This window comes from Cryptomeria japonica, chromosome 1, assembly GCF_030272615.1.
Source record: "Cryptomeria japonica chromosome 1, Sugi_1.0, whole genome shotgun sequence".
Classification (NCBI taxonomy): Eukaryota; Viridiplantae; Streptophyta; class Pinopsida; order Cupressales; family Cupressaceae; genus Cryptomeria; species Cryptomeria japonica.
This window is the reverse complement of record NC_081405.1, coordinates 105,392,802-105,464,890: the sequence shown is the minus strand read 5'-3', so window position 1 is coordinate 105,464,890 and position 72,089 is coordinate 105,392,802. Positions and strand designations below refer to the sequence as shown.

Below are 72,089 nucleotides of genomic sequence, written 5' to 3'. Positions count from 1 at the left end.
ATTACATTCTTATTAGACTTTAACCGGTGCCTAACTCCACAAGTGGAAAAAGTGCATCCAGAAATCCAGACACCACAGTTTAGATTCACCCTTAGACAACCTAGTTTAGATTCAACCAGTTCTATTGAGCAGCTACTAAACCAGCCTAACAAGGGACAAAGATTCTTTATACGAAATTTGCATTCTGTTCAAAAGGCCACTATTTTTAAGTTAATACCAAATCCATCCTTGTTCAAAAGGCCACTATTTTACACTACTACTTGAGGAAGGAGGGGAAGGTTCTTTCTTTACTGACTGGCAGGAAGGCTCATCTTTTCGACCCTGAATTGCAACCTATAAGCACCAGGGTTACAAACAACTAGGACCCCATTCCTACCCTAACAAGGATTCATAAAACCTACCCTAACTAGAATACTGCTTTCTTACTGATCTTGTTGATCAGCAACACCCCATAGCTCTACTATATTCTATTATTCACCCTACTATATTATATATATAAGAAGGTGGAAACTTTAAATCGTGCATCCAGAAATCACCCGAAATGTTGAATCACCCCCATCACTCCCACTTTTTGACTATTTCTAACTAAGCGATCAAGGGCACCTCTCAAAGCGAAATCAAAGCAGAAAGGTTAGGGGAGAGGTCCTGCATTTTTTCAAGTTGGAATATCACCCTTATATTACATCGTACTTATATTAAGCGGCTATTGAACCAACCTAACAAGGGACAAAGATTCTTTATACGGAACTTGCCTAACTCCAAAGTGTGGAAAGGGCAAGTCCTATTATATCAATATTAGGGGAAGTCTATATTTTACATGTCAAGTAGTGGGGAATAGGAATAATTTGATAGTGGAGAATAGGAATAATCTGATAGTAGTGATGGATGGATGCCATTTTTTGGTCGGCCCAGGCAAGCGAGAAGAAAGATTAGGGGAAAGGTCATGCCAAAAAAGCATCCCTTACGTTCAAACTGAATAATGCCCTTACATTCAAACCAAATAATGCCCTTACATTCAAACACATTCAAACTGAATAATGCCCTTACGTTCATCAAAACCCCCTCGACATTCTAAGTGAATAATAATAATAATATTTTAGGTGATCGCTGGCTGGTTCAAGCCGCGAACAAACCAAAAGGATCTAGGATCTATGGCTGGCTGATAAATGATCTACAAATAGAATAGAATTGAATGCAATTTGTTCATGAAGGCTGGTGAAAGCCGGAAACAAACCAAAGGGAATTAAGGCTGGTTCAAGCCTCAAATAAACCAAAAGGATCTATGGTTGGCTCCTATGATGATCTACAAACAAAATACAATCTCATGCAATTTGTTCTTGCTCTATAGGGAAATACAGACGAAACTAGAACAATATAATGTTACAATTGAGGCGTTAGGAGCCTAAAGTGATGGAAGGAAGGACAAATGCCAACACCAAAAAGAAACTTATTCAAATAGAATAGTAATCATTATTATGACTATAATGTAATTAAGGATTATTCTATTTCTTTATACTGAACTAGCCAGATTATTCTTCTTATTATTATATTGTGGGTTAACGAGTTGGCGTCTTGGGTGGTAAAGTCCCACATCACAACTAGAACCCCACCCAAAGGAGATGGGACAAATAAGATTGACTGGAAGGAAAGTGCTCATCAAACCTACCCTAACTAACAAAGATTCTTTATACAGTAGTTGCCTAACTCCACAAGTGGAAAATGTAATTATTATTATTATTCACTATTTATTAGATAGGGCAAGTACTATTTGGGATCCTAGTTTGCTTCATTTAGAGACGAGACAACATTTTCTTTATACCTGAACTGGAAGGGAGTACGGGTGGAAACACGAACCATTGTGCAACTTTGGATCAACGAGTTACCAAAAAGCCACCCGATTAGGAGAGTAACAACCTGCCTTTTCTTTTTACTCTAACTTGCAGTCAGAGCGCATGTGGTAACACCACTAATTATGCTACTTTTTAGAAACTTGTTACCATACAAGCCACTTGGTGTCGAAGAGTAACAACCAGAACAACGGGAAGGATGGATTGATCGCGAGAAAGGTGCCTATCCATATTCGAAGTAGACGTTAATGGAAGGCGGGAAAGGTGTCAATCGAAGGATAGGTTCATGCCTATTTGATCTTTAGCCAGAAGGGTATCACAACCTAACAAGGGACAAATACTTATACTTTAACCTACCCCTACCCATGGATGTTGACCTGCCCCTACCCATGGCCCCTTATAATAGTAGGGGAACCTACCCCTACCAAGGGATATGGAAAATGGATGTCGACCTACCCCTACTTGAACTACCCCACCCCACCTCGGCTAAATTTTTCCACCTGATATCCTTCCATCCAACCTTCCATGATGAGGTGGTAATTGAACCCACACCTTGTTTCCCAAGAATTCAATCTGTAGGGGCAACCAGCTAATCACCCACCCCTCTCATTTGGTCACTGAATAATTCAACTTTTGAACCTAAAAAACTAGAGTTGATGGCGATTCGCCAAATTATATACGTAACATGCCCCCCAGTCGATGATTCTAGCAACTAGAATTGCAAGCACCCCGTAGGGGCCATAGAATAGTAGGGGCCTACCCTACTTCCCAACTATAGTTCCCACCCACCCTATCTAGGCTATAGTTGTTGATTCGATTACAGTGTCCATGGGGAATTATGATATGCTTTTTAAGTCTTCTTAGATTTCTGTAAGTGAGCATCGCGGTGGGATTGACTCTTGTGGTCCCCAAGCCTCCCGACAATAGGCCGTATAATTGATAGGGGTAGTGGCCATCCCTCCCTATATGGCAAGTTGCCCTGACTGACTGTACTCTGAACTGCCCATTGTAGACTGTACTCGGAACTGTCCTAATCTTATGAAGAGGCCTACTTCTAATTAATTCTATTACCAGTTGTAACCTCCACTGGGCTTCACCTTCACTTCCACATTGTCAGTTATAACCTTCACTGGTTTTAACCTTCACTTCCACATTGCCAGATTATATACGTAATATGAAGAGGCCTACTTCTAATTAATTAATTGACAAGAAACCTGCTAGTAAATTGAATTAATCTAAGAAGTTTTTCAATGTTATTTTGTACTTTACCGAGAGTACGAGCATAGGCTCATACTCAAATGCTAAAGTGGGGGCTAAATGTAGCATCATAATTTGTATCCCTATACAATATCATCCCCACTTTAGCATTTTAGCCTTCCGTGCTCTGGTCATGTTGATTCTTCTCACACTGGCTTTAAATTGCAATTTTCTTCTATCATTTGGTTCAATGGTCCATTGTTTAGCCCTGATATAATGGACAAGGACACCCTAGACACCTTTGTCTAGCTTAAAGGATCCTAATTTTGGACCCTCCATTTGTCAAAAAACATGGGCCGAAATTTCCTTCTTGTGTCAATCCACTTAGAAAATTAAAAAATGTTTCATGAGGTGAGATATAAAAGCAAGCCTCACCCCCTCATTTAAAAAAATAAATAAATTTAATTTTAATCAATAAAATTCAAGTGAGCAAGCAATCAAGTATTATCAAGGCGGTGAAGGAGATGTCAAGTATTCGTATTCAAAGCATTCAAGATGGCATCCACGATAAAGATATTATGAAGACATTTCTACATGACAACATCAACCTTTGTATGAAGAGTTAAAAGCAATATTCATCAAGGTATAACATGCCAATTTCAACATTTTAATTTAGATCTATCCTCTGAACTTTTTAAGACATGCTTTCAATTCAATTCAATTTCAATTATTACTCAAATATAGGGTTAATTCCAAACCTAGGGTTCGACATAAGAAAACCCCTATCAACAATACAATTTCTCTTCTTTTGTGTGTACGTGGAAAATTTAGAAGACATGGTTAAGGATTCGAGAAGAGAAGATAGAGACCTATAGATCCAACTTTTGTAGAGGCAAAAAGCGGAGGGCAAGGTCGCCCCAAGCACCTATGTCTGACAATTTTACAGCGAAACTTCAAGGAATTACTCAAAATTGCAACTTAATTTCGAAATGACAATTGTTGTATGTATCCAATAGCCTAAGGACAAGGAGGTGCTAAGCACCATTGTCCGACACTTTTGAGCCTAGATTTTAGACACATGTTCCTCTCTGCTTCCTCTTTCCGGATATTGCTGCATATTTGATTTGAGACTATTTGTGCATGCTAATTTCACACCTTTAGCCCTAGATTTTGCATTTAGTTTACATTTTCCGTAGCTCATTTTCAATTGATTCAAGGAGACCTTAATTCATCTTTTGCTCAATCCTTGTCAATCAGATTTTTTATTGATCCAATTGAATTCATTGCCCTCTTTAAATCTAATCATTAAGGAAATAGGTTTACTTGCTAGTTTGCATGCCTAAACTCGTGGACCCTATTTCCAAACATTACATATACATATTCATCATCATGTCTAGATGGATCATAATTACATGACATGTCATGCCATCCTATGATCACCATGTTGGGTAGAGCATTAACATGACTATTTTTCATATATGCATTTTTTTAACTGTACTTTTCCCTTCTATCTCCCACGATCATTCCTCCAACCATCACCCTTCTCTAATTACTTATACTTCCATATATTTCACGTCATCCCATTTATAACCACAATTATTTCCTTGCAACCACCATATATTATACTCATGTACGCACTTACACATATACATTCGCTACCCACCTCAATATTAACCCCTTTTATTTTTAATTATTTTTTATCTTAGATCAATCCCATGTTTTAAGGGATTGATATTGTACTACGTAGGATTGACCTTCAAATTTTAAATATTTAAATTTAAATTTTAGTAACACTTTCCCAATTTAATTCCAACTAGACAACTTGGTACATGTGTTGTATAATTACTTGCTACATTTTGGTAATTAATACCATTTAATATTCATTCATTATCATTCACTTCCTTTAAAATCCAAGAGGAAAATATTTCTAAGAATCTTTTGATTTAAAGCACTAAAAGAGACATAATTTTGCAAAGCACCCTAGGGCATTGGCATGAGAATTTTTTGTTGTCTTCAATAATTTATATGAATATAAAGCTAGTTTGATCTAGGAAAAGATAAATCTTATAATCTTGTGATTTCCCTAGGGTATTTCAAATGCTACCAATCCTTAACAATTGACATAGAGTTGTGATCATGATGAGTTCGTTGTAAGTCTACAAATACAATGTTGTTTTTGTATAGTAGATAATTATACTCTACACTTGCATATTGTTTATTTTTTAGAAAAATAATTAGTTTCATTATTTTATTAAATATACATAGTCTACACTTGTATAGAGATGGTCCCATTATATATATGAATGTGGCTAAGGGCCTACTCTCGTGGTTACAACAATTTTACAACATCTCGTGCCTTGGGCGTCATTTACAACCTTGCTATGTTTGATAAAGAGAAAACACCAACATAAAAAATAGATGAAACCACTTATATAACATATTGTATTCTATATATTAAGGAACAAAAAAATTATGACCCCACCCAAATAGGGTGACAACTTTGTCATTCCTCTATGTTGGGTATGTTAGCAACAAAAGGTTGCCCTCCTATTGTCCCTTGCATTGTTTCCTCACTCCTCATCTTGACTTTGTCCAACATCTCTTTTGGGAAACCTACTCCCGCCTCCACCCATACCCTTAAATTAGTCTCGTACATCCCCCATACAGGGAATGGTACTAGAGGACTATTATACCTATAATATATTTTTGGCCAACAACCTCCTCAAGTCCATAAACCACCACTCTACATTGCCATAGTAACATATTTCTTTAAGACCACTCTCCACTTTTCCCACACACACGCCTCCATTAGTCTCTAAGACATCTCACCATCCTTTAATTCCAACAACCACACCATGAAAACAAATGCTATGTCCAAGTTTGTTTTGAATTTTAGTCCAACTCTAGATACTCATCACCTAACACCGTCTTCAAGGTCCACAACATAATAGACAACTAACATATAAAAATATTTCTCAATCTCCCATCTGAAAGATTTAACCTAAACACCGTTTGTCTCTTTCTCACCCTCAACCCAAATGCTACCTTCATGGTTTGTGTTCCTTCCTACCTCCCACCACTCCAATTAATAGGCCCCTCCTTAATTTCCCATGCTTTTCTACCATCGCCTTCTCCATTTCCATTTTAGCTTGTTCTGTTCTTCAGAGTATACCGCCCTTGCATTAATCATTATTAATGCCTCCATCTCCTATATAGATAAAAGTTGATCTAGTTTTGCTAGACATTGAGCAAATATACTCCAATGCCCTCCTCCATCATCTCAAGTGCCCAATTTTTCAAGAGTTTGACCATTGCATTACCCTCGTTATAGATATGTAAAACATGATATTCTTCACATTCTTTGAGTAATTGCCAAATTGGCCACAAAAATTTATTTGGTTTCCAATTCAATGTTCTTCTTCATTAATTACATTTATAATAATTTGTGAGTCCCCTTCTAGTTTATTTTGTTTGTAACCCAATTTTTTGCATCTTCTTAAAGCTAGCCATGGTGCTTGAAATTCAGCCTCGTTATTGGTTTCATCTATTAATTTCTTGGAGTTTATTGCCAAAATATTCTCTTGCCAGTCTCTCACAACACAACCCACTCTCAAGGGTTTCAGGTTTCTCCAAACAACTTCGTTAAAGTTTGCTTTGGCCCATCCTTCATCTAGAGAGGACCAACTTGTCTTTGTTCTAGAATCAAAAGACAAATGAACCCGATAAACCCCATGAACCAAAACATAATTTTATTAAATATGAAATCTTCTAGTCAGCCAATAGGCTTTGCCCATCAGGAGTGTCTCACACTGTCGGAGAAATGTGATACCATGCATAAAAAAATGTGCCATCACTAAAACATTATGCTCGTTGTCTTAACAGTCGTACATGTTGTATGTTGGAGATGTGGTCTTCCACCTGCAAGAGGGAAAACACTTCAAACACACCAATTAAGCATTGCATTAGATGTTAGAAATCAATACACATGAATAGATGAAAAAGTCTAAAATCAACTCATTATCCTCTATCTCTAAATATCTCTAAGATTCAAGGTAGCCCTCACTTGGAAGAGCACTTGATCCTCAAGATGACAACCTAGAGAATGAGTTATATGAAAAATGCTACTAGAATCAAAATGAATGCAACTAGGATTCTAGTGAGTGCTAAGAGATGAAGATGAAGATGAAGGATGCAAGCTAGGTGATTAGGAGGCAAAGTATATTCCAAATTGAAAGCTAAGTATTCCATGTGAGTTAATTAAACTAAGATGAGAATGCAATACTTATAAAAGAAGTGAAATTAAGCTAGGGTGAAAGATTAAAATGCAACTAAATGAAGCTAAACTATGTGCTATGGATGCTTGAGGATGATGTTGATGCTTGGTGATGACAAAGAGATCTCCTTAACCTGCAATGTGACTATAATTTTGATGTACAAAAGATTTTTTGAATTGAAGAAGGAATGGGCTCTATTTACAGAAAAAACATAGAAATGAATGGTTGAGATTGAGTAATCTCAACAAGGGCTGGGATTGAAAGTTATCAATCCATGGGATAGATTCAATCCAATCCCAAGTTGACAAATGTCACCTTGAGAGGGCTTTAGGGGATGCTAAACAAGCATTAGATGTTAATCAAGCAATCAGGGATAATCTCAAGGAGTGACATCGTGGATAATGTCATTAACCAGGGAGGCATGCTACTACCCAAGAGGTAAACTCTTGTGCAACATGGGTAAATGGTTAAGGGACAACCATCATGGCTAAGGGGTGTGGGTCTGTAAGAGGCATTAAGTGCCTTAGGAGACTTTTGGGGCTAATTTGTAAGGCTCTTACAAATTTGGGGAACTCAACAAGTTAGATTGTTGAAGACTTTCCCCAAATTTGGAGAAGTGGCTCCCCCAATTTTAGAGATGGGACATGATTAGGATAGGATTGGAAGGCTTCTTGAAGAATGATTAGGGGAATGTAGGATTTTGCAAGTGGGTAAGGGAAAATAGGTAATTTTAGTAAATTAAAATTATTTAATTTAGCCAAAAAGGGGATGCAATTTGCATTTGTAGGATTTTGCAAGTGGGGGGATTTTTAAATAAATTTTGATTTATTTAAATGCAAAAGGGATTTTAATTAAGTGTAAATTTAATCAAAAAGGGGAAAAGGGGATTTTAATTAAATAAATAAGATTTATTCAATTAAATGGCTAAGGGTACTTAATCAAACCTTAGTTTAATTAATAGGTTAGGCTAGAGGAAATAAATTTAATCAGAGGAAATAAATTTAATCAAATCTTTAATTTGATTAATAGGATAATTAGATGAATATGGATATTAATTAAATCTTGATTTAATTAATTAGAAGATTTAAGAATAATTAAATGAATAAAATTCACTTCATTCATTGTGCAACTTTTAGGTGTCTACATTTTGCCCCTCTTTGGGTTAACATGTGACCACATGTTGATTCAAAGAAAACGCTCAATTTGTCGCCGATTTTTTTTGATATGATGTTGTCACCAAAGTTGTCAATATGATTCCCTGGATATGAAAAGTTGATTTCGATATGAAGCATTGATGTGATACTAATAGGTCGAAATGAGATTGATGATGATATTGATTCGATATGAAGCCGATATGGAAATTTAATACGATAATGTCGATATTCCCCCTCTGGCGATAAATTGAGTAAAAATACGTTTTTCGGGGGAACATCGTGAAGCACGATGATTTTTTATGTTTTAGCGATTTTTCATTTTTTGGGGGGGGTGGGGGATTTAAAAAATTTATCGTCTAATAGATTTATTAAAAATGATATTTAAAAAATGGGGGTAGGACTATGTGGGGATAGCGCGTACATGCCCCACATGTCCACCGAGGCATCACAACCGCCTGTGTCAGCATGGGCTATAATCCTCCGAGGGCCCATTTCCACCTCATTTGTGCACTTGTCATTTGAAGATTAGAGCTCTGGAGTGGAGAGGAGAAACGGCACCCCCCTACCATCGTCATCGATTCGAGCGAGTTCAGCAATTTTAGAGGTCTGCAGATTACAACCCATCGGTAAGTTCGATTTTCTAACCCTCCTCATAAATTTTTAGCTTAGATTTTGCAAAAAAAAGAGTGTTAGGGTTTACTTTTCGCGCTTTTTGATTTTTGAATTTTGTTTAGCGCATATAGAAAAAAAATAGCGCATGCGATGTTTCTTTTTGCGCATTTAATATTTTTCGTCACGCATATGAATTTTTCGTAAGTGCATTTGATGTAGATTTTAGCACAATTGATCATTAGTTTAGCGCATATGAAACAACGCACCATTATTTTGAATTTTAAGAAATTTTTGACATGTGCAATTTGGATTTTTAGGTTCATTATGAAGTTTTACACCCTGTCAATGTGTCGGTTTGGTTCGTTTTTGTTGATTTGTTGTCGATATGTTGATGTTTGTGTCTTGAGTCGGTTGATATGGTTCATTTGTCGATATGGGTCAAGTTTGGTTAAAATCGATATCTTGCAAGGTCGATATGGGTCACGTGTTGATATGAGTCAATTGTCGATATGGGTTTGTTTGTCGATATGGGTCAAAGTTGATATATGCCTTGAGTTCGATATGAGTCTGGATTGCATTATGATGCTTGATTTGGTTTTTGATATGGAATTGTTGTTGATATGGAACGTGGTTTTGATTGATTGAATGATCTTTAATATGATATTTGTTTGATTAATATGAAACTTAATTTTGTTATGGGTCATTGATTTCAATATGAATCTTGATTGGTGTTCGATATGAATCTTGTTGTCGATATGAAACTTGGTTTGTCGATATAGTTCTTGTTATCAATATGGTGCATGTTTTCAATATGGTGTGTGCTTTCAATATGGTGTTTGTTTTGGTTTGCGATATGGGATTGATTGATTGATTCTTGATATGAAGTTTGGGGTCGATATGGTTCTTGTTATCGATATGAATATTGATTGATTGGTTTTTGATATGAGTCTAATTGATCTTTGATATGGATCTTGGTCATTGATAGGGTACTTGATTGGCGATATGAGTCCTGGTATGAGGAAGGAGGAGGGGACAGGTGGGACAAGGAGGACCCGTACAGGCCGAGGATGTTGTAGCAGTGGAGGCTGGGGAGAGGTCAGGCGATGACGGATCTGAGGAGGAGACTGAGTTTAAGGAGATTAGAGGAGGAGGAGGGCTGATCGGATTGGGTGGGATGATGGTGGAGGAGGAGTTGGAGGAGGAGGATGGGAGGGGTTATGAGACCTAGGAGGGATGCTCCTAGCAGTAGTATAGGTGTGGGTAGCTCAAGCTCCTGATCAACAAGTTCCAGATGTAGTCACGCTGATCCCGCCCCTTGACTATGCTTCTCAGATTCTATATTTTTTTACCCTACTGTACTTTACTGATAGATACATACATAATTGTATTCTGATGACATCCTGATATGATGCATTATTGTACTTTGATCTCATTGATATGATGCTCATTGATGTTCGAATATGATGCCCGATGATCTTATTTCCATGATACTGATGTTGCTTGATTTGATGGACATTCATTATTGATATATATCCAGGGACTTTGGACATTTTATTGTTTCATTGGCGATTGGTTCTAACTTGTATCATTGATTTTCATTTGGATCAACATGTGGTCACACATATGCATGATGATATGATAGCTTATACATGTTATGGATGCAACTACTTTGATTTCAATGAGCTATGTGATATGCTATTGATCTATATGACATTTGCAGATGATGATGCAGATGATGTGATGTGTTTGTTTTTTGTTTTTATGATCTACATGCTTTTATGAGGATTGTAATGTATGTCTAATGGATACTATATGTTTGGAAGGTGATATGCAGATGATGGTTAGATTTGATGATTGCAAATGCTTATGATTGTGCAAATGTTTCTAACATATTTTTTTGCTTTTGTGTGTTTTGGATAATGTGATCTAGAATACTACATGTTCTTGATATGATATGTGAAATGTGAGATGTATAATGATAATGATATGAAATGTATCTTGAAAATGAGATGTATAATGTGATAATGGTGAAATGTATTTTAAAAATAAGATGTATAATGTGATGTGAAAATGATAATGCAATCGAATGCAATTTTAAAATGATAATGCAAATGCACCCAAGTGCAATATTAACATGATAATGATGTGCAACCTAATGCCAGATTAATATGATAATGAAAATGAAATGATACTAATGCCAGATTAAAAATGATATGCAACCTAATGCAAGATTAAGATGACAATGATAATGAAATGGTACTAATGATACTAATGCATTCTCATTCCCAAATGTTTCCATCTATTTCAATCAAAGTGCTAGTGCTTCCCTTGTTTTCATCATCAGGCCTTGATTTGTTGAAAGTTGATACAAGCATCATGGTATAATTAAACCATAATGACCCATGTATAACTTACATGGCTTTTGATATTGCAAGATGACACAAACGTCGAGGTATAATTGAACCAAGACAACCTGAGTGTTACTTGCGTAAAACAAACAAGAGTTAACCTTTGTCCTATGCAAATCTGAAATGTCTTCAATGATATGTTAGCCAATCATGTCGTAAGGCAAATTTGCATAGTAGAAGACTTCACTCCCAAACAACAGACAAAGAAACCATCACATTCCTTCCTTTCTTATCTAGTCGTTAAGACATCCTTGAGTCGCTTGGGAGATATGATAAGCATAAATTAACAACCATCAATGAGCATGTATGTTATCGAAAATGTATTCTTGTCAAATAAAACATCTTGCAAATAGATCTTTTGTTCAGTTCAAGTCAGTTCAACTCCTTGATGTCTAGCCTTCTTGCTTCGTTGTGGTTATTGTCGATTGTTCTGATCTTTGTTGTCTTGCTACGTGTTTGGTCTGATGTCTAAAACCCTCAAGGATAAATGCCCCCAGCGAGGTCAAGATTTTGCCCCTTGCTGTTGATACTACTTAAATATGGATATTTACACTATTCACCAAGCCAAGGTGGGATATGATTCAGATAAACGATTCAGATAATCAAGGATAGTGACTATGCTAAGTATGTCCAGGATAACGTTGGGTGTACAAGTGTTATGTGGTGGCTATGGGCTCAGATCATATGGATATGATACTAGTATTGATAGATAGAGGAGATGCTCTCTCATAAGTGGCGCCTGTTTCCAAGTTTTCACCACTTGTTTTTATTGCACTTTTTGATTTATTTTTCATTTTTTTGTATTTTTCTGCTCTTTTTTTTTTTTTTGTCACAAGGTGCCTGTTTGCCAAGTTTTCACCCTAGTGATGATTTTTGATACTTTTTTTAATTTATTTTTGCTTGATCCGTGCATTGGACGACTCAAGTATAGAACTTCTTCAGATGGATGTTGTTGGTTGGATCATCAAGCATGTCCCATTTTGAAGTTGATAACTGATATGCTCCTAATCCATAAGATGATATGATGACAAAGGGCCCTAACCAGTTAGGTTCAAATTTCCCCTTCTTTTCGCGATCTTGCTAATTCTGGGGGTTTTCCTTTAGGACCAGATCACCAATTTTGAAAGCCCTTGGGATGACCTTGTGATTATAGCTTCTGCACATTCTTTGTTGATATGCCTTGAGATCATCAAAGGCACGTTGGCAACGTTCATCAAGCAACTCTAGCCCTTGCAACCTATTGACTTGGTATTCCTCATCTAGAATAAGGCCTTTCAAGGATACCCAGAGTGACAAAATCTCTACCTCAATAGGTAGGATAACTTCTGATCCATACACCAATGAGTATGGTGTATCTCCTATAGGTGTGCAGATACTCGGCTCATAGACCCAAAGTGCAGGGTTGAGTTGGACATGCCAGTATTTACCAACATCATTCACTCTTTTTGAGGATTTTCAAGATTGTCTTGTTTGAGGCATCTGCTTGGCCATTGCCTTATGGATAATAAGGTGTCGAAAAGCGATGTTGGCTATGGAATCACTCACAAAGATTTTGGACATCTTGATTTTTGAAAGGTCTTCTATTATTTGTGAAAATGGAGCTAGGGATGTCGTACCGACAGACGAGGTAATTTAGAATGAAGGAAGCTATCTGTTTGTCAGTCACTGTAATCAATGGAACTGCCTGCATTCATTTGGTGAAGTATTTGGTGGCTATGATGACGAATGTGTATCGATTTGACGAGGAAGGATGAATCTTTCCCACTAGGTTGAGTCCCCATTGACAAAAAGGCCAAGATGTAGTGAATGGTTGCAACTCTTGCGTCGGTGCATGTATGAGGTTACCATGAATTTGGCACTTAGGCCATTTTCTATGAACTTGATAAGACTCTTTCTCCATTGTCGGCCAGTAATATCCCATCCTCAAAAGTTTCTTGGCAAGAGTAGGACCACTTAAATGAGTACCACAAATACCTTCGTGAAGCTCATGTAAGGCGAATTCAGATTTGTTACGATTGAGGCATCAAAGAAAGTACCATCAAGACCTCGATGATAAAGCATATTAGCAATTAAGGTATAATGAGCTGCTTGTCGGATAAAGCTTCATTTTTGGTTACGAGATAGGTCTAGTGGGAGGGTATTGTCTTTGAGATAGGCATAGATCTTCCCGTATAGGGGTGAATCAAAACCGTTTAGAGCACATATAACTTGTGATTCTAAATTGTTATAGGTCGGGGAAAATAATTGCTCCACCAAGAATTCATAGCGATTCTGTTTATATGGAATTTGCAGGAGCGAGGCAATGGTGGCCATTGCATCAGCAGCTCTGTTGTCCAACCTTGGAATTTGTTAAATTTTTATGTCCACAAAGTACCTCTTGAAATCATCCACCATGTGCTTGTATGGCATCAACTTGTCATCCTTTGTATGATAATCACCATTGATTTAATTAATGACCAATTGAGAGTCCCCATAGACTTTCAACTCTATGATTCTCCAGGCCACGACTACCTTGATTCCTGTCACTAGGGCTTTGTACTCAACAATGTTGTTGGTGCATGGGAACATCAATCTGTAGGATCTTGGAATTGTATGTCCTTCTAGAGTGATAAACATGATGTTGATACCTGATCCATGTTGTGTATAGGATCCATCAAAGTATAGGGTCCATTGCTTGGGTGCGATAGTGAGCACATCCGTCTCTGGAAATTCCACCTGTAGTGGGTTTTTGTCTGGTAAAGGTGCTTCTGCCAGTTGATATGAAATTGCTTGTCCTTTGATGGCCCATCATTTTCTGTATTGAATGTCAACCTCACTTAGGATCATAACCCGTTTTGCTAACCTCCCTGTGAGAGCATAGCTTTGCTGAGTAGATATTTTAGTGGGTTGATTTTTGCTACTAGCTTGATTGTGTGGGCTACCATGTAGTGGCAGAACTTTTGAGAAGCGAACACTACTACTAAACAAGTCTTTTCAATGAATGTATAGTTGAGTTCATATCCATTCAAAGTCCTCCTTATGTAATAGATTTCCCTTTCTTTGCTTGCTAGATCTTCTTGTGTTAGCAGTGCCCCCAGTGATACTTTTGTTGTTGATATGTAGAGGGTGAGTAGCTTGCCCACTATTGGTGGTACCAAAACTGGTAGATTCATCAGATATTATTTGAGTTGATGGAATGATTCTGCACACTTGTCTTCCCATCTGAAAGGTACATTCTTATGAAGCAGATGGTTGAATGGGATCTACATTTGTCGGCTAATTGAGCAATGAATCATCTGATGGATAGTAGCCTGCCTTGAAGAGATCATAGTTGGCTAATATTTTTAGGAGGTGGAATCTCCATGATAGCTCGAACCTTTGTTGGATCCACCTCGATTCCTTTTTTTGATACTATGTATCCCAAAAGTTTTTTGAATTTGACTCTGAAAACACACTTTTTAGGATTCAATCTGACATTGAATTGTTCTAGTCTTTGAAAGATTTTATCCAGGATGTCCAGGTGTTCTGCTCTTGTAAATGATTTGGCTAGCAAATAGTTCACATAACCTTCCATAAAAGTATGCATCATATCGTGGAATATTGTTGTCATGGATCTCTGATAGGTTGCACCAACATTTTTCAAGTCAAAAGGCATGATGTTCCAACAATATGTACTCCACAAACATGTGAATGTTGTTTTATCTTGATCTTCTAGAGCTATCTTGATTTGGTTGTAGCCGGAAAAGCCATCCATGAGGGATAACATATAATGTCTTATTGTTAGATAAAAAATGGTGTCGATGCTTGGAAAATGAAAGTCATCCTTTGGAAAAGCTTTGTTGAGATCCGTGAAGTCTGTACAAATCTTGATGCTTTTATCCGGTTTTGATACTGGCACAATGTTAGAGATCCATTTCGCATAATCGATGGGTCGGATGAATCCTGCATCAAGTAACTTCTTCATCTTTGCTTTTACTAATATGTCTACATGTGGGTTCATCTTCCTTAATTTATGTTTGATGGGTTTAGCTCCAGGAGCGATGGACAAGTGATGCATGATGAGATTTGGATCTACTCCTGACATGTCTGCATAAGACCAAGCAAAATTGATTTGCTTCTCCTTCAAGAATTTGACAAAGTCCGATTTTTCCTTTTCTGTTAGTGATTCCGCCAGATGTATGGTTCTGGATGTTGCTTCAGTGCCAATGTTTATTGATTGAGTTGGTTCAATCAAGATTGGTGACCTCTCCTGGTAATGTTCAGGAAGAGTATCTGTGAGATTTTGCCAAGATCTAAAGGTAATGGAAAGCACAAATAAGAGAGACAAAATATATGATAGAAATAAACTGTATTCTATCAAGAGAAAATATTGATCAACTGGATCATCAATCGATACATACAATGAATATGAGTCTGCTTATATAGGCAAGGCTATATGGATATGTGAGCACATACACATGACATGTGGCTTAATAAGAAGCAAGGGTAGGTAGGAAATAGGTGTGGGTAGGTAGGAGAAACAATATAATATTCCACATGAGGTGGATCACCCAATAAAAGGTAGAAATTCTCCTACACACACTATCCCAATGTGGCACAAACACCCAAGTGTCTCATACCCAAACTATTATGAAATGCATTTCCTAAGTAAACTTAAGTAAGGTGTAATGATATCCATGATGAATAATTATTTACACCAACACCCCCCCTTAAGTGCAACTTAGGGGAATGCACTAAAGTCTACAATGCAACTAAGCAATGCAAGATGGGTCCCGGCTACGAGGCCATGTTAGGTACCCATGTACAAATGTAAATGCATGCAAAACAATGCAAGGAAATCTCTCACAAAGTGGGGAAAGAGAGAAAAACCCAATGGGAAAAAACCATCCCCCAAAAGAGAGATGAAAACCATGTATAAAGAACTCTCATAGAAGTATGTGAAGGACAAAACCCCATGTGAGGAAAAAGTCCCCCCCATATGAGAGAAGAAGAGAAGCTAGGAAGCCCCCCCTTAATGTGGAATCTTCACCAATGATAGAAGCTCGATGTATGAAGAAATTACTCCACAAACGTCGAAAAATATTCCTCCCCTTAGGAAGAAACAAAACCAAATGTGTATCCATGAAGTCTCCCCAATCATAAAGGGAAGATGTATGAAGAAAACTCATGATGAAAGGAATCTCTGAAAACTGCTCAATTGTCCCCATGTCGATGCTGAAAGTTACCCCCTCCAAAGGTGGTAAACTGTGCCACACTGCTGAAAAAGGCACTCCAAGATCTAGTGGAGAAGAATGTAGAACAATATCCAAAGACTCATATGTTTCCTCAAAAGATAAAGAGACCTCCTCCAAGTGTTGTACAAAAGTATCCACAATCATGTCAACCTCTAAAGATTGATCATGTAGAGGATGCACAAGAGGGTAAGAGTGATCCCTCACAACAATCAAAGAAGGATCATCTTCATCAAAGAGAAGATGAATGCCATCAATGGTATCTCCCAAATCTGCAATATAGGAGTCCACAAACAAACCTGCAATGTCTGTTAAGTAGGCATCCGAATCAACTGAAGCTGGAAGACATGTAATATCCTGCTGCACTGAATCATATGAAGGCAAAACTGTCGCACTAGCTGCATCATCAGGTGCAATAGGTGGTGTGATATCAATAGAAGGAGATGAAATACAAGGCTCAAGAATGAGGTCACGTGTGAGAATCCCTAAGTTCAAATGCCCAAAGTTCTCCTCAAAATCTGAATCATCAACGTAGGAAGAATCAACCTCATCAATAGGACCAAAATCTGAAAAAGAGTACAACCGAGATGCATGATCAACCACCCTAGTCGCAATGATAGCTCCACTCTCCAAGTCTCTAATGATAACCGAATCAGGTGTGAACTCCACAGTTTTCCAGTTGCCCCATGTGTGATTTGATAGATGGAAAGTAGATTGTTTGTCTAGTGGGGTACACATAACACATCATTAAAGGAGTTATCCCCAATGACAATAGATCCTTTCCCAATCACATCCATGTATGTATGATTGCCCATCAAAATTTGCGGCATGTGGCAAGGCTCGAATGTAGAAAACATAGACTGTGAAGATGCCATATGATGAGAAGCCCCTAAATCTAGAAGCCATCTCCCTGAATCATGAGTTGTAGTAGCACAAAAAGCTTGTCCCTTTCCTTTATCTGTCCCAAAAGAGTGATCCTTTCCTTTATCCTTGGAAGAAGAAGCCAATGTAGACATTATAGAAGGTAGGTTGATTCTATTCTTCTCAAGAAGATTCTTCAACTCATCAATATCCTTCTTATAACAGTGATGTTCATCATGTCCCGACTTCTTGCAATATCCACAAAAAAGATTGTCCTTATATGATTTCCTCTTAGGTGAGAATGGTGAATCACCTTGTTGTGGAGAGGAAGATTGTGCTCCATCTTGTTGTGGTTTAGACTTAGGTTGCTTTTGATTCTTGTCTTTTCCTTGATTACTTTGATTCCCTTTGTTAACCACCAAAGCTTGTGACTTTGAAGATTTGAGAATCCCCATCGTGGTCAACTTAGATTGCTCAAGTATCAACATTTCCATGAATGAATCAAACGAGGGAGAAGTGTATGAGGAACCTTGAGCTAACCTATGGGTGTGAAAGCTAGATACAAAGGCTGCATACTCTGAAGGAAGCTTGTCCAACAAGTTATAAACCAATTGAGCATCCTTTTTATCAATTCCACAATCCTTTAGCTTTGCTCTTAGCTCGGTTGCTTTTGTGACATAATCTTGGATTATATCAAAATCCTTGGGATCCAAAGTTGTGAGTTCACTATCAAGCTTGTAGCCCTTAATCTCATCAACTTGACCATACAATTTCTTAAAAATATCCCAAGCCTCTTTAATTGTTGTACACTTATCAATGTGAAAAATGAGGTCATCTGATACATACTTTCTAAGAGTTCCAAGTGCCATAGCATTCTTAGTAAGCCATTCAATTTGAGCATTGGGATTAGCCTTAGGATCAAGTGGTGATGTAATAGTTTCATTTACATAATGAATGAGTCCTTTTTCCATTAGTTTACTCCATGCCTTAATTTTCCATGATGCATAATTATGAGGAGTTAAAAGTGGAAATTTAGGAGAACCCATAGCACCAAAATGAAAAAACACAAGATAGAGAGAGACACAATCACACAAGACACCCCCCCAAAATACTCAATCAATAAATCCCCCCAAAATACTCAATCAATAAATCCCCCCAAAATGGTGATTTTGGCACTTTATACTTAGTGTGTATACAATGGGCCACTTGCAAAACAATACAAAGTGGACTTCTAATTTCAATTTACAACTTCTCAAAATGAGATCTAAGAGACTTCAACAAGTACTGCTAATGATCTAAACTGAGATCCAAGCAAAATGCAAGTACCAAATATGCCAAAAATGGCCAAATATTGAAAGTACAATTTCTACTTAAAATCACTGCAAACAGATGGCAAATTATGAAAGTAGATGAAAAAATATGCACTTTCAAAAAAAAACGCCACCTAAAAAGGAGTCCATATGAGCCCAAACAAAGCCTCCAAAGTTGTAAAAATTGGGATTTCACGATTTCCAAAAAACCTATATCCGAAAATCAGAAAACTCCTGCACTACTGTATAGATCACAAAATTCTACCCCAAAACAAAAAAAATTGCTCGAAAAAACGAGTCCAGATGAATGAGATATCGCTATTTGAAAATTGCCTGCAAAATTATAATTTCTGGAAAATTTCCGCTGGAGCGTCAAACTTCAAATGCCTCTAGATTTGGCCTTCGAAGTCTGATTTGGATGAAACAAAAGGCAAAACTGACTTTGTTGGACCTCCTTAATCCAATGGTGATCTCGGATTTGACCCATCAAGCTTCAATAATAACCTGCAATAGAAAACTCCAAAATACACAACCCCAAATAGCATCAAATTTCTCTCAATTAGCAAACCAATGACACTCTAATGGCTTTGATACCATGTGAGACATGGAACAACTCTGATACCATGTGAGATTTTGCCAATATCTAGAGGTAATGGAAAACACAAATAAGAGAGACAAAATATATGATAGAAATAAACTGTATTCTATCAAGAGAAAATACTGATCAATTAGATCATCAATCGATACATACAATGAATATGAGCCTGCTTATATAGGCAAGGCTATATGGATATGTGAGCACACACACATGACATGTGGCTCAATAAGAAACAAGGGTAGGTAGGAAATAGGTGTGGGTAGGTAGGAGAAACAATATAATATTCCACATGAGGTGGATCACCCATTAAAAGGTAGAAATTCTCCTAAACACACTATCCCAATGTGACACAAACACCCAAGTGTCTCATACCCAAACTATTATGAAATGCATTTCCTAAGTAAACTTAAGTAAGGTGTAATGATATCCATGATGAATAATTATTTACACCAATAGTATCAAGTCTCCCATCTTCAGGTGCCTCAACGAGGTTTTCACCACTATAATTGTCTTTTGTTTTTACTTTTTTGCGATCTAATATTGCCATTAGATGGTTTTTACCATTAGATTGATTTGTAATTTTGTTCATTTTGCGACTGAGAGACTTGGCACTCCCTTGATTGTAGATATTGTTATGTGATTTGCTGGTGGAGCATGTTTTGGGGTTAACAAAGCAGAGGTATTGAACAATGGCCTCACCGTTTTGGAATATTGATATATTGTGCTCAGGTTCTTCCCAGTCTATAAGATTAGGATATATGAGAGGTAGGGAGTCATGTGGTGCATCAAGATTAGCCATTGTGAGGGTCAGGATAGAGAATGTTGTCATAGTTGTTCATAGCATGGGTGAGGTCTATAACGGTCTCAAGGTTTTCGATGGTACTCTCATTGATATTGCCTCTTTCATATTGAAGTTGTTCATTCTCACTAGCCTCATAGATATGTTGTGGGCCAAATTCAAATGATTTAGAGCTTGATCCTTGTCCCTCATAATAAATGGGTGTGTATGCATGGATTGTATCCACCTCAATATCCTCAGTAATATCAGAACAAGTGTCCCACTCATACTCAATGGAATCTGCTTCAGAATCGTTGTCCCGAGTTACTCCACTGAATCTGACAGGTATGTTATAGGGTGAGAAAAAGTCACTGATAATCGATACAAGTTTGGTAGCTTGTTCTGATTCAAGTTTGGTGCTTTCTTGTACTCTTTGAATTTGCTCATACACAGTTTACCCTCTTTGAGTAGTAATATCCTTAGGTTGTGGCTCGCATTCGGTTTGATCATGTGCTTGTACATGATGTACTTTTTTATAAGAAGCATCCTCATTTGGATAGCGAGTTCTTCTTGTTGCCTCTCATTTTCTTCATGTTCTTGTTCTTTTATTGTCTTTGTCACTGTGTGGTGTAGCACCTCTTGCCATGAGTCTTCATTTTGTGTTACCTTTTCTCTCCATCGAGGCTTTTGATGGTGATCTCTCTTTTGCACAGGTTGAACATGCTAGCCATATCCAAGTCTTGATTTGTCTTTTGCAAGTTGTGAATGGGGTTGTATGGGTTTTAGGATGCCCTCTTGATGCTTACTAATAGGTCCTTTTCCTTTGTATCCCATGCATTGCATGATTTTGAACCCAATTCCATACTGTTATGTGGGAACGATCACTTCTAGGGTAGTAGCTTTGATTTCTTCCTCATCCTTGTATAGCCAGTTGAGGATGTCCTTGTCATCAGATTCTTCAGCCAGTGTGCCCATTTGGATAAATTTACCATCAAACTTCTTGATGGGTGTCTGATCTCTTGATGTGGAAGGTTGTCTGTGATATTTTGGCAAAGTTGGCAACTTAGATAGACATAGGGGTTCAAAAGAGTACTCCCCCATGCCTTGGTCCTTTATCTTCATCTTTTGATTAAAGTTCATGGATAAGGACTTGAGATTTTTTCTTGATGGTTGTATGATGAGGAAGCTTGGGCCTCCCTGTGATGGTACTTTTTTCTATGGTTAATTTTGTCATTAGCAGATGATTAAATAAACAAAATATTAATCTAAATCTAATGTAATTAACCTTTTACCTACAATAAATAATTTAATAGTAAGGCGTTTAATTTACTTTTATTATGAAGAGTTTGCACCATATTTAAATAAAGTTCCAATAGTAATTATTCAAGGTAACAATAAACTAATTGCTCATAAATTTATATTTTATATTGAATGAACATTCAAAACATTTATACTACAATTATAAATTATATTAAAGATAAGCTTTCATTATAAACATGAATTAATGTCAATAATCAATAATAAAACTTTAGGATAATAATCTGCAATAGTGAAATATTAGGGCAATGACTAAATAAAATCGATTAATAAATAATAGAGATGTTGCTTTCCGCACGTAGAGGATTAGTTATAGGCCTAGGGTTTCTAGGCAAGGAAGCACTCTAGGAGGACACGGTTCCTACACAGAACCCCACATGCCTTCACGACATGAAATAAACATAGCCCTGGCGAGGACACTCTCTAGTGTACACTGTACCCCGAGTTGGACACACACTGTATGCCCCTTCTCCAATGCCCAATGCCGAACTGCCAAACCTTAACTATCCTCTAGCTTTTGCTTCTTTCAATTTCTTTTTCTTCTATTATTTTCTCCCTCCGTGTATCCTTCTTTATTAATTCATGGGTTTATATAATGTCACAGGGTGGTAACCAAAATTCACACCCTTTCATAACTATAATAATGTTCATAGTTATATTTATTTAATTATATTTATTACAATTTATTTCCACAGGAAAAATTCCCACAACACTCTCTGTTGTGTGGAACCAAGACATTTTGAGTTGCCCCCATAGCATTGTAGTACTAAAAGGGGTTAGTATCTGCTGATATTGAAATTTCTTGTTCGTGGTAGGAAAACTTGAGAAATTGACAATACGTGGAAGGTACCGCTCCCATTTGATGGATCCAAGGATGACCCAACAGTATGTTGTATATCAAGTCTATGTCCAAGACTTGGCACAATGTGTCTCTTTGCATAGGTCCTACCTGAATGGGTAGTACCACTGTTCCTTTGGATGACCTTTCTTCATCATCATAGGCTTTGATGGTGATCTTATTTTTAGGGTCAATAGCTTGTTCGAAGAAGCCCAATGCACGGATAAGATTTTAGGTACATATATTGAGACCAACTCCTCCATCTATTAGCACTCTTTTCACCTGATGTTTATAGACTAGGACTTCGATATGGAGCGGGGTGTTGTGAGGATGACTCAAGGAGATGTCATCGTGTTTTGAAAAAGGATATGTTTTGTGGCACCGTCATATGGGCCACCATGGCTTGGAACTGATTGATATCCAGTTCATTTGGAACAGTTGTTTCTACAAGAGCTTGCTCCAAGATATCCTTATGCCTTGGTGAGAGTTTAAGCAACTCAAGTATTGATATCTGAGCAGGTGTCCTTTTTAGTTGGTCGACCAAGTTATAATGAGTCTTAGGGATAGTTTTTTTTTTTAATGTGCTCCCCTTCAAGACATATTTATGAGCCCTCATTGTCACATTTACCGGTGCATGTTCTTGTTTATCGTTGATCTTTATGACATTTACTTGATTGTCGCATGTCGATATGTGATTTATGGTATTTTTCGTATATGTGATTGATGCGGGCTCCTTTGTTATTGTTTGACGTTGATGCTCCTCCCTTGTCGTAACTAGGAAGAGGATTTTTGAAAGCCTTGTGATCACCATTGGTTTTATGTCCATCGACTGTTATGTCTCCCTTGTCTATAATATCTTGAACTAGGTTTTTCAACCTCACACAATCGTTTGTTCTATGCCCCTTGTTTCGATGATAATCACAAAAATGCGAGTCATTCCACCATGGTGATTTGGCTTGGGGTTCAAAGTTGCTTATGACTAGAAATGTGATAATCTTATTTGCCAATAGTTCTCGAAATGCAAATTCTAGGGTTTGTCCCAATGGTGTGTAAGTTCTTCGATGTGGGGGAGGTGGAGTGTTAGCGTTGCCCCCTTGGTTATTGTTGTTGGCTCGATAGTTGTTGTTGTTCCTTTGGTTGGGAGTGCATTGATAATTGTTAGTGCCTTGATTGGCACTTCTTTGATCATTATTGGATGGTCTATTACCTGATAAAGTCAACACTGGTTGTTTAGACTTTACATTGTTGGCATCGACTACACCATCATTAACAATATTTTTGTTTCTAGTCCAATATCTGGACCTGCCTGAGTTGTTGTTATTATATTGATTGTTATAGGTGTTATTTCTTGACGAACTAACACCTTCCTTAGATAATTTTAAGGTCTCCTTCTTGATTGAAGCTTCCTTTACTTGGATACCATTCTCTATCAATTTTGTAAAAGTAGGTAGACATTGTAGTTTGAGTTGATAACTCATTTCATCGTTCAAATTTTCTATGAATATTTCCATCTTTTCCTTTTCAGGTACATCTCGTGGGTACCTTGAGACCATACATCTCCATCGTTGTAAGAATAAGCCAATGTAGACATTCTAGAAGGTAGGTTGATTCTATTCTTCTCAAGAAGATTCTTCAACTCATCAATATCCTTCTTATAACAGTGATGTTCATCATGTCCCGACTTCTTGCAATATCCACAAAAAAGATTGTCCTTATATGATTTCCTCTTAGGTGAGAATGGTGAATCACCTTGTTGTGGAGAGGAAGATTGTGCTCCATCTTGTTGTGGTTTAGACTTAGGTTGCTTTTGATTCTTGTCTTTTCCTTGATTACTTTGATTCCCTTTGTTAGTCACCAAAGCTTGTGACTTTGAAGATTTGATGGCTAATATTGTAAACTATACCAAACCCACAAATATTGTAATCATATAACATTAAAAACTATACCTTAATTGAACATTGAAAGTACCACCAATCTAACTTAAAAAACTTAAAAACATTAAAATTACCACTAATCTAACTTTAATCATAATTTTTATATCATCCACTAAAATTGAAGTTCTCTAACCATCATGTTTTCTATATTTTTGATAAAAATGTTGTACAACATTTGAATATGTTAACGTGTTGCAGGTTTGATGGAGGATAAAAAACCCAAAAGCATGTGGGAAGACCTACCAGAATAGTTGTTGTTAATGATTATAAGAAAATTGTCTACCAGGCATTTGTCAAGAATGAAATTGGTATGTAAGAGTTGGAAAGACATCCTTTCAAAACCTGATATTTTGGGAAACATATTTTCAGAAAATTTTCCTCCAAAAAGTAATTTCTTATTGCACTTTTTTCCGTTTGAATCAACAAGGATAAAATCATGGGTCATGGAAGGTGATACGGATTTCTATAGGGTACCTACAACAAAATTCCCAAAGTATTGCAAATGCATAGAGATGATATCCAATAATATGTATTGTTGCTCAAAATGGATAAAAGATTTTGATTTCAATTTCTACTTATATGACAAATCAAATGCAAGTACTCCATCTTGGATTGAACTTTCTTCTATAAGAGATATCGCAACAACAATATGTACTAATTTTATGGCGACAAGTTATGTCTTCTCCACTAATCAACTAATAATCTTGCTTGGACAATACTATAAGAACTGCAATGGCCGATGCTATATTGAAATTTATGAGTCAAAATCAGATTCATGGAATCAAATTTATGTTGAAAATTAGTACTATCCATTGGGAAGAGGTTTTTGTTGTAAGGGAAGATTTTACTGGATGAGAAATCATACAAACAATGGTGAGATTGTTGAATTCAACTACACTACATTAACTTGGATGATAATTCCATCACTAACAATTACTTCTAGAAAGTATGCACCAATTGCAGAATTTGACTCTAATGAAGTACAAACAAAAGTTTATGAAAATTATTTTGATGTTATGATTCACTGGAAGAGTTTTACTACGTCTTGGGAAATAGCTAGATGTGACAGTTGCATTGTGTTGGTTGACAAAGAATATCATCAAATGTGGAAATTAGAAATAGATAATGAAGAAGGTGAAGAGACATATAAATGGTCTCCTTTTCACATTGATTTACCTAAGAGAATTTATAGGATAGCAGTAAATAATAATGGATGCATATTAATTGTGGGAGAGAAAGTATCATTATACAATACTGAAGGCAAAATACTATAGTCCATTGAATTAGAAAAGTTTGATCCACAACTTCTTATTGAAACCAATAAGTATGAAAATTATATGCCATTGTTTTGCATGCCTTTAGATTGTATGAATATATGGTGGCCATAATAATTTGTCCACTACATTGTATGAAAATAATCACTTATAAAACTTTATATTTTTCATGTGGAATGACAATTATATTGCAATTGACTTTATTTAATTTCAAATATACTTTTAAATATGTTTTTATTAGATGTTTCATATTGATTTATAAATAGTAAATATTTGATGATTCAGAGGGAATTTAAAAAAATTCAAAATATATTTGGTTTGTCTATTTCTAGTGTATTTTAACGTAAAAAATTCAAAATTTTACCCCAACAATATACGAAACTCCCAAAGATTAAGGAATAACGTAAATTAAATAATAATATTAAAATAATTATCATCTGCTTTTCTATTAATTATTGAACCAAATTTAACTCTAACTCTAAACTTACTTTTTACAATACATAAAATTGAACCCTAATCCTAACTTGACAATAAATCAATATTACAATTTTATAATGATTATGTTTTAATTTGGGTCAAATTGTTTATTTTTAAATAAATGTATCTTATTAAACTTAAATTATTTAGGTTAAATAAATCATTTTTAAATCGATTTAAATAATTTAAATGAAAAATATTATTAAATTTAGAAAAGTATTATTATTACTTATTATTCAGCCGATGGGATTTAAGTTTGAAGGAAAAATACTACAGTCCATTGAATTAGAAAAGTTTGATCCACAACTTCTTATTGAAACCAATAAGTATGGAAATTATATACCATTGTTTTGTATGCCTTTAGATTGTATGAATATATGGTGGCCATAATAATTTGTCCACTACATTGTATGAAAATAATCACTTATAAAACTTTATATTTTTCATGTGGAATGACAATTATATTGCAATTGACTTTATTTAATTTCATATTGATTTATAAATAGTAAATATTTGATGATTTAGAGGGATTTAAAAAAAATTTAAAATATATTTGGTTTGTCTATTTCTAGCCTATTTTCTGTAAATTTTATATCACACTCAAAAAAATTTAGTTTACAAGGTAGAATAAATTGAAATTGGGGTTTTATTATTTGACGAGAATGTTAATATGATAACCTTTATCGTATGCATGCATCAAAATATATATTATGAAAAATTCTTAAACCCTAACAATATACGCAACTCCCACAGATTAAGGGATAACGTAAATTAAATGATAATATTAAAATAACTATCATCTGCTTTTCTATTAATTATTGAACCAAATTTAACTCTAACTCTAAACTTACTTTTTACAATACATAAAATTGAACCTTAATCCTAACCTGACAATAAATCAATATTATAATTTTATAATGATTATGTTTTAATTTGGGTCAAATTATTTATTTTTTAATAAATGTATCTTATTAAACTTAAATTATTTAGGTTAAACAAATTATTTTTAAATCGATTTAAATAATATAAATGAAAAATATTATTAAATTTAGAAAAGTATTATTATTACTTATCCGATGGGGAAATTTTAATATTAATAAAATTATAGTGGTTCGCCACTTTTATAGAAAAAATAAAATAAAATTGAACAATATTTAATACAAAAATATTTATTATTTTACATTTCATATGATTTCAAATAAATTATGTGTTGCACGTGACAATGCTATATATATAGAGAGAGAGATAGATCGAAGCTTTAATTTTTCTATTATTTCAAAAACTTAATTTTATTGCTTGAAAAAAAAAGTAAAATAATATGTATTTTATAATTTAATTTCTTTACAATTGCGCTTGCGCATGCTACTAGCATATATATAGAAATATATATAAAAAAAGTTGAATTTCTATAAAAAAAGTTGAGAGATATCGAGGCTTTCATTTCAAAATTTTACTCAAAAATTAATAAATTAATAAATGAAAGCCTGGATATCTCAGCTTTTTTTATATATATTTCTATATATATGCTAGTACTCATTGTATATGGATTAATTTAAGTCAAAATATTAACTACTTTTCTTCCTGATATATTATTCTTGATTTTTTTTAACTTCAAATGTAAAGTCTTATCATAATCTTGTGTATAATATTCTAATATATAATGTCTTTTACTTGAATTTTAGTAGTATAAGAAAAATGCTTAGATTTACAAAATATGTGTTAGTTTAATATCAATAATGATTAATAATAAAAATAAATGTGCATGTTAACATTGTGATGTTAAGTTCTAGATGTACTTTTTTCTAAAAGATAGATATTAGAAATAGGAGGATAATGCTAATATATTGTTTTATATATGAAACTTTTAAGTATTACAAATTTTAATAATAAAAGAAATATTATTTAAGTATTCAATAATGATTATAGATAAGAAAATAATAGTCAGTAAGTTATTATTTTTTAATATCTATCTACAATTAATAATCAAGAATCCTCTATAAAATGATTATTCTTTCTATTGATTATTTTAATGAAAATATTTAAATTAAAATTTACTTGTATGTTTTAATAAAATTAAGCACTGAGATAATTTATATTACAATTTCAAATTAAATTTTTTTTTTTTATCTTAAATGTAATCAATTTTTAAAATGAATCATTTTTCTATATTGTAAAACCATTTTGTATTATTTATATTCTCAAATCTATATATATATATATATAGTCACCCAGGGTATCCAAGACCAATGGGAAGCAAACCCATGGTCCAAGCCAACTCTAAGCCTGTTAGTTGAATCCAAGCCTCAGAGTCGAACCCAAGGTCCAAGCCAACTCTCTACCTGTCCGACTTAAATTACAAATAATTATTAGTGATAGATAAAAGTTTTAAATTTTATATAAAAATTTTAAATTTAATACTTTTGTATCCTCCAAAATTTAATTCAAAATTTATTTTATTATCGACAACTAAAATTAGTACTTACAATTTTTATTCCATGTTTTCTTCTAAAGACGGAAAAATATATAAACAAATCCAAAATAAAATTGTTGGAAAAACTTTTTGTTCTTTTGAAACTTTTACAGGGACCTTCTATGACGGAAAAATATATAAACAAATCCAAAATAAAACTATTGAAAAGCTTTTTGTGCTTTTGAAACTTTTACAGGGGCATATAAGTACGAGTGTGTGCATAAGCGTCAAGGTTTTGAATACACTAAGATTATTGTTAAATATGAGAGAGAAGTACAAATAGTATTTGTTGGCTTTGAAAGCATTTACCCTAGAGTAGGAATCGAATCCGTCGAGGTAAATTTGCAGAGATGAGAGGAATACATTTTCAAATGAGCCATAGCCAGCAGAAAAGGCTGGCCAGAGCTCAACAACAGTTGCTGCAATCAGCCGCCAAAATCCCTTCCTCCGTCTGCGTCAATGTGGGCGACGCCATTCCTGTTAACCACGAAGATGGAATTCTCAAGTAGTTTATGCTTACTGTTTCATTTTCGCAGAACAAAATTATCAAGAAGACGCACGGTGGCTCGTTTTATTAATTAATTTGTGTCTTGCAGAGGGCATGGAACCATCGATGTCAATGGCCAAGTCGTCGCTACGCTGTGCGGTGTGGTTGAGCGCGTCAACAAACTCGTTCTTGTTCGCACGCTCAGAGCCAGGTCATTTTTCTTGTGGAAATCCTTAAATTTTTTCTTGTCTTCTTCTGCAATCGATATCTCAGCTTTCAGTTGGAGCTAATTAACCGAACTCAGAGAATAAAATTATGATTCAGATATCAAAAACATTAAGTTATGCATATACTTTTTCACGTATAGGGAAATCTTACTTTCCGGTTCCATGTTAATTCTAATTAACTGAAAGGAAATCTCTTCTTCACCTCCATGCTTATTCCAACGGCGAGAAAGTTAGAAAAATGGAAAGCGTATCTTTCATTATTTATATATCACACTTCTCCTGTTTTGGAGGTTAAAGAGATCAAACTTTTCCTCAGTTAATTAAGGAGGCTCAGCCCACTGGAGTACTAGCTTTGTTCTTTTGCCCTGTGATGGCCTATTTTAACCACCCAACCTAGTCATTAGATTACGCTGGTTTTATTTAAGTCATTTTCCTCTATTTGATTCAAAGATGGAAAGCTGTGTTTTAGTGCACATACGGACAATTTTTTTGTTTGCATAACCTTTTACTCTGTTTGCCCCGGAGTTTTGCAGTTTTTAAATGAAGATTACGCCCTTCCACTTTAGCACACTTTTGTGATATTAATGCAAATGGCATGGAAGGGAAGAGATGAGTATAAACTATTTTGACCAACTTTTTCCACCCACAATTGGCCGCCAGATCTGCCATTATATTCCTTTTCCTCATAATATGTTTATATGGACTTGGAAATTCTCAGCTTCCGTCTTTATTTCATGAATTATATTGTCGATTAAATTATTTTCAGTCATTGCATTGCTTCATCTTGGTTACCCTTCTTTATTATTAGTTTTCAGTCTCAAGCGGACTGAATGGGAAAGGTTGGCCATCCTCACCTCCATATTTCTTTTCCAATTCCATCACAATCAAGTTTAACACAATCTTTAGGAGGTTTCTTCCACACATCATTAGGTTTTTACGGTCTATTCGCAGCAAATGCATTATCAGATATGGTTACTCATTTCTTCAATCCCAGATATGTTTTTCTTTGTTCTTTTGGGTTGGTCTGGTAAAATTTTTGGTGAGATTACCTCCCACTTTGATATGGTGTGGGGTAAGTTTGTAAACATGAGTCACAGTCACTCTACAATCTTGCCACATATTTGCTGGAGTTTTGGCCTGCCTTATTGTAGTTTGAACTCAGAAAAACAAGAAACATGCAGTGCAAATGTTGTTTTCTGTTGAACATGTTGGTCCTAAATCTTGCATCCCCTTGTCCTGACCATTAAGCTCTTCCATGGCTCCTTGATTATAATTGATCAGAGAAATATGACTCAATGGGCCCCATTTAGCCACTTACCGAGTTATTAATTTGACCTCTATTGTTTTGTGCATCTGTATATGCGTATCTGTGTCTTTTTTCCTGCCATTGAGAATAATTGTTTATTTCTCTGGTTGTCTTATTTGTTTGGTCAAGCTTCATACTGATGTAAATTAGACCTCTGTCCTCCGCAAACTATTCTGCAAAACGCTTTTCAGCACCTGTGTAAGAATCTCATAGCACACAGCTGCTAAAAAAAATAAAACAGCTAAACATTCTAATCAAAACAGTATATAGAAAAAGAATCCATGGCCATTATGTTCATAATACATAAAGAAAACTATACTGGAATAGCAGCAACACAAAAGAAAGTTCATTGATCTCAAAACCACTGATTCTGTAGCAGCTATCCCAAGAAAATACCTTATTCAGCCTTTAAACTCTACCCCCCGAAAAGAACCAAAAAACCCTCCTCCAATCTTAAAAAAGGAGCACTAAAAAAATAAATTCAGGAAACTGACAGATATGTCAGTTTGGAGAACCATCGGTTACATTGTCTTCCCCTTCTTTTCTAAAAGTCTGAACCTTCTGGTTCAGAAGTGAGGACAACATTGCCACCGATATGAGGAAACAGACCTATCAATAGACCTGTCACCAAGGTAGTATCTTGGGATTCCTTGGCCCAATTTTGAATGATTACCAGAAATTCCAACCTTGGTCTTCTTGTGGAGAGGAGGCCATTGTTGATTCCGCCATTCGGTTGGACCAATAAAACTATGCAAAGTCCCTAAATTAGAATGCTTAAAAAAATCACTAGTAGACCTGAAACCTTTCGTTTATTCCGATCACACCTCGCATCACTGTTGTCATACTGAGTTACATAGTCACTCTTCACGACATTTCTGATCACATCCAAGGCAGATTTTTCATGATCATGCTCATATCCCCACAATTCACCATTCCCTTCAATTACATTACAATCAACTAAAATGTCATCGTCTACCTTTTGAGGTTGACCAATATGTTAGATTTTTAATCAGACTGATAGCAAATAACAAAAATCCACACAATGAACACACAGAACACAAGGGTACCCTGGGAAAACCTCCCTCTTGGAGGTGAAAAACCCAGCAATCAAAGTCTCAGATTGTATTAGACCAAATCAGTATGATTCTTACAAGTTTTGCTTCAACAATTGAAGCAATATATCAGCACTGTATAATCCAAACTCGGGCATACAGCAGTATGACAGTGCTAGGGCAAACTTATCTGAATATCCTTGCTGTAGGTGGTTAGCTGTAATGTCCCCACTTTGAAATACGATTTAATATTAAATAATAATGATAAAATTAATATATATATATATATATATATATATATATATATATTAATTAATAAATAAATAATAATAAAATACCATATTCATTAAGAAGGAGAACTAATAAATAAAAATATAAGTAATGTGACCAAACAATCATCCTACTTATCCACCGATTATTATTGATGCTTTCCAAGAATAATATAAATTGCCAAGGAAATTCATACCATTGGAAAAAGGAAATCATCCACTTGTCATAATGAAGAAAAATGACATAGCAGGAAGACAAGGCCGATATGGAACGATATTGAAGGATTAGTGAAGAATAATAATTACGGTATACTTTATATTAACAGCAACGACATTCCATATGAAAAATCGGTAGCCCAGCGACGGGAAATTAATAATCGTGAATACCGATCATAACATGGTAACTGTATGCCCAGCGATGGTCACCAATATAATAATGCCGTAGTTTATAATGATATCGGCTAAGGCAAGGGTGCATGTCGAGTAATACGATGTCAACTGGTGATCAACATTCCTTAACCAGTGTCGTCAAGTATAAAAGACTAATCGATTCTATACAATGATTCTAATATGGACTTGATCGGTGATTACGTGAAAGTTATCAATAATCGATTAAAGGCTAAGGATCAGATATCGACTATAAGGATAGTGATTAGGGAAGTCTAAACTGATAATAATATTTGTCATAATATGGTGCGGAGGCAATGATAAATAGACGTGTCCTTTGGAATACAACTCCTCAATCACGACCTCTTAAAGAGATATTAATAGAGGATCTCAAGTCTCTTTAACGGGTGGGATTATTAGGATAGTATATTCATAGCACTCAGGGATATTATCCGCCCTGCAACAGGGTGAAGTACGCACTATAACAGGGTGCAAAGGTCAATTGGGCATAGTTATTCGAATAAGAGCTAGTCCTCATATCCTCACTACATGATCATATAGGAATAGCAATTATTTCATTCCTATTAAAGACAATCATTATATCAGATTTCATTGACAATAATTCAATCAGATTGTTGCACCGTTAATAATTTCATTACTTCTATTGAAATATACATACGTAACTAGGCATCAAAACTGTTACTAAGGTAGAATTGCTTACTTAAGCAAATGAAGTTGACTTCATAGTGTTTGTTGCAAGCTGTAGTTACCCTTTTGAAGACAAATTATAAGCATCACCAGTAGGGGACATTACATTAGCTAATCAAGTAAAGCAATCTGCTGGTGTGAATCATCCTCTTGACAGCACACTGATTGAGAAGATGATTCGCTGCCCCAAAAACACCTTCGCTGTCCCTGAAAGTGAGTTCGCTGCCCCTGAAGGTATAAATTTGCTGCTTTGCTGAAGGAATTCGCTTGAATATGTGCAGAGATAATTCGCTGAATAGTGGAGACAATTTGCTGGATAAGCGTATCCATTTGATGTAAGAATGATCTGTATATATCGGTGACTTGTCCACCTAGATTGACTTAGGTCGGCCTTGCATACATTCATAATTTTGGTGCCCAAAATTACAAGTTACCACTATAGGGTCGGACCAATACAAATTCCAAGTTACATGTGATAGGGTCTGCCCTATTTCCATTTACGAGTTACAATGCCCATTATAGGGTCACCGTCAGACTCATTTACAAGTTACATTAGTCATTATAGGGTTAGCCCTATTCGCAAGTTACATCGCCCATTATAGGGCCAGACCAAATTGCAAGTTACATTGAATTTTGCTCATTAATGTGACTAAGGCTGATAGGCCAATTAGTCACCCATATGCTAGGTCGGCCCTAGAAGGAATCCGACCTAGCTACAAAAACATCAACACAATAACTGCATTAGTTGAATTTTGTTGCAGCTCTGCCTCAAATTTTGGTGAACTTCACTCTCCAAATAATTTGTCTCCTTCACTTCGAATTTTTCCTTTGATTCTATTCTTGGCTGATTTTCACTTTTCTCGTCAAGCTCAAATCTAGCTTTTGTTAGAAGAGACAAAGCTACCACTTCAAATGCTTCTTCCTCTTTCAACGGTTTTAATATAGTTTTCCTTCCTTCATGCTGAACCTCATAAGTATTCTCCCTACATCGGTGGATTACATTCCATTCATATTGCCATGGCCTACCCAACAACAAATGACATGTATCCATCGGCACCACATCACATAGCACTTCATTCTCATATGGACCAATTTTGAAAGCAACAAGACAAGACTTATCCACAAGCACACCATGACTCTTCTTTAACCAAGAAATCTTGTAGGGGTTAGCTTTTGGAATGCAAAAAGCTGTAATTTATCAGCCTTTTATGTACTAACGAGATTGTTAGTATATCCACCATCTATGATCACCTTTCACACTTTACCCTTACATTTGCATTGCTTGGAAGATGCTCTTCCACTTCCAATCAGCCCTGAGGGTTTCCTTGTCTCCAGATGTTAAGGTTCTTCTCAACATCAGGTTCTCTCTTGGTTCAGCTTCAGCTTCATCTAATCAGGTTTTGTCTTCTTCTTGGGCTATCACTCTTTTGGGGTTTTGAAGGCAGTCTATAGCCTTGTTGGCTTCATCCCAAATAATATACTTTAAAGGCCTTTGCTCTCCCGACGGTGGTTGTCCATGTCCTCTACCTCCAAAGCTTCCTCGTCTAATGTCAACATTCACATTCTTACCTTCTACTAGCTCTTCACTCATGGTAGGTTCTAAGGAAACCTCTTTTCCTTTGCTTTTGATAACTTTCACCTCTTTTACTCATTATTTTGTTTTTCCAATTTAGTTTCTCCCAGCCTTTAAGGTATATAGATATGCCTCATCTACAGTAGGAACTTTCACCAATGCAAGTTCATCTTGAAGTTGAAGTTTGAGTCCATTCACATACCAGGCTGTCACTTGTCCTTCACTCTCTTGGATATCCATTCTAATTTGAAGCCTCATAAACTGTTCAGTATAAGTCTACACTAATTGATCCATTTGTTTTCAATTCTAAAATTCTTTAAACAATTTTTGTTGGTAATCTGAGGGCAAAAATCGGGCTTTCAAATGTTTTAGTATGTTAGGCCAAAGTTGAATTTTATCTTTTCCTTGTCTTTTTCTCGAACTCTGCACATTTCCCCCTCATAGGGCTGCATGCAACTTCAACTTGGAAGCAGCGATCTTTACTCTTTTTGGATCATCGTTGTCTATGTTTTCCATCTCAAATTACTTCTCCAAATCTTGGATCCAATCTAAAAATGCATCTTTTTGGATCATCTTTGTCTATGTTTTCCATCTCAACTTTAATCTTAGAACTCTATTTTGTCAATGCCTTAATAAGCCTCTCCATAGGATTTGATATTTTAGTAGCATTCACCAAGTTCGTTGGTTCCTCTTCAGACTCATCCAATTTTAATCTTGCCTCAAGGGTCTATACTCTTCGAAATTCACTAGTGTTCATTTTAGGGCTTGCATTCCTTCTGCCCCTTGTAATGTTCCCTTTTGGGATTGCCCTAAATCTTGCTCTAAAATCACAAGTTCCATTAAAATAAGAAATATAAAATAGTCAGAGTTGTAAATTTACCAATTAAAATGCTTTAAGCAATATAAATCCTGGTTTAAGTCCTGCAATAATATTAGACAACATTGGACATATAACTCATAAGATCAATTATTTCTACAAGGGTTAGGGATCAAACATATAAGTAAATATACATATATTAGTAATCATCATAATCCCTTAGATAAATCATGTTATACCTATGTACTTTTAGTATTCAACCATAATAGGGTTGGAATGAGGGATCACGGTAGGGTGCCCAAAGCAACCCTCACACTAAGCCCAAGAGCGGACTTTATACCCCCTTGGCCCATAGGTCACCCACAATAGGGTGGCCTACCTAGTGTGGGTGCTCGTCTCTGCTGTTGATGTTTTTGTAGCTAGGTCGGATTCCTTCTAGGGCCGACCTAGCATATGGGTGACTAATTGGCCTATCAGCCGGTCACATTAATGTGCAAAAATCAATATGTAACTGTTTTTTTGGTCTGGCCCTAAATGGGCGATGTAACTTGTGAATTGAGCCGGCCCTATAATGGGCGATAAAACTTGTAATGTGCAAATGTAACTTGTAAGTGTGAATAGGGCTGACCCTATGTTAAACATGTAACTTGTAAATGCTTATAGGGCTTACCCTATAATGGGCACCAAGCATATTATTGTTATTATTTGCAAGGCCGACCTGAGGTGTACAATGAGGTCAAGGCACATATACATGCAAGGTTCATTCATGCATCAAGATATACATCAAGTCAGCGAATTGCATCCTCCTTCAGCAGCATATTTATCCAAGACAGCGAATACATCTCTAAGACAGTGAATTGCATTATCAAGATCAGTGAATTTATCCAAGGGCAGCGAACTCATCTCCCATGTCAGCGAATCTGTGCTTGAACAGCGAACCTCATTCATGGTCTGCTACAGGTCTCCTTAATCAGCTAATTGTCCTCTCTGATTAGGGCATCATGCTCAGTCAAGGATAATTGCAGATAAGTTTGCTATAACTCAGATTTTCTTGGTGCTGTTCATACTACTCTGTGCCCTAGTGTAAAGTTATATTCTGCTGTTCATATTACTTCAAGTGTTGAAGCAAAATTGTAAAGACACAGTCTGATTATTGCCTAATACAAGTTGAGATTTTGTTGTTGGGTTTTTCACCTCCAAGAGGGAGGTTTTCCCAGGGTACTCGTTCTGTGTGTTCATTGTGTTATTTCTGGTTATTGCTATCAGTCTGATTTAAACTTAACATCTGCCCTCCCTATTTGTGTCACCTTATTGACTCATCTATGATTTTGACTCCAAAAATCAACCATTGTAGAGGTTGTAGAGGAAACCACAATAGGGCGCTCGGAAATCCTCCCATCTAAGCCCAAGAGCGGACTTTATACCCTCTTGGCCACATGTGGCAGATACGTCAGTCATCCACCATGGGGTGGTCTACTCAGAAGGGGATCTCATATCTACTCTCCCTCCTTGTATTTCCTTCTCACCTCCACACGGTTACTTGTTGGAGGAATAAGTAAATTACTAAATAAGGAACATATTAATGCATATGGAAAACATAAGTAACTATACATCAAATCTATCATTCCATTGCATATAAAATACATAAAGTGTCAAATCTGTTATTCCATGGCATACCAAATACTTGCAGATTCCTTAAGAATGCTGAGTGTGGAATTATCTTTAGTTTTTCTGATCTTTTTCTTTCTCCTTCAATGCCCTTGATGCTATCATTGACTTGCCTTATATACCCCTCCGATGGTAATGAAGGGTCATGTACTTCTCCACGAACGCAACCTTCCTCAAGGTTGCATTTCTTCATGATTGTCCCTTGTCCTTTTTCCAAGGAATCACTGTTAGAGGCAACCTTTTGTTAATTTGCTTTACTCATTCCTCAACAAATCGCAGGTTAAGAAGCATTTGATCGATCAAAGGACAAAGTGTCAAATTGAATGTATTTCTAATTTATTTCCTCACTGTTCTTAATCACTTTATCAGGTCCGAATACTCACTCTTATCCCATCCTTTGGAAACGCCTAGTTTAAAAACACTTCAGTTTACTGATCAAGGAACGAGTGCCTTACAGGCTGTCGGCTTGGGTATTAGAAAATTGTGAAGTCTTATGGATTAATACAATTTTCTGAATTCATTTATTTATAATAGCGAATATTAATATGACATAGTCAGGGTCATGACACCCCTTCGCCCCCAATTGGCACGGACTCCCCTTTGGGCCATCATGGATCACTCTGATACCAAAACTGATGTAGATTAGATCTCTGTCCTCTGCAAACAATTCTGTAAAATGCTGCTCAGCACCTGTGTAAGAATCTTATAGCACACAGTTGCTAAAACAATAAACAAACAGCTAAACATTCTAATCAATTCAGTGTATAGAAAAAGAAGCCATGGTCATTACCTTCATAATACATAAAGAAAACTATACTGGAATAGCAATGACACAAGAAAACTCATTGATCTCAAAACCACTGAATTCTGTAGCAGCTACCCCAAGAAAATACCTTATTCAGCCTTAAAAACTCTACCGCCCGTAAAGAAGCAAAAAGTCTCCTCAAAAAGGAGACAACAATCCAAAATAGGACTGTCGAAACAGACAAAATGGCAGCGACAGTTACAAGCCTTAAAAGGGAGCACTAAAAAAGGAAATGCAGGAAACTGACAGATGTGTCAATCTGGAAAATCATTGGTTACATTACATAGTTTCTGTAATGGCAACCTGTAAACGATCATTTTTCTATGTGAGCTCAAGTCATGAGATAAAAAATTATAAATGATGAGAGAGGTTGAGCTTGGATCGTCTGATATCATGTGCTTAAGGGTGGAGCAGAGAGTGGTGATCACTTTTTGATATGAGTTAGAGGGCTGAAGCAACATAGTGAATCATTGCTTTTATGGCAGAACTCATTTTGTATTGCAGCAGAGATCATTGTTTGAATGGCAGAGTGACTGTACTAAAATGATTCTGAGGTTACTGGATCATTTTTGATCAATCCTATAATAATATGTGCCAATGGGCAAGCTTGGTCATCTGATATCACGTGCTCTAGGGCAGAGAAGAGGGCAATGATCACATTTTGATATGAGTTACAGGGCTGAGGCGGCAGAGTTAATTGTTTACATGGTTAACTCATACTGTATTGCACTAGAGATCATTGTTTGTGTGGCAGAGTGCCGGTGTAATATGATCCCAAGGCTGTTGGATCAAAAACTTGAACAATCCTTGGAGTTGTAATGTTTGTAAGAGCTTCCAGGGTCCTTGTGATCCTGGAAACTTGTTATGGCTTTTGAATCCAGTGACTCTCAGATGAGTTATGACATTAGATAGTATGTGACAGGCTATAGCTGTGTCATTGGTGCATGTGTGCTGAGTTGGCTGCCTGGTGGGTTCTCTTTTCATTTATCTGTTTGTGCATGTATGTGTTATTCATCTACCATTCAAGATATGTGATGGTCTTGTGAGATTTGGAGTGTAATTGTGATATCATAAGGTTTTTATGCAGAGTTGTGTGATCTTTGACCCATGGATAATCTAATGGCCTACAGATGTTTGTGGAGAGCATTGTGTTGTGTGCTAGGCTAGGCCTTTGAGGACTATTCATCCCTTTTGAGATGGACAACCCTTGAGTCTCATGAGCTCAAATATTATGAGAACCTTGTATTGATTTTTATCGATGGTTATCACATGTCAATGGGAAGATGTTCAATGTGATCATGTGATTGGCTAACATGTGTGTGTTGGAGATCTTGTGGGATCCATGTGGGTCTATGCTCTTAAGTTTTCGTGGTGAAGGAGAATATGGAGGTATGTGGTAATAGATGATGAGCTCCAATTGAGTTTTATTTGTTCCGAGGACAACCAACGTGATCATCATGAGTGTGAATGTGTGTGAAGCAACTAATTAGTTTTTGTGGCTTAGATGAGCAACGAGGAAGGCGCCAATTGGGTATCATGTGGTCAGATGTTGGGCTCAATATACTTATATAGCAAATGTGGAAGCTTTTTGTTGTTGCACAACAACTTAAAAAAGTGATGAGCTCATTTTGCACATGCTCATGATGTGCTCCATGAGCAGATAAGATTTATTAAGTGCAAGAGTTGGTACAAATGAGTAGTTGATGATTTTAATGCTTTGGCCATTGCTAAGCTCAAGGATAAGCAGGATGCCTATGGTGGTTGGTGTAGACTTGTAGATGGTCAATTAGGTCTAGCAGAAGCTGATTGTTTGATATGGAGGAAGCAATTGGGAATTGAATGAAGAAGTGACAAATGCCCATGATGTGTGCAGAATCTAGAATCAAATCAAACCCTTATGGCATAGGTTGACATTCCAACATTCAATTGTATTCAAAAATCATTGCACAAGGTTGTGGTTGTAGGAGAGTTGTCCAATATGAGGAGAATATTCACTTTCTTTGTTAGAGTTCCAATCGAATGGAGATCTCACTTACCAACCCATGAGAATCTGATTTGATTTGTGCTTTGTCATTGAGGAGTCAATGGTTGTTAGGGGTTGTTGTCTTGAAGTATGTTAGATCTACGACAAGTTATGTGTTTTTGTCATTGGCTTGTTATGCTTTTTCTCTTTTATAAAATATGATTGAGAGTTACAGGACTTGTTATGGTTTTTCTCTTCCATATCCAGATTTTGAATAAGAAAATGACCCTCGAGGTATTACATGGACCACATTCGCATTCTTAAATATGATTGATATTTACCTAAGTTGCTTGTTTGGGTTTTGGTTCACTGGTATGGCAATTTTTTCCGGGGTTTAATATGGCTGGATTTCGTTGTACAATATATGCAAAGACATAAAACCACAGATAATTTGTTAAAGAATATAGAATTGAAAACACAGCTGATAGTGATAAAGATGATTAAAAGTTCAATGTCAAATATAAAATTGATACAAAATTACAATCAATAATCTTCATATTGCACTTCATCAAGAGCATCAACGTCATCTCTTGGTTTGTTTGAACCATAAGAAGTGACGATGCCACTCCTGCTAGCTGCATCATGCAAGTATTGTGAAGGGCATTCCTCATTTTCTAAAAGGACTCTAGTAAAGTTTGCCATAGAAACATCTAAGTTGACACACCTAGGCATTGCATCTCAATTCTTCATTGCCCTCCTTGCACTTGATGTGCTTTTGTGATAGGAGGCATAAGTTGGAATGCACACAGATGGACATCGTTGGCTTTTTTTGCAGCCAACTGATTGCACATAACTGAATGGATAAAGTAGCATGTACTCTAGTTCTACTCAGATGAAGAACTCACAACCTGTTGAGATTGGAGATAGTCAATACAACATTTGCAATTATAAAATACAATATATGTAGCTGCCAAAGATAAATAAGAAAATAAATAATAAAAATGCATATTTTTGATAGAACTTTGATTGCAAGAGGCTGCAGGCAAACAAAGCCTTGGTCATGGAGGCACTGCCGTATGCGAGCATACTTCTTGTATTGGTCTCAAAGAGTGCTAATATTGTAATTTGTTGAAGTCGTTAAATTTTCGAATTCAGTGTTCACCTACAATTGGGTCTTCTACATTTGAATCTTTGAAGAGTCTATGAATGCTGCCTTTTATGGATCACTAACTTCAACATCTCTATATGGATACACCCTCATGAGCAGAGAAAGTATCCCAATGTGTAATATTTGGGGGACAAGGCAAAATATTAAGAGATGCAAGGGTGCGATCATCTTATTCCATCATTCAACAATGATTTTTTGCATCTGTTTGAAAAATATTTTTGTGGCCATTCCTCTTGGCTCTTATTATGCTCCATCTCTTTCTATCATGGAGTCAATTGTTTCATATATCTCGTCCAAAAATCTGTGATTTGTATCGGCAAATCTGATTATACTCATGATGGGCTTAGTGAAACTCAAAAGGTAGTCCACAGTAGTCCATCTATCATTATCCAGGACCAATTCTTTAATCTCTTGAGCCCTCTCTCTATTTGTTTGTCTCCGTACACTCTAAAGGCTGCTGATGGCTAGGGTGCTCAATACCTCACACACCTTCACAAGTCATCTCAAGATGATTGTGTGTGATGCAAATCGAGTCATAACATCCTAATATGGTGTAAAAAAACTCTAAAGGCTGCTGATGGCTAGGGTACTCAATACCTCACACACCTTCACAAGTCATCTCAAGATGATTGTGTGTGATGCAAATTGAGTCATAACATCCTAATACGGTGTTAAAAAAAAGTAGATGACATAATTATTTTGTTTTAGCAAATTTAAAGTAAATATTACCTACCATAGTTCTAACTTGGAGAAGGACGTATAGATGGCTTGTGATATATGATGATTTGGTACAAATTATCAAATTTTGCCGACTTCAGTGTAAATTTCTTTGATCCACTCAATTTGCATCCCAAGCTTTTGCATCACCAAGTTGAGCGAGTGAACACATGGTGTCCAAACTATGTGCCCATATCTTCTATGCAGTAATAAAATCTCCACTCTACAATTTTTAGCATTGTTAAATATGACTAGGAGAATGTGTTGAAACCCTGCCATTTCAATTTATTCTTCTAGGATGTTGGCAATGATATGCCTTTGAAAACATTGCCCCTTAAGGCACATTGCAATAACAGTAATGAAGGTCATGTTTTGCAATCTTTTCATCCCTAAAAAATAATGGGCACTCCCATTTTGACTTATCCTTGATTGACTGTAATGATGCACATCTTTTCATATAGTGTGATGAATAATGATGAACAACAAATACCCTAATTGGTATTGAGAGGGGGGGGGTGAATCAGTACATACAAAAACTTCTCAACAACTTATCAAGTTAAAACAATGCTAACCAGTTGTCTTCATTATTGAACTTAACCATGGCAATACCGGTTAAACACAGTAAGACTCCAGACAGCTAAACCAGTAAAATTGAATACTTCAAATAACATTCAACACTTGATAACTACTTCACCAATATATTCATGCATGTGTTGTATTAGTAATACCATAACCATTAGCTTTGCATGCATATTCACCTAAACAAAGATTGCTTAATCATCACATGAAAAATGCACAACTCATGACACAGATTTTTCACGTGGAAACCCAAATGGGAAAAACCACGGTGGGGATGAATACTCACAAGCTTGTTTTTGAACTCTTTTGAAGCTCGCTCTGTTAGGAGCCTAGTTCGGTTAAAGACTTTACAATAAGGTTCTGTTAGGAACCGATCCTTTTAAAGATCACCTGGTTAAGGGATGGCTATATACCCTGTTAAAGGTTGAAACCCTGTTAAAGGTTACCTCGCTAGAGGATTTGAAGAACTCAATGATCTTGAGTCACCTGGTTAGAGGATTTGCAATAAGCTTGTTAAAGCTACCTGGTAAAGGGATTTTCCTACTGTTGAAATGGTTAGAAGACAACAGGTAAAGCTCTGATCTGATAACAACACTACATGCTAAGGCAGATCCTTTTCAGCTCCTCTACTCTGCAATCACACTTTGCAGTTTTCCACTCACTGGTCTGGCAAGTATCTCATCACTCGGATACAAACACAATATTTGCCAACACAAACAATAACAAACATCATCGACCTTATAGACAACAATTAGGTCGGTAGCATAAACCCTAAACCCTAAACATTTTAGGTTCACAATTACAAGCGGTCCAATCCTAACTGTTCAAACACTTTGCATAGAATAAAACAATCTCAAACAGATCACCGCATATGGAAATCAGTAACCATCATGCTCTCTTCACATACCGCTAAGAAAAATGTTCATTCCCGAGGTAGACATTTAATGCAATCGATCTTCACATGCAAGATCCTCAAGGAAATCCTTCACATGCACAAAATTGACATGGCATCTTGATCTCATTCTTATCTCTTAGCTAACTCATCACAGAATGTCACCGGTTGCATCGCACAAGCTAGATTGTCAAACCAGAAACCCTAGAGCTGAGACTACCAACCGGTAGTCACACTTAGTGAAACCCTGACACCGGTCCACTTCATCCCTTCATACCGGTTCACCTACTTGAACATCAATAACAACTTCTTCCAATCTTCATACCGGTTCACCTGCACTTATTGACATCAATGACAACATACATTATCATCATACCGGTTCATCATATGCCAACATAGTGTACCTATAATCACCCAAGTGTCTAGCTAATTATGCTCACCATATCTTACCAAATTGGTAATCTTAGGAGGTAGAAAGGAATCCCATTGATATAAATGCAATCCCCAATGTGCTCATGTGCAATGTCATTCACCTTATTGTGAAATGCCATTTTTAATCAACTTGCTTCTTGAACTGTTCTTTTGTGGGAAAGAAAGGGGTTATCATCGTCTTGGGAAAGCCTTACAATGAAATGGTATGTGGCATCCACTATGGGAGATGGCCATGTGGGTGGCTTCTGTGATCCTTTCTTGGCCAAAGGATAGGATCTTGGTCTTACTCTCTTGGTTGCACTATCAACTTCTTACTCTTTGATATAAGAGATAATTTGCTCCATTGGTGAACCATGTTTGTCTGGCTCGAGACAAATACTATTTTCTTGGCCAGCCATTGCACATAGGTGACTGTTCATTTGACTGTATGAACTCTTATACTTGTTAAGGGATTGACTACAACAACAAAGATAACCCCTGCCTCTGGCAAACTGCTTAATTGTTGCAACATGTCGTGGAAGAGGTGATGCTTGGTTAAATTTGAAAGGCCTATTGTTCTTTGGGCTCACTGAACTAAACTAACAGCTATTATCTATTAATGTTTTAAAATAAACAAATATCAGGAAAGTCAAGAAAAAATATACCCTATGTTAGTTAACTTAGAAAAACTAAAAAATAACAATGTAACCCTACAATACATTAAGAAATGAACAACAATTCATTAAAAAAACATTAAAAAAAAATAGGAAGCTAGGAAATAAATTTTTAAAAACTCAAAAAAATTAAGAAAACTTACATAGAGGATGAATCTCCTTGATGCAAGCTATTTATTAATCTTTGTATCACCTGTCAGACATTCCTTTGCAATTGATAGCACTCAGAAAAACCAGCAACCCTGCGTAATGACAAACGAGTTGTAGAAATTTGTAATGGTTTTTGTGTTTCGTGTTTGTATGCCATCTGTTGAGACATGGACCAGCTAGGACTCGAACCTAGGACCTTCTATACGCTGCTGGAGTGCTCTACCACTGAGCTACTGGCCCCTCTTGGACCAGTCCATTGTCGGTCCGGGTGTGGCTTATTTCCAACACCAACACCCCCCCTTAAGCCACACCTCTCGTGTGCTTGGGGCTCCTAGCCTGGACCTGGCTCTGATACCATGTTGAGACACGAACCAGCTAGGACTCGAACCTAGGACCTTCCATACGCTGCTGGAGTGCTCTACCACTGAGCTACTGGCCCCTCTTGGACCAGTCCATTGTTGGTCCGGGTGTGGCTTATTTCCAACACCAACACCAACACCATCTTTTAGGTTTCATTTTCCCTTTTTAGGGTTATTTCTTTTTAAAAAGCTGCATTTAAATGGCTTTTTTGGAAGTGAAATGGGCTTTTTTTGGGGCGCATATGCCTGTGTATAACTAGGGTGTGCCTGAGTGCTTCCTGTGACTGGACACAGTAACATAGATATATATAGGATATGTTAAGCTTTATCTGTGATGTATTCAGTTTCTGAATAAGTTTATATTTATTAAAATGTAGATTTTTTTTGGTTTCTTTCTCTCTTCAGTTTGCATAAATTTCTGTTGCAATTTTTTTTTTTGACATTCTCCATTAACTTGATTTGACTTTTTTATTGTCTATTGTTTTAAAGAATTTGATGTTGACAATGCAGATATAAGCCAGAGGTTGGTGATATTATAGTTGGTCGTGTGATCGAGGTAAGTGCCTTGGGGTCTACTCACTACTACTATTACTACTGCTACCATACTTATCCTCAAGAGAATAACTCTTAGATTATAATTTTGTTCAAAGTTGGTGTGAACTTAATACATTTTGTCTTTTCATTTTTAAGTTTTTGGATTCTATGTTTGTTTTAATCCAAATATTGGATCTTCCCTTTTAAAGATGAAAAAGTACATTATAATAATCAATAAAACCATTACTGTGAGACTTGATCTCGTTAGCGCAAGGAAAAATATCACAATGATTACACAAGAAACTTATGCTATGATAAATTAAGTGCTTTCCAGATTGGCTGAGCTCTACTTCCCAAGGATACCCTTATCTTAGGTAGGCACTGGCATTGGTTTGATCCTTTCCCGATGATGGGTCAAGTAGGGGGAGGCCTGAAATCTCAGAACCCTTTCATACCATGTGGTTGATCCCAGAAAGAAGTTGTAATTTGATAGACTGCAAACAAACACTCTTTTATGCAAAAATATGTAAGGATATATGATAGATGGCTATCCCATTAACATAATAATAGGTACAATTGCCACAGAATGAAACTGAAAGATTCCTTTTACTAGTCTCTTTAATGATGATTTATTTTGGATTACAGGCATTAAGTTTTGGCTGCCACTCCTGTTCTATAGTTATTTCATACTTTTAAGTTTCTTTTATGTTAGGAATTTCTAACATGCATGTATGACTACTCTGGTTTGGGCTATGTACAAGGCATACAAAAATTGATAGCTTTTCATGAGTCAAGTTTGTAGTTAATGCCTCTTTGAACTCTTTGTTTGTGTTCTTGTGAACATGCTAGGGAATCTTGGGCATCAAGCCAAAAAGTTCAGGTTAATGGTTTGTTCAAAGTTAGATTATTTCTAAGAAGCATATTTGCATAATTTGCACGATTGTGGGTACAGTAAAGCAAGGGCAAAAGGTGCTTATATAGTTAATTTCCAATCTCCAATCATTGAGGTAAAGATACAATGTCAATGAGAGCTGAGAGGAAGCACTGGATGGGGTTCTTATCCAAGGGAAGAGCTGAAGTCTGTAGTAATAGACAGGTCAATTTCATAGAGCATTTTTGCTTGTATCTTACTCCAATTGTCCATGTCCACTTCTAAATTATATTGAGTTCAATACCAAGTCCAAGTATTTCCATGTGGGAGCTTTTCCACAATGGGGTTCTCCCAGGTAAGTTGTCATCTTGTGAGTTTCTTGTGTCTGCATTTGAACCCTTTTTTTTCATACTCAACATAATTTAGCACGGAATAAATGTTCTCTTGGAATGAAATGGCACTTTAAACATTTGTACTCAAGTAAAGATAATAAGTGTTATCATATCAGTGTAGAACATATTTGCGCTTTCACATATTCTAATTCTACATATTTCCTGCATGGAAGAGATAATTGATGCATCTTACATCTGAGTTTACCCTTGTATGTTGGACTCCAATGGAAATTAATTGAATCAGCAGCATGGCTCATCTTGTGAATTTGTAGTGGCCAAATCTTCATGAACTGGATCAATGTAGAAACAGTTTATTTGAAAAATATATTCTGGCCAAATCTTCATGAACTGGATCAATTAGAAACAGTTTATCTGAAAAATATATTCCTCACTGTATTTTGCACAAAACCATGGATGGCTCAAACCCATTTGAGTAAAAAGGAAAAACTTCTTAAAAAACCAAAAATAATGATTTTTAGGCTCTAGGACAAGCAGACAGAGCTCCAACAACATTTCTGGTATAGGATTAAATAGATTATTAATGGATGAAGTAAGAATCTGTAGAGTTTAGGCTGATTACAATTTGGATAATGTTCAGAATGCTTTTCTCTGTTTGGTTGAAGATTCCAAACGAGGAATTTGGTGGTAGATGAGGGAGTTTCTGTAAATGAACAAATGAGAATTAAGTTGAGGTGGCCATGGCATCCTTGAAGAACGGTGCGAGAGAAAGCATTTCAGATACTATACTCCCTTGTTTGGTTGGTAGCAAATTGCCAAGGGCCCAAATTTCTGAACTTGACACCATTAGTGCAAGAAGGGTTGTAGTGGAAGCAATACAAGACATTGGCTAGGCTGAACATAGTTTATAGGTTCAAGAGAAGCAATATTCCTCCTCAGTAGTTTCTTTTCTCCTTCACCTATTTGACTAGTTTGGCAATGTTAAAAGGCAATGGTGGAATACATAATAAGCATGTAAAGGTTGGAGCTATGCTGAAAAAACAGGCAAGTTTACTTTGATTGATTTTTTCTTAGAAAGTATTGTATCTTCCTTCCTTACCATCAATTCTCTTAAATTCTTTATGCAAAAGGATCCAGTGCTAAGCAAGATACATTTTTAAAAAGAAATGCAGATTATGGTTTATAAGGCAGCAATGCTGGTATATAGTACCATGAGAGTAATCGACAAAGTGATGAAGAGACTGTATGAAGCTCAATTTGACATTGTGTCCATGGCAATATAGAAAAGTCATCCTTGTTCATCATTGTGGTAGTAGGTAATGGCTAAGATCAGTGAATGACAAAAATAATCTAAAATGGAATGCGACCTCCTTTGTAGATGTCCATGTTATTCTGAATGAGCACACAATAAGCAGTACTTGTCTCAACTTATCATAAAGTTGCACAAAACTACATAAAAACAAAAGGGATTCAGAAACATCAAGTTTGTCTTATAAGCACCAATTCCCTAGGATATGATAAGTGCAGTTCAGAAGTATGAGAAACAGATGCAGCTATAGATGTAACTACAATGTTTGCACACCATGGGCAAGGAATGTGTGTTTAAAGGTGTTGTATTGGAATGTGGGAATATTCTTTTGCCTGAGGCTTAAGTTTACAGCTTGTTTGTGGGGCCGATATGATCCCTATAGAAAAAGAATGGTCTGCGTATGATTTTGTGGAGGTTAAAGTAGGCATTCACCAACTTATGAGGAGACGGTTGTGGTTTTTGTTTGTGTGGGGTGTGTATCCAAATGCACCACTCATATTATGATGAACTTTACACTACCTTTATTATGTTCAAAGGTTGAGTTAAATTCTATACCTATATTTTGCAAAATGTTTCTGATTGTTTTGAGAGAGAGAGAGAGAGAGAGATATGCTTGGGACACATTGGTGTAATTGCAACCTATTTTTTGAGTTATGGTTTATGTGGAGAGGCATACACTTAGTGGTGACATTATTGCCAATCCTATTCTCTGATTTCAACCTGCCCAAAGTTAACAAATAGCGATAAGATTTTTTCTTTACTTTTCAAGGTCATTAAATCTATCTTTAATTCTTACTTCAAGGAGTGTAGGGGAGTTGGTAATTGAGTGTTGTGTTGTGAGGCAGTTCAGTGGTCAAATTTTGCACACTTGTTCAAATGTTTAATCAACTATTACTAGGCTTACTTCTAAAGTAATATTTTTTAAACCTTTAGTTATCTATAGCCTCCTTTTCTATTAGTTTGTCTCATTATAGTCTCAAGCATGGTTTGCAGACTCAGACTCGGATAGTACTCGGCAAGCCCAAAATTCTTGACTTGGCGAAAACTTAGCAAAAACTCGGCAACTTAGAAAATACTTAAAGTTAAAATTTCTTAAAAAAACATTTTTTTTTTGCAAAATTTGATTACAAAATGTATTAAACAAAAAATTGACATCTCAAAAGAGAAATTGCATGGTTTTATAGATAAAAAAACATGTGAAAAACACATTTTAACCAGCAATTTACCCATGGTGTTTTTACCCATGTTTTCCTTGTGTCTATAAAAACTCGTCAGTTAAACTTGTGCAAACTTGCAGAGAAAAAAAAGAGAGTACTCGGCAACTGAGAGAAGTTGGTAAGTTGTGTGTTCTGTGTAAGAGTGGGTTAAGTCTTAAGAAACTCTCCTCCCCACTTTTCAATTAAATTATGCTTATAAAAACTTGTCACTTGCATGTATGTCCAAGAGATTATTTAAAGAGTATTAAATTTGCTTACTTTTTAAGTTTTTTCCTATCAAGGAGCAATATTTTATCCTACCTTCAAACATTAATATCTTGGTTGTATAAGGTCCACTTCACTTTGCATTGGGTCCTGTTTTTTTGAGCTTTTCCTCTTATGTGACAATTTTTGGGAATCCTGGAATTCTTCAACCTGAATACATGCTCACAGGTAGACCATTTAGACCATTTACTTATTGAAGCCGAAAATGGAGGTTGATATTTTGTTGCTTTAGGTATGTCATTAGTGGTATATTACAAGAGGAGGTAAGACAGAATCTGCAAATAGAAATGAGAAATCACATTGAGTGAAGAAGGCAAATGAAGCATGTAAACTTTTAGCAATACTGTCTTTTATGAGTTGCTCATATTCAAGTTTTGGAATTGCCTAAGGATGTCTGGGCAACTGTGAGAAGCTCTCCAATAAGTAAATGGGATTCAGGGGAATGTTTCATCGCAGGACAACAATGGTGAGTTTTTTGAAGAGGTCACTTTACTTCAAAGGGATACCAAATTGCCATGTAGTGCAAAGGATGGTTTGTATCATTGAGAGGAAAATGCCGAATTCTCATTAAAGAAGCATAACATCTTCTGGAAGTTGTTGCTGTTTCTGGATTAGATTGTGTTAAGATTTTTTTGATCAACGTTTCAGATGGATCTTGTTGATGCAAAAACTCTTAAAACAATCTAATCCAGAAACAGCAGTGAGCAGCATTATAGTCTTTGGAAATCTGATATCATTAATCTTCTGGAAGGTTTACAATATTTGAATTGGCAGCATGTGTCTTAGATCTGTATTATTTTTCCCTAGACATGTCCCATCCTATAAGAAGCCAAATGGTTTGAGCCAAATCTGTTGCCAAGTTGTCTACTGAACTATGTCTAGCACAGGATGCTTGCTATACTAAATTGTTTGTAAACCATATATCTAATCTTTTATATTTAGAATTAATGTGTTGATTGACTGACATTCAGAACCCATCGGATTACTCAACTTTCCTGTTTCATATGCTTTGGAAAGTATAAATCTTCATATGTATTATTTTTCACGTGAAGCTCTAATGTTCAGAAATATATTACAGCATTGAAAATTTTCAAACTAAACTTGCTGTGCAATTTCTTGCAATGTAAAACTCTTATGTTTCCAATGTTAAATTTTTCATTTTTATACAATCTTACCAATGTGAATTAAAATGTGCAGGTTGTCCCAAAACGATGGAAAGTGGACATTGGTTTTAATCAGGATGCTGTGCTAATGCTTTCTGCCATGACTTTACCTGATGGCATTCAGGTGATGAGATTTTAAAGATGAAATCATGATGTAATCCTTTGTGTTCTTTATTAGTTGGTAATATCCATGATACATGGTTCAATGCATACGCTGAAACTACACATTTTGAGAAAATCCTAGAAAAGAGTTTTAAAAATGACATTTGTAGGCAGCTTCTTATATAACCATTTGAGAATAGGTTAGCAGAAGTTAGTGCACCCTTTACGTTTTAGTCATATCAAAGCTACATTACATGGCAAGCCAAGATTTTAAGACTAAACTTGCCACTTGTTTGACTTGCTGAAAAGACCAATTCATGATTTGAGTTATTTCTGCTCATAATGGTTGTCCTAACTTTTCTTTTGGACATAATCTCTCTCAGATAAATTAGAACATCTCATTAAGTATGAATCTTGAATATTGATTCTAAACAAAGCACATAATATGTGAAACAATTAGTAATCTAAATGTTGAATTTCAATTCTTGAGAAGTGTCTAATAGGGCATCAGATTTAGAAAAGTTTGGAAGGGGGAAGATAACGCCTTAATGATATGTAAGTGGATCCAATGTATTGAGGTCGCACAACATTCTATTCTAAACTTTAAGAGGAAATGAAAGTTTTCAAAGTGATGAAGTATTAGAATTTTCTTATACTTGGTGAATGGTACAGGCCCTAGGGGTGTGTGCAATCTGCATTGTAACTTATTTTTCATTAGTCTTACCATGGATTTTTTCTTTCACCATTGCTTTGGCAAATGCAAATTTTCTTTTGATTAAATATTTGCTGAATGTAACAGGACTGCCTGAGAGTTGTGATAATTTTGAATGTGCATAGTTCAGCTCGTCTCACTTATGTATTTCTTTTAGGGATTTTCCCTGCCAGTTTGAAAACCATCGAAAATACCAGGCGGATTTATACGAATTTTACTCCTGGATTCTTAGTGAGGATATAGGGAACAATGGTATATCACTTTGTATTAGCATTAAGTTGAAACTCACAGCTCAGTCATGGAAAATCATATTTCAATATTGTGCTAGCTACATAGACTGTACAACTGACAAAGGGTTTATCAAAAATGTCAACACGGGAATCAATGTTTGTGCATAAGTAAGTTTTTATTTAATCTTGAAGCTAGGTTCTACCTCACATTTTGGATTGGTGGCCTCTGCTTTTAGATGTTTGTACTACTGTACTACTGCTCTTGATTCACCAAATGCAATTTAATATGCTTTATTCATTATTTTAGTTCTTGGAGCTGTTCCTCAATTGTACAGGTTGCATGTTTTTAATTTTTTAGCCATGTTGTCAATAGCATAGGCCTTAAGTTGAGCCACACCTATATATTTTTTATTTTTTAGTTTAATATGAAGGTTTTACTTCTGAATTTGCACCAGGATAAACATCAGTTACAGATTGCATTTCAATTTAAAGCCATGTTGTCAATATCATAGGCCTCAAGTTGAGCCATGCCTATATATTTTTTATTTTTTAGTTTAATGTGAAGGTTTTACTCCTGAAGTTGAACCATGCCTATATTTTCTTATTTGTTGGTGGTGGCCTGTGTCTTTGATGCTATTGTCTTCTTTGCTGCCCCTTTATTGCAAATTACTGAAATCACCCTTTTCTTTTTTGAGTTATGGCTTATGACATGCTAGTCCAGTCAGTATAAAGAAGTTTGATGTATAAGTAACGTTTGGAATAGCTTGTTAGAGAAAGATGCTGCAAATAGGATGAATGCTAAGTTTCTGTTTTGGTTTTTGGGGTTTGGGTATGGTTTTTTAAATTTTTATTCACCCTGGTTTGGTATGGCTGTGTATGGGCATTCACACTATTGAAAACAGCAATGATTTGTACAAAATATACCAAACTAAATACAGAACAGAGCTGATTTTGATCATTGAATGTTAAGATAAAGATAACCTGATAACTGGAATTTTGACAAATATATTTTCCCTTGATTGTAACATAAAAGTGATGTTGGTTGCTACTGCTGGTTCAACATGTCATCTGAGATTCTGTGAGACCAAACTGTTTCAGATGAGGCATTAATTGCTTCTTTCTATGAAATTTCTGTTGATTAGAGTGCAACTGTCGCTTGCTTCGTAGTAGCCCAAGAAACTACACCAGATCCAAGCTTTTTGTCATAGTCTGCAGGTTTGTTAAATTAAACACAATGCTAAAGTGTGAGATAAATTGATGCACCTCAATACTCTATTTGCTTTTATATTTAATTTAAAAAAAAAAGAAAAATTTCTCGCTTGTGTACATCCTAGGTTTTCCTAGGATATAATCAGGCAGGATCCACAGTCCTGGGCTGTGCTCAATGTGTACAGCCTAGGTACATGCGGTACCTGACAACACTGTGAATGTGCAACATTCCCAATTAAGTTAATTTTGATTTGTGTAATGTTTTTTCTTGTTACCTAAGTGCAGGACAAGATTTTTTTCAATTATTAAGCTGCCATGTTACAGCAAGGGCGTGGTGGTTTCTCCTTTGCTTTCCCTGTGAACTAAGTGGTCAGTTGTTACTTAAATTGAGTTGCATAACGATAATGCATGATAACAAATGAAGATAGCATAGTAATTAGTATGGTTGCTTCTTTTGAATATATACTGTAGACTTTGTTCCTTGTTTGGGGCAATAGCTCAACTTTAAATGTATTTTTGGAACTTTTTAAATACATCGAGATGATACCATTTTGAATAAAAATAAAAACTCTCTCTCTGTACTTACAAAGCTCCTCTGAAGACATGAATCAACTGTTATCTTTGGCAATTAATGTTCCGAATGAATGTATACTCGTCATTCGCCCCATCATGCTATCTAAAACCGCTGCCCTTTATCCCTACATGTTAGTTTTAAAGCATTTGAAAATGAATAGTTCCTTCTACACATGGAACTGAAACCGTGATTTGCATTTTCAGAGACGGCGCACAACTGTCGATGAGTTGAACATGCGAAGTGTATTTGAAGAAAATGATGTTATCTGCGTAAGTTCTGCAATCCGTCTGTTTTTCAGATCTAAAATTTGAAGTATGCTTTATTTTGTAAGGGTCCTGGTGACAAAACCATGCCCAGTTGTGTTCTAGGGATGAACAAGCTCTAGTCTTGGTCCTGTTGTTACTCACACATACCCACAGAGTTGTAGATTAACTTATTGTGTTGTGGGTATTTGAGCTTGAGCCACTCTCTTTACAAATGTAGCACTTAACTATCACACCTCAATCTGATGGACTAGAAATGTGAAGCTTGTTATTCTAAAGCACATCAAGTAAATGCAGCATAAAGAACTTTATTGATGAAAAGTTGTGGAATTGCTTTTTGTATTGAACAGGCTGAAGTTCGTGGCTTACAGCATGATGGAAGCTTGCACCTTCAAGCACGGAGTGACAAGTATGGCAAGGTTTGTTTTTATTGGCATACAGAACTGAGTTATATTTCAATAGAACCTAGTAAATTTGTTTGTCAGGAGAAGATTGGTGTTTAGAAGGGTTTTGTTGGTATTAAAAACTGTATATTGTCGTTGCAAGTTTGGGTGCTGAATGGATATGCTATGGAACTATCAATGATATTAATTGCTCAATCAGTTTTCTATTAGCTTTCTCGCTGTGTACTAGATTGTCAAGCAGACAATGTTGTCATGCAGTTTTGTGCTATTAGCATACACTAAAGCTTCACTTATTTGATAATGCACTTGCTTCTGTTTGAAAAGGAAGGAGCCTGATCATTCAATTCAGGTTCGTGGATTAATCAAGAAATATTTTTATATGCTCTAAACATGCCTTTTTTGAGTCTTTGGCAGTTAGAGAATGGTCAGCTTATTACAACCTCTGCTTATCTTGTGAAGCGACGGAAGCAGCATTTTCATTTTCTTGAGCAATATGGAGTTGATATGATTTTAGGTTGTAATGGCTATATATGGGTTGGTGCACACACTGATCTGCAGAGTACTTCTAGGCAAGGAGAAGAGCCTGATGTTTCAGGACAAAAAGAATCCCAATCAACTATAAGCGAAGCCCTGAATTCTGTAGATGCAGTTGCAGGTAGGAAAATCAGGGAAAACATTTGCCGGCTTGCTAATGCAATTCGAGTGCTATGTTCATTGGGTTTCAGTATTTCTGTTGAATCAATTCTTGAGACCTTGGAGGCGAGCATTACTTGGAATGTTGACATAAAAGATATGCTTGGAGCAGAATTCTATGTCAGAATTGCTGAGAGGGAAGCTGAACGCAGAAGCTCAAAATCTAATGTGTAATCTGGAGGCTCTTTCATTTGTTCTTATTTTAATGCATGGTACAAGAATTTCCCCTTAATGATGCAGCTTTCTTGGGGTCAGACATAAGTTATGAGTAATATTGACACTGATTTTCTATGTTTGAGCCTTTGTAAAGTTCAAGGGGTTCCAAAGAAATGTTAATGAGAGGTTTTTTGTGACTCAATTCTCCTGGTCTTGAATTCCTGCCGAATTGGTCTGGGGTAGCCCCATAATGCATGTTGGAAATTATATGTCAAGTACATTTGTCAGCAACCTCTCAACCAGTTCAGTTAGTACAAGTTTGATTACCTCTGATTAATTGTTAAAATCTGTATTCCTGAATGAGCATAAACTGGTATTCAATCTTTTCTAGTGTATTCACCATTTGCTATAAAGAGTTTATATCAAAGAGACGGGAGTACTAATTTGATCTCTTAAGTATTACTCAGAATGCTTACATGAAAAGAAAGTATCTATCTATGTTCTGATATATTTATTAGTACCGAGTATTAGAAATCTGAAATTCTCTTATCTGTTATTGGAGATCTGTGTATATCATTCTGGAAATTTAAGCGTATGATTCTATTTTGGTTTATGAAATGAAATATCATTGAGGTTGCTGTTATCCAGTGCGTGCGAAATTTTGTTTCGGCATCTTTCATTTTAAAGAGTGAATACTTATGCAAAAAACAGTATCAATAAGTGAGAAGATAGTGGAAGACGTCTTAAGATGCCAATAAAGTTAAAAACACCACTCGGTCAAACTATTGGCATTAGCTGAAGCCGGTAAATTAAGATGTCAGCTAAGAAACAAAAAACCAAAAGAATGAACAGAAGGCTAATGAGAAAAGGAAATATGAGAAAATAAACATTTCTATGCCTCCCTAAGTTTCTCGGACGGGGATGACAGGGGACAGGGGACAGGGGACAGGGGGACCATTTATGGGTCAAGTTTTTAAAGCCATTTTTAAGGGGAAGGCAGGGGATGGATATTAAAAATAGGGAAAATTTTAAAATATAACGAAATTTCAAATATTCATATAAATTGTTGAGGCATTCATCTTAGACATTATAGAATCTTTGCGAGTATGGACAATTGAATAGGAATTATATATATATCATACGAATGCATGAGATCAGCCATTCATCATAGACATTGTGATTCTCCACACATTACAAAGAGGAACAGTCGAGTAAAAAGATAACTGGGTTATGTTCTAGTTTGACTGCAGCTGCGATGCTAATAGATGAAATTGTTCTGAGTTGTCTGTGTAGCGCATGATTGATGCATTTTTGTATTATGAAAGTGGTATTTCTTGCTGACTATAAGTTGTTTTCAGCAGTATGACAGTAGCATGCCAACTTTGTCTATGGTAGTTCTTGTAATGAACAGGTTGTCTAATGTATGAAAGAAGACAAACTTTGACTGATTTCGACTGTGAAGATGTAGAGATCTGCAACAGGGGATATGTATTTTGTAGATTTTTAGATCATAATTAATCATTAGTCTATTACTTGGTCAGATTTATAGTTTAGCGTGGGTTTGTGGACTGACCCTAGGGGGATCGAAGGGCAACCTCCTTGACACAATCTTTGTCGTAATATAGGGTGGAGTTGAAGGGCACATTCCTTGTCATGATATTGGGTGAGGTTTAATGGCGGAGACCCCTGCTACCAAGCCCAAATGAAGTCCTTCAAAACCACATTCATGATTTACATCATTTTCATATTTTCTTGTAAATATTAAAAAGGCATGCCATAAACCAAACATGCATTGGAAGGTTGTAAGTGTTATGTTAAAAAAAGTAACTAAAATGTTCTTGGGTACGTTAAGGAATGACTCACTATCCATGGGACAGATGGGGCCACTTGACCATCCCCTAATGTATCTAGGCATCCCAAAAAATAATTATTTGTACTGGATATGTTTCCCACTAAATAATTATTTGTACTGGATATGTTTCCCACTTTTTGGCAAAATTGGGAACGGGGTAACTATACCCACATCCCCAAAATGTTCCCTATGGAGGATGGGGTCATCTTTAGCAAGGGCCACGTCCCTAAGAACTGCATAGAAAATTTTAGATCATAGATAAATTAGAAACATGGTTAAACATGTCGGAGGGTGAAGGTGTTCATCTTGTAGGCTATGTGGTGAAATTGCTTTTATATGCGGATGATCTTATCCTAATATCTAAAACGGCTCATGGTTTGAGAAATCACTTAAGAGCTCTAGAGCACTTTTGCTAGGAGGTAGGGAGGAGGTGAACATTACCAAAACCAAGATCATGATTTTCTCTTTAAAGAGGAAAGATAAGCAAATTACCTTTCTTTTTGAAGGTAGTCCATTGGAAATTGTGAAAGAATACAAATATCTTGGCATTGGATTCCAAAGTAAACTTAGTTGGGAATCTTGTAGAGCGAAAAGGATATAGGGGGGATGGAAAGCGTCACATTTATTTCAAAATAGGTGCAGAAACGCTAAGCTGTGGGATTGGAAAACCAAGAAAACTTTTTTTGGTTTGCTGGTCACACCAATTATTTTTTATGGATGTGAGGTTTGGGGAGGCAGCGTGTCAAATTGTGGATGGGGACAGTTAGAAAGAATTCAAAAACACTTGATCGCAAGCAATCTCAAAGTTAAAACATTAGTGCCTTATGAAATCCTTTTAGCAGAAGTAGGTATGGTGTAGGAGCAACCCTTCAAGTTGATCAATCAGGCTCAAAGGAGGAAGGATAAGGCATCAAACATGTCTTAGGATGTTTTACATGTGTTTCAATCATGCATTGTGTGTTTGTAAGAAAAGACCCCATTTTGTGAGCCAAACTCCTATTTTGGCATCTTGATAAGCCAATTAGGACTTTTGGACAAAAGGGGATCAAGTGTGTGTAGGACATAGTTATCCTAGTGGTTTTAGTGCTTCTAGGGTGTTTTAGGAGGGGTTAGTCTTAACCCAAGGCATTAGGAGGCAAGGAATGACATTTTGACAACTTTGTCAAAAGTTGTCATTAGCAACTTTTATGCAATTTTTGAATTTTGTTTTGTTTGAACTCCTCCAACGGCTCTAACCTCTTGTTTTCGGTTGAGAGCAGTTGTGGAGAGGTATATACACCTTGAGGATCCAATTCCCAAGGAGAGACGATACGGAGTAAGGTTTTGATGATTGCAAACTAATAAAATTCTGAGTTTTTCCTGCAATTCTGGAGTTTTGGCATGGGGTATGGCATTGTACGGATTGGGATCAATCCCCAATGATGTGATTTTGTCAGAGTAGTGAATCACCTTTGATTTGGTTTTGGTTTGAGGTTCAGACTGTGTGTTTTGCTCTTGTTATTCCAATTTTGTTGTAGGTACCTGGAAAACCAGGGTTTACCTAGGGTTTTGCTTCTCCATGGCCATAACTTGCAATTCATCTATCTGAAACTCATGGGATTGGGTGAAATGCAAGTATGGCCTATGTATTCTAAGATTCTAAAAGCATTTTGCAGGAGGAGCAAGGGAGGTGTGTGTTTGATCCGACCCTAGGTAGACATCTCTATGTGGCTACCTAGTCCTTAAACAACAAAGCTACCCTAGAAGACAAATGGCGATGATTCTAGGCGTGTAACCCTGGAATCCATGATGGTTTATGGTTCCCCACATGCTCATGGGGTTGTGCTTGTATGGTTTGTTCATTTGGATATAGTTGCTTCACAAATGGAGGCCTAATTAGCCCTTTAGGACAGTTGACCTTCACTGGGTTCAACCCTTTCTTTGTCAGACCTTTACCTTTCCTTTTGGGGAATTGTGTAAGACCTAAAAGGGTATTTGAATTTGTGATTTGTTTGCCAGGGTGTTTGGGAAAGTTTGGACTTAAGGTCCCTTTACCCGTTTCAAAGGGCTACTAGCAAATAGGCTTGATTGTGAAGGTGCTATAGGATATGGTGTTGAATCCTTAAAACCAGCATTTGATTTGGTCCATGTGAGTCATGTCTGACCCAAAACAGGTGTGGTAATGGTCAGGAACCCTTGGAGGCTTCATGGTGCATGATGGAGCAAATTACCCAATTTGAGTAAGTATGAGTCTTGGAGATTGTGAGATGTTGAACTAATGTTGTAGAGCCTTGCCTTGATAGGATCCTACTGAAGTCTTGAGGGGTCAGTGTCATACATCTTGGAGTGTTTTGCAGGATACAAGGAGGGCTCTGCATCAAGGTACTTTTCCGTTGGAGGCATCAGCTATAATCTGGTTAATAAGTTATCTAAAGAAGGTTGAAAACATGAATAACCAACGGTGGCCCAAGATTGTGATGGAAGAGGGTCTTAACCGTAGGAAGAAAACTTGGATGAAACAAAACAAAAAGTAGTTGAACAAATGGAACATCAAGCTACACGAGTGTCTGAATACTAATGGGGAAATAAAGAAGTTTGTCATTGAAAAGTTTCAAATTGCCATGTGGACTAATCGCATTGGTCGTAAAAAGGCGTATTACATCAAAGAGTTTAACCCAACTGGAGAACATGGCGAGAAAGCATATTTAGGGACAGTTATTAAAGGGAAGGCAAAGCTGTTACTTGCTCAATTAAGGACTGGTTCACATCATCTCAGATGTGAAACGGGTAGGTGGCAAAGACCCAAAGAGGTTTGGGAGGAGACCACTTGCTTGTTCTGCAAGGCGGATGCTATAGAGACTGAACGACATTTTCTCATTGAGTGCACTGCTTACGATGATATTCATGCTCAATATGAGTTTATCTTGAAAGCCGACAACATGTATCATTTATTTGGTGAGGACAAGATCAACCAAACTACTAGCTATCTGGTCAAGATTCATAGAGGAGATCACACATGGAAAATAATTCAAAGGGTAAAAGCATTAACTGAGTATTAGCTAGATGTCTTGAAAATGTTTATTTGGAAAATATAGAGACTAATTTAAAGCGGCGTTTTATATTAACGTGTGAAAGTCTAAGACAATATTCAATTTGAAAAAAATCTAAGATGGGTAGCTCAAAATTGATCTCTTTGAACTTTATAAATAAATAAGAAGATACATTAAAATTTAAGAAGGAACTTAAATTTAAAATTTATTTAAGTAAAGGTGAATATAATTTTATCTTAAACATTTAAGGGTCTAATTTAAAAAAAATTATATATAGAAAATGTGCAATCGTGAAAATATTTTACTTATGTTTTTAAATTTATATGTTTTGAGTCATGGCGATTAGATTGCCTTTTATATGTAAAGATAATGTATTTCACATAGAAATTGGCAAATGCCATTTTCTTATTCTTCATCTCATGGTTCTTCATTTAAAAAAAAACGTCTTTAATCATTGAATTTATTATTTGCTGTCCTAGTTCAGGTTTGTGAGTGTTAAATTGATCCAAATAATTTTTGTGTTTGTGGATTTGAATCCCAAATTTTATAATTTGTAGCCTTGCCATTGCCATTATCACTAATAATTGGAAGTTGACTAAAGTGCAAATTGTTTTGAAATTTTATGTTAGGGCAATGTATTTAAGGACTAAATTTAACTTGTAGGAAAATAAAAAGTGCATCACTAAGATTTTAGTTAAATTGTTGTTACTTTAACATTGAGTTGTTTGGTGTCATTGATTGTGGTTCATCATTGCTGAATAGGTTTATCTAAGAGTTTGATTAAAAGGAACATGGCCTCCATAATTCAATAGATCACTCAAAGGTGTTTCTAAACATTGCATGTTCCTAATTAGATTCAAGGTAACATAGAGGTGAATAAGTTTTAGTTACTAAAGTTTAGCCAAATTAGATCTATGAATGACAAATTCACTCTTACTTGTGGAGATCACCACCAAAGTTGTAGAGCTGAATATGAGAAATTCACAATCTAATTTTTAAGTTAGTGACATTTGTTCAACATACATCATGGTAGATGGACTTTTGACATTTATACAATAACATTATTAAATTTAGAGTCAAGTACCCTCACATTTAGTTCAATTAATTTTTTACATTTTATATCACTTTTTTTTGCAACTCATATATTTAGGTTGATTATTAGTTCCTGCCGATGGCAGGAATACTTATGCATTCATCTTGGTATTAAATAGTTATTAGTTATTGTCCTTGACAGCCAAGGACTCTTTTAAATTTTTGAAATTAAAATAAATTTTTGCTTTTTCAAAAGTTAACATGCATATTTTTTAACAAAACATATTTGAAAACATGATTTATTTATCATCTAATTGGTCTACACTAATTTTAGTAGGCGTAAAATTTAATTTTTATCAACAAAAATTTATAGAATTTCCCTATATAATTATTACTACTGACCAACATAATAAATGGTGTCTTGTCCACTCGGAAAATGTGCATGCCATTTTAAAAAAAAAATGCGGACAACAAGTTTATAAATGGGGCCTACTAGGGGAAGGTGGGGGCACTAAAATGATTCCCTCACAAAGTGGAATATAAATTATATTCTATATATTATTTATTTATTTATATTTGTTTTATATATAAAATATTTAATATAATAACATTTATTAATAAATTATTAGATATATTTCATAATAGAATATCTTAAAATTTAATTTTTTATTAGAATATTTATACATTGTTTATTAGTAATACATTTATTTTATATATAAAATATTGATTATAGTTATATTTATTATTTAATATAATATTTGTTTTATATATAAATATTTAATACAATAATATTTATTAATAAATTATTAGATATATTTAATAATAGAATATCATAAAATTTAATTTTTTATTAAATATTTATATATTGTTTGTTAGTTATATGTTTATTTTATATATAAAATATAGATTAAAGTTATATTTATTATTTTATATAATATAATATTTAATTAATCTATATAATAATGGCTTTTCTTACCTACTTGTATTGCAAGTGGTATTGAAAACCGTATTGATAATTTGAAAGATATTGTTAAAGTGCAAATAAGAAATTGAATGATGAATAAAAGTGACATGCTAAAAAATATCTACAAAATATATTTTGACTATATAGTTTTGTAAATTTAAAATAAAAAATTTAGTATAAAAATTTGATAAATAAAATTCATTTATTTATTTTTATTTCTAGTAGTATAATTCTATTTATTTATGGTTAAAAAAAAAATTAAACATGAAATTCAAATTCACCCACAAAATTTGAGTCAAGATTAAAAATATTAATCTAAGAGTTGCAAATTCTTTAATCATGAGATATGTTTTGTTTTTAAAATAAATTGAGAATTAAGATTACTACATGTATCAAACAAATCAAAATATTCAAAAAAATAAATTAATAATTAATATTTCTAAAACTAATTACTTATATATTGTAATATAATAATTACTAAAATAAATAAATAAATAAATTTAAAAAGTTTTAAATATATAATTTATTATTAATATATTATATTTATTATATATTCTTGTATATTAATGATTTGATTTTTAAAAAATATATATATACCAATTTTTTAATTTTGTCTCAATAAAAACTTAAATTTAATAATTATTTATACTTGAAATTTATTATTTTTATATATAATAAATAAAATAAATCTAAAAAATTCAATTTAAATGTTTTAACGTAAAAGGAATTTATTTTTAATATGAACTATTTGTTTTTTACGGTAAGGGTTGTGTGGCCAAAGCATCTAGATATTCGCAAAATAAACTATGAAGTGAAAATGTGAAAAACATGGGGCCCTCAAGGAACATAGTGAATATTTTTCTTGTTTATACCCCTATCTCTAGTTGAGTCCCTTTCTCTATTTTTAATACCCCTATCTCCGTATCCTTCTATCATAGTACCACATGTAGCTTTATTTCTCCATCTATATGTAGCTATCTCTTCCTCTTTATTTGTATCCATTACTCTCATTCTTCTAATGGCAGGAACTTGACGCTTTGCATCCTTGTTTATTTAAATACTTTTATCTTATTCAATTAGCTTAGATTTTTATATTGTTGCTGTATCTTTCTCTTACATTTTTAGTGAACTTGACATTCCTACACGACCCAAGGATTGATCTAGGGGTTTATCATTCATTTCAATTAGGGCTTTTAGATTTGATTTTTCTTTTTTCAAATTGCATCCTTGAATATCGGATTTGATAAGTGTTTGGACCCACCCTTATTTATGTTTTATTAGGACTTGGACTTTCATTGTCATGTCTACTTGATTTTATCCATCCTTAAATTATCCATCAAGGATCCTCATAGGTCATTTTCCTTTATTTACATTCACACTTCACTAACTATGGTGTGCTCCTATATTTTATGGATTCCAATCCTTCTATTGTTGATGCACTAATCTTTTTATGCTATGGATGATGCATTTTTAATGGAGGTTCATTAGAACATAATGTTATTAGTGGTCATATGTTCATAACATTTATATATTGTTCTAATATAAGGTTATAAACTTAGTATATTTTTTGCTTTATTAAGCATATCTCATTTAAAATGATTAGTCTTATAGTTATTAGATTTTTTTTTTTTTTTTGATAATCCTCCGTCGAAGCGGTATTGTATTAATAATAATAAAAAGTTTTACAAAATATCTGCAGAGCAGCTTACTGTCTATGCCCTATATGATCAAAATATATCAGCTATTTGTACAATACCAGCCACTAAAGCCTTCCGCTACTACTAAGCATGAATACCTATACAAAATTTCATGCAGTATTTCTAAAAATATAAAACATCACTAGTCCTTATTTGGAATATGCACCCCAAAAGCATAACCTCTTTTCCTGCCCTTGCCCTTGCCTTTCAGCACGCTTTGGTCCACGAACGCACAATCCCCGTGAGAAGGGAGGGGCTTGGTGGTTGCACGCACGACCTCCTGTTGAAGCTCATTGTGGCCTGCTTGGTCCTACCTTTTCTTCCTCTGTGGCAGTGGAGATTCCGCCACCACCTCAACCTCTCTTTCCTCAGCCATATCTGGAGTCCAAGGAACATAACCTTTCGCAAGCATGTAGTCCTTCCACCAATAATCCCCCAGAGTAGGCTTATATTCGAGCCACATTTGTAGGAATTCTATGTTTCGCATAATCCATGGCTTCCTCTCCTTAAAAGCTGTTGGATCCTTCAGAATGAGAATAGGCCTTTTAGGAACCGGGTTCCTGTTAGCCCCAAAGTCTCGCGAGCCAGCCCTAACCACAGTCCTTCGGCTAAGGAGCCATAAGGTCTACATCCACATTGTCCACAACAAGATTCAAATCACGACATAGAAGGGTGGCTGAAAATTTAGGCGGCTCCATTACCAAAAGAATAGAGACGAAAATCACAGGAATGTCAGTGTTTACTTGATAGTAGTGTTCGTACTCGATGAAATCATCACTCATAACTTGTCGAATTGCTCTGTTAACCAAGTCATCTTTCGACTCAAGAATTTCCGACCACCTTTTGTCCTTAATGGATCCAAGGAAGGACATTTGCCGTTTCTCAGAGATTAATTGCAAAGTGGACTCCATAGCACTGAATTTTTGGAACAAACTCTCAACAAGATAACCGGAACCTTCTCGAATACACCAAATAGAGGCCTTCACAAATCACAATGAATCTCTTCTCATTAGTGGCTGCGATATAAAAGATCGTTCGCACATGTAGCATGTATTAATCATGCCAAATAATAATGAGGCTCGTGCCGTCATAAAGATGGGGATATTTTGCCATGATTCTCAAGTCCTAGCTGATATTGGAAATGAAATTTGAGTACACCAAATTTAGTAATTTTGTGTTTTTAAATTCGGTGGATGACATCATAATGGTTTAAGGGACAATCACGATCACCGAGGCAAGTGCTGAGGTGGCACCACTACAAAAACATTTTCTCTGTTAGCACCCCGATTAGCCAACTTGTCTGAGAGGCCCTCTGCTTCTCTATAGATGTGATTGATGGTGTAATTTGGGATGATATCAATGGTTGCCAATGCATGGTTTAGAAAGCTTCTTAACTTCCAATTAGGAGTATCTTTTGTTCTAATTGCATTGATGACTATTGTTGAGTCATCTTCAATATTCACTTTTGCAATGCCCAATGACCTACATATCAGTAATCCTTCTATCTCTAGAAGCAACAACCTTACATTCCCAGTCATGAATAATGCATCTTGCACCAGATAAACCATGATTGTCCCTAGAAGCTCTATCAAAGTTGAGCTTATAACATCCTGGCTCCAGGGCCTCTCAAGCATAATTTCTTCTACTATCTAATGTTAGACCATAATGTTATTAGGGATCACATCCTTATAATATTTATATATAATGTTCTAATATAAGGTTATAAAACCTTATATATTATATGCTTTATAAGCATATCCCATTTGAAATAATTATTAGATTATTAATTATTTATGAGTGGGGGTTATTGAAAAGGTGTGACTAGTGAAGCCACCCTTTCTCCTATATTTAAGGAGTTTCTCTCTCATTTGAGAGTTGTGTGAATTTGGAGCTTTATAGTGAGTTGTATCACCATACACAAGAGGTATTATTGGCCATGTCGAAGTATTGGAGGAGTATCCCTAGGTTCAAGTTTATTTTAAGATAGACTATTTGTAAGTGTTTAATAAAATGATGCTTTATGGGGTTTTTACCCAAAAGGGTTTTCCCCATCTATATCTTGTGTAATGTGTACATTTATGCATGTATGTTTCTCATTTCATTTACTTTATGATTTTGTTTATAATGATTAGTATCTTAAGATCCTAATTTCTAACATGGTATCAGAGCAGGTTAGGTTATACTAATCCTTTGTACAGGTTATACTAAAAGTTATATAAAACTTGGTGAGAACCCTCTTTAAGATCAATCAACACATGTGCAAGGTGATATCATTTTTTTAAATTTTTTTTATGCCTAATAATTTTCCTAAACATACTCATGAAGTTCCCTTCATTGTTTTTTTTTCTTGTTAAAATATTTTCTTAAGAGAACCCTTGTATTTATTTACCACTAAGATATAGTTGCATTCAAGATAAATAAATGCATAAATGAAAAGAGGTTCACTTTGTGAGATATTGGGTTGCATTGTGAAGTTTTCATTCATGGGCTTATATTTTTCACTGAAATTATGAAAATAATTTTCTTTATTAATCTAATTTAATATTTATTTCATTCTTGATGATTTGATATACCTACATCATCATATTATACTAAGTAAATACCATCAAAATACTATAACATTCTAAAAAAATCAAACATTTTGAAACTACATTCCTTATATGTTAAAATCCATTCAAATTCTACATAATCTTGATATTTGTTTAACTTTTGATGTGTTTAACTTTTGAATTCATTTACATCAAGATGATAGAAGAGTACATTGAATTCATTGTTTATGACACAATATTAAAAAAAAAATCCTATGATGATTAGCAAAAGTTGTACCTCTTCAAAATACATGTCCACACCTTCCATTTTAATTGCATTTCGACTTTGTGAAAGATATAATTATTAATTAATAATAACTAAAAGAGACCCTTCCCTAAGCGACTATTGAAGTCTTCAACGGTATGAATTAAAGCGACTTTCAGTATTGTTGGAAAACGGTACCCACATTGATTAATGGCATTCTAATAGCTATTGCAACACTACCTACCAAGCCCATTGCAAAGATGTTGACATCTCTTCCTTCTTGCATCTTTTCCCATCTCATACGCCATAGATTTTTTAGAGAAGCAACTAGTGATTCCAATGGTGGATTGTTTTTGTATTGATTGCAACATGATATACAAGTGGATACATTGTGAGATGTTAAAAATTGTGCAAATGATTGGCTAGTCTAAATGCAAATCCCACATACTACGAATCCTAGACTTTGAATTGTCTTTTGTCTTTCACTAATTATAAAATACTCTCCTATATTGCGAAGCTATATATTACTCTCCCTAAATTGCCACACCATTTTTAAACTACTCTGCCTCATCACTAGTCATATAATGGTTGTGTAGCGTCTTGTCATCCAAAGAACGATCTTCTACCAGTGCACTAAACTAGCGTGATATGTAAAGATAACATTTTACAGTTTCTATATATGTACACACTGTTATTTATTTATCCATTAGGGCTTATTACCAAATCAACAAATTACTTTTCTTTATTCTCACAGTCTCACAGTTAAGAGATTTTCTCAGAGTCGTTGATTGCAATTTGATCTTAATGGGTGAGCATAAAGATAAACTAGCAATTCTTGTAAATGAATGGGCATCATTTGAGTTCTAGAATTTGATCGTAGCGGGATCTTTACAAAGAAATTTAAATACGATCCTTGTAATGTTAGTGTAATGCTGATTCTGATATATATATCAGTGTTGTTGTATCTGAAGTAGAATTATGTGCTTGCAACCAGCTTATAGCAAATATTGTTGTGTCTATTATGTTGATATGCTTATGCAATTTAGAATGATGCTACTATGTCTGATGTAGTCGATTAAATCTTACAACAAGGTGTTGTTTCCAATCCTTCTTTGTAGATATGTGACCGATAATTGCCAAAATGGCAAGTGCTCATATAGCAGATCCAAATATGTATAAAGGAGATAAAAGGCTTCCTCTGATTACAACTAATATATTCATAAATTAGAGGGCCACCTCCAAATTGGAAATTGATAAGATTGGGCACACGATGTTGTGCCAATGACGTTGCTCACTACGGGCATTAATCTGATAGCTAGATCTGACTTTAAATAAAATATGGATAAAAGAAGAGATAAGTTTTTTAGTTCATAATTCCAAGAATGGATCTCTCTCTCTCTCTCTCTCTCTCTCTCTCTCTCTCTCTCTCTCTCTCTCTCTCTATATATATATATATATATATATATATATATATATATATATATAACATTTCTTGGTCTAGAATATGATCTATCCACACAATTTCGTATGCATATATACTGTTCTAGAATTTATTGGACCTTACAAATACATATATCCATGAGGCATTAATGGACTAGAATGTACTCTTCTCACCATATCTTAAATTTATAGTTAATGAATTCCAAGACACAACATCTCATATTTTCTTTATGTTGAACACCTTGTAGGCTTTATCTAAACCCCTACATTTGAGGTATATTTCTAAAAGAGTGTTCTATACAAGACATTCAAAAATTGCTTCTTCATGGAATTGTTCAACCAATACTTAAAGACTCACATGTCACATTATCTATTATATGGCAGTTTCATCTAAGATATGCATCATTTGAATAATTGCTTGTCTACTACGAATCTACTTTTATAGTGCCTATTAAAGATTTTGTCTCATATAACATTTTTGTCTATAACATTTATTATCATTATGTCAAGACCATGCTATTGAACCTCAAAATTTAATCATTGAATAGGCATCAAATATTCATCTTTCATCACAATGGCCATAACTATATTGATTATATAATCTCAATTGTTTTTACTCTTTAGGAGATTACCTCTTTACGCTAAAAATCCTTTTTTTTATAGAATGTTATTAAGATGCATGTTAGCCTTTCACGGTATGTCAAAACCTTTGTTCAATCTAGGAATCAAATAAGATTCCTTTGACTAACATGGGGAACAACCACCACACAAGGATTGCTTTTCATTCATTTTGTTCAATACTTTAATTTTCATGGAATATCTTTGTTATTTAATCCATTTATTCACAACAACCTTGCCATTTGATCCTATTGTCTAATTTGGTAGAGTTGCAATTTTTTTTTCCTCAAGTGCAAAATCATAGTCAAGAGAAATAATATTTGATATTAATTATTTAAGTATTATTATAATGAAGAAGAAATTTTATTTTATATATCATGTAGAAGAGAGATCCATGAAGAAGCATTACTACAAAAAAAAGAGTATATCAAAATGGTAAAGCCATATAAGAGGATAGTATTTTTATATTTTACAAAGATATTTTCACAACTAAGGAAGTTGGTTTTACTCTCAAGTAATTCTAAAAAATATAGTTTATTTCCTTTTGCAAAGACATCATCTACAAGGAGAAGCAAAAACCCAATAGAAAATTTGTCAAATTCTTAGCACAATAAAGACTTACATGAAATTTTAAATCGTCTTTTGGCTAATGTATTACTTTTTCTCTCTTAAGTGTTATTTTACCTAACATTGTTCTATTTTTCTTGATCCATTTTTTAATCACACTATAATAAATAAAACACACTATATTGATCATTATAATGGGTGATTATCACCCTTATAAACTGTCTGGGGAGCAAACCTAGAAAGGATAGCTCACTCGTTGTTTAATTTTTTTATGGATCATTACTATATATAGTAGTATGTCTACTTCTCTAAATTATTCATGCTTATGATTATGAAAATATATGTTGATCTCCTTGCTACTAATCATCGGATTATATTCTTAATTTATGAGGAATATTATATGATATTTGGCAAATGACAAATGCATAATATTATGTTCTTTCTTTGCACCAAAAATAAAGTTTAATTGATTACTATGTTACTAACTATATTGTTTCTTTTATGGCGAGGTTATGCCTTCAAAATATATGGTGCAAGTGTTATTACATGGATGATGCAATACTTTAATAAGAAGACTATCTTCTATCCGTCTTTGAATCAAATGGGCAAAATATGAGTGTAGCTCCCGAAGAATCAATATGACCTTGAAGATTTATGGAAGAGTTCCATTTGGATACATGTAAAAGTACCATCTTACTTGAAGTTATTTTACTCTTTCCAAATAATATCATTTCTAAAGTTCAAATTGAACTTCGAAGATTATGGGCACATCACTCAAGTGGAATTATTTTGTAACAAAGGCACCTTGAAGATTATGGGCACATCACTCAAGTGAAATTATTTGGTAATAAAGACATCTTGAAGATCATGGGCACCTCACTCAAGTGAAATCATTCTATAATAAAGACACTTTGAAGATCATGGGCACATGCTATATATTGGAATTTTAGCCATCACTTTGAAATCCTCTGTGTAGTGATTGGTCTTAGGTGATACCATTAAGGGGGAGTGTACATGACACCACCTAGTGGCTAAAACCTAGATTTAAGACCTAATAGGCATAAGACCTTTAGGCATTATGCTCCAAATTAAAATAATGCTTGGCCTTAGGTGATGCCATTGAGGGGGAGTGTGCATATTAATGACACCACCTAGTGGCTAAATCCTAGTTTTTAAATCCTACGGGTAGGAATATGTCCTAATAGGTATGAAATACGACATATATAGGCATTAGTAAGTCCTTTAAGCCTGCAGATAGGCATATGTAAGTCCTTTTTTGTTTTAATTACTGTAGGTAGGCATTAGTAAGTCCTATAGGCAAATTTGTGCTTAAGTCCTACAGGCATTTATAAATTCTTCTCCTTGGAAATCTTCCACTTGTAAAAGCATTGTATTAAGTCCTACGGGCACTATGTAAGGAGAGGCTAATTTGAGGAGACCGCGGCTCCAATATAATTTTTTAAGACCTCATAGTATCATTTTTAAAACACTGGGATCATAAATTATGACAAGATGACCTTCACGTAGTCCGGAATGCATGATCTTCATGTTGGAATATATTTGTGTCCTTGTTTATCAATGTCAAAGAAGACCTACGTAAAAGGGTTCTTCATTTTTTCTTTTATGGAAATTGACATGTGATCCCCTATTAACATTAAGGGGGAGTGTTAGAACATAATGTTATTAGGGATCACATCCTTATAACATTTATATATAATGTTCTAATATAAGGTTATAAAACCTTATATATTATATGCTTTATAAGCATATCCCATTTGAAATAATTATAATCTAATAAATAATTATAATCTTATAATTATTAGATTGTTAATTATTTATGAGTGGGGGTTATTGAAAAGGTGTGACTAGTGAAGCCATCCTTTCTCCTATATTTAAGGAGGTTCTCTCTCATTTGAGAGTTGTGTGAATTTGGAGCTTTATAGTGAGTTGTATCACTATGCACAAGAGGTATTACTAGCCATGTGGAAGTATTGGAGGAGTTACCCTAGGTTCAAGTCTATTTTATGATAGACTATATTTGTAAGTGTTTAATAAAATGATGCTTTATGGGGTTTTTTTACCCAAAAGGGTTTTCCCCATGTATATCTTGTGCAATGTGTACATTTATGCATGTATGTTTCTCATTTCATTTACTTTATGATCTCGTTTATAATGATTAGTATCCTAAGATCCTAATTTCTAACATCTAACTTATCCTTGGATGAATTCCTGAAGACCTTGCCAACTTTTCCGCATTTGATTCTCCCATTCAGAGAACTTGCAATCTTTCTTGACAATTTTCATATTTTTGTTGTTAACAACTTTGGTGATGGCTGCCTCAATATTGATAAGGATTATATTTGAATCTAGTTCCATGTCCTTGAAAATTCTTCTATCCCTTTCTTTCCATAGTTCCCAAATCATGATAGAGGGGCTGCATATCCAAAGGTTGCCAAACAAACTATGTTTTTGGATAATAGGCCAACCTTTTAACCATGGCATAATCTTCAAGGGTAATGCAGTTGGCCATTATAGCTTATTGAGAAGCCATTTCCAACACAACTAGGCATAGGGACATGTAAGGAGGAGATGGTCATATCCTTCTTCCTCAAATTTGCATAGCACACACCTAGAAGGGCCTGAGAAGCCAATTTTTCTGAAGTGTTCTGTCGTGAGAATTCTGCCTTGTATATTTGCCTAGGCAAAGGCACCTGCTTTTGGCAAACACATCTTATCCCAACATAGGATGTGGGGAATGTCATCCTTGTCCTGTAAAGCTTCCTTGTAAATCACCTGGAATCCCTCCTTGGAATTGTAGTGGCCACCCTTGGATTTCGCCCAAATGATCTTGTCATCACCTTCCCTAAAGGTTAGATTTGACATCCAATATATTCTTCAGCTTCTCCCAATCCAACTTATCCATATGATTTGAGAAGTCTTTCCATCTCCATCCCAGAGATGATTCGGAATCATCCAGTACTACATAACACCTAATAGTTCTGCCCCAATTTTGAATGAAAAATTCCTTGAATGAGCTAGTGTCCATTAAGGAATCAATCGAGGGGTAGCCACCCAACAAGTCTTCCCAAAAGAGTGCAGATCTTCCATAAAAAATGCCCCAATAAATGTGCCTGAAAAGGACCTTCCTGCAATCTCACATGAAGTTCCAAATTCTAGATCCTTTAGGAGGGTTGGATATTCTGAAGATTGCCATTCTATCTTCAACATTTAAATGCTTGGCTTGGATGATCCTAACCCATTTTAGATTCCATTGT

The 72,089-nt window shown here is 35.3% G+C and overlaps 1 protein-coding gene across 1 annotated transcript; it reads left to right on the top strand.

The window, feature by feature from the left end:
• Positions 1 to 28,747: 28,747 nt before the first annotated feature.
• On the top strand, positions 28,748 to 55,284 carry LOC131040656 (exosome complex component RRP4 homolog). Its single transcript, XM_057973612.2, has 7 exons — positions 28,748 to 29,064; positions 29,156 to 29,257; positions 45,282 to 45,327; positions 50,514 to 50,603; positions 53,510 to 53,575; positions 53,920 to 53,988; positions 54,388 to 55,284. Exons 1-7 carry the CDS (start codon positions 28,910 to 28,912, stop codon positions 54,838 to 54,840), a joined length of 981 nt encoding a protein of 326 aa, XP_057829595.1. The 5' UTR covers positions 28,748 to 28,909; the 3' UTR covers positions 54,841 to 55,284.
• The last annotated feature ends 16,805 nt before the right edge of the window (positions 55,285 to 72,089 follow it).

Excerpts from the sequence above, each read along its gene's own strand:
- LOC131040656 (XM_057973612.2), top strand. The coding sequence starts at position 28,910 with ATGAGAGGAATACATTTTCAAATGAGCCATAGCCAGCAGAAAAGGCTG. Across the intron at positions 29,065-29,155 it reads CACGAAGATGGAATTCTCAA|AGGGCATGGAACCATCGATG; the intron begins GTAGTTTATGCT and ends TGTGTCTTGCAG. Across the intron at positions 29,258-45,281 it reads GTTCGCACGCTCAGAGCCAG|ATATAAGCCAGAGGTTGGTG; the intron begins GTCATTTTTCTT and ends TTGACAATGCAG.